The sequence below is a fragment of the Chroicocephalus ridibundus genome, chromosome 20 (assembly GCF_963924245.1).
Source record: "Chroicocephalus ridibundus chromosome 20, bChrRid1.1, whole genome shotgun sequence".
Classification (NCBI taxonomy): domain Eukaryota; kingdom Metazoa; phylum Chordata; class Aves; order Charadriiformes; family Laridae; genus Chroicocephalus; species Chroicocephalus ridibundus.
The window spans coordinates 1,865,978-1,932,502 of record NC_086303.1 but is presented as its reverse complement, the minus strand read 5'-3'; the positions used below and the strand labels follow the sequence as shown (position 1 = coordinate 1,932,502).

The following is a 66,525-nucleotide window of genomic DNA, read 5'->3' as shown; positions in this document are numbered from 1 at the left end:
CGTACTGGAGTTGTGGTGCTGGGGTGCCAAGATAATGGGTACTGGGGTGCCAGGGTGCTGGGGTACTGGGATTTTAGGTTGTTGGGGTGCCAGGGCGCTGGGAGAGTGGGGTGCTTGGGGACCGGGATGCTGGGGTTACGAGGATTCTGGGGTGCCAGCAGTCTCAGGGTGGTGGGTGCCGAGGTATTGGGGTGCCAGGGTGTTGTGGTGCAGGAGGGCCAGGGTGATGGGGTGCCACGGTGCTGGGCTGCCGGGCTGCCAGGGCTGTAGGGTGCTGGTATGCCAGGGTGCCAGGGTGCCGGGGTACTGGGATTTTAGGTTGTTGGGGTGTCAGGGTGCTGGGAGAGTGGGGTACTTGGGGACCGGGACACTGGGTGCCAGCATGATGGGGTGCCAGCAGTCTGAGGGTGGTGGGTGCTGAGGTACTGGGGTGTCGGGGTGTTGGGAGAGTGGGGTGCTTGGGGACTGGGGTGCCAGGGTGATGGGGTGCCAGCAGGCTCAGCTTGGTGGGTGCCGAGGTATTGGGGTGCTGGGGTGCCAGGGTGCCGGGCTGCTGGGCTTCCAGGGCTATAGGGTGCTGGTATGCCAGGGTGCCAGGGTGCTGGGGTACTGGGATTTTAGGTTGTTGGGGTGCCAGGGCGCTGGGAGAGTGGGGTGCTTGGGGACCGGGATGCTGGGGTTACGAGGATTCTGGGGTGCCAGCAGTCTGAGGGTGGTGGGTGCTGAGGTACTGGGGTGCTGGGGTGCCAGGCTGATGGGCTGCCAGGGTTATAGGGTGCTGGTATGCCAGGGTGCCAGGGTGCCGAGGTGCTGGGGTGCCAGGGTGCTGTTATGTTGTTGGGGTGCCAGGGTGCTGGGAGAGTGGGGTACTTGGGGACCGGGACGCTGTGCGTGTGCCCCCGTGTAGCCGTCTGCGTGCCCACGTGTCCGTGCCGCGGGCTGCCACGCGCGTGCCCCCGTGTAGCCGTGTGTGTGCCCGCGTGTCCTTTCCGCGGGCTGCCACGCGTGTGCCCCTGTGTAGCCCTGTGCGTGCCCGCGTGTCCGTGCCGCGGGCTGCCATGCGTCTGCAGCCTGGCAGCGGCCCCAATCCTGCCCAGCTTGCCAACGGGGGCTGTGCCGCTCCCCCCAGGACTCCTGCGTGTGTCCCCCCGGGTCCCCACCGCGGTGACACGAGGACGAGGACACCCAGAGCCCACTGGTGGGCCGGGGAGGTCGGGGTGCAGGTGCCCCCAGCCAGGGCACCCCCACTGTGGGGCAGGGGGGGGGGTGTCCGGGTGCTGGGCAGGGATTAGCTCCCGGATTAAAGCAGAGAAATTGAGGACGATCAAAGGACAAAATTCCCCGTCACCGGCCCAGCAGCCGGGGGGGGGGACGACACGATGGCAGTGAGGGGGGGACACCACAGGGTGACACCCAGCACGGGTGCGGGGAGGAGCCAGGGGGGGACACACAGGGGGCGAGGGGCACCCTGGGGACACCCTGCTGTGTGTTGCGGGGGGTGTGTGTGTGTGTGTGTGTGGGAGTCCCCTTTAATTGCTGCCCCCCCATCCCCCCCCCCAGTAAAAAGCTGCATCACGGCAGCGCGGTTTCTTCCGGTTCCTTTCCCTCTAATTTTGGACCCAAAAAACCGACACCAATGTTTTGCATCTAAAAATACACGCGGGAGGCAGCCACACGGCCACGCGTCAGCCCCGGGGGGGGCGGGCACGGGGCACCCGGCCTGGCGTGGGAGGAGGCACCCAGGGGTGCCCCTCGGCAGGGACCAGGGGCAGGATGCGACCCCTCCATCCTGGGACGGGGGGGTGGCATTGGGATGGGGCCAGTACCGGGGAATTCGGGCTGGAACAGGGGATGTGGGCCAGCGCCATGGGGTGGGGGCCAGTGCCGTGGGGTGGGGGCCGGCATGGTGGGACGTAGGCCAGTAGCAGCACAACAGGATGGGGCAGGATGGGGCAGCACAGAGGGATTTGGGGTGGGGATGGGGTTGGGATTGGGGATGGGGATGAGGACTGAGATGGGGACAGGGATGGGATGGGATGGGATGGGATGGGGATAGGGATAGGGATAGGGATAGGATAGGGTAGGATAGAGGCAGGGATGGGATGAGGATGGGGATGGGATGGGATGGGAATGGGGATGGGGATGAGGATGCAGATGGGAATAAATGGGATGGGATAGGGATGGGAATGAGGATGGGGATGGGATGGGGATGAGGATGGGAATAAATGGGATGGGATAGGGATGGGGATGGGGATGAGAATGGGGATGGGAATAGATGGGATGGGGAAGGGGATGGGGATGAAGATGGAGACGGGATGGGGATGGGGTGAGGATGGGGATGGGGATGAGGATGGGAATGGGATGGGATGAGGATGGGAATGGGATGGGAATGGGAATAGATGGGATGGGGATGAAGATGGAGTTGGGGATGGGTTGAGGATGGGGATGGGATGAGAATGGGGATGGGGATGAGGATGGGGATGGGATGAGGATAGGGATGGGTTGAGGATGAGGATGGGAATAAATGGGATGGGATAGGGATGGGGATGAGAATGGGGATGGGAATAGATGGGATGGGGAAGGGGGTGGGGATGAAGATGGAGACGGGATGGGGATGGGATGAGGATGGGGATGAGGATGGGAATGGGATGGGATGGGGATGGGGATGGGGATGGGGATGGGATGCGATGGGATGGGGATGAGGATGGGGATGAAGATGGGAATGGGATGGGATGAGGATGGGAATGGGATGGGAATGGAAATAGATGGGATGGGGGTGAAGATGGAGATGGGGATGGGTTGAGGATGGGGATGGGATGGGGATGGGATGAGGATGGGGATGGGATGGGGATGAGGATGGGAATAAATGGGATGGGATAGGGATGGGGATGAGAATGGGGATGGGGATGGGAATAGACGGGATGGGGAAGGGGATGGGGATGAGGATGGGGATGGGATGGGATGGGGATGGGGATGGGGATGGGAATGGGATGGGATGGGGATGGGGATGAGGATGGGGATGGGATGGGATGGGATGGGGATGAGGATGGGGATGGGATGGGAATGGGAATAGATGGGATGGGGATGAAGATGGAGATGGGGATGGGTCGAGGATGGGGATGAGGATGAAGATGGAGATGGGACGGGGGTGATGGGGATGTGGACGGTGAGGGGGCTGACCCGGTGGGGGTGATGCCGGCGGGGGGGGGGTGTGTGTGCTCCTCGGGGGGGCGTCTCACCCAGGGGCGCTGCACGGCCCGGGAGGGGTTAAGCGGGCGCTGCCGCCATTGGTGGCGGGCGGCGCGGCGGCAGCCAACGGGGACGGGCCGTGCACGGGGTGCGCCGGGGCCGCCCCCCGACCCGGCCGGGGCCGCGCTGCGGGAACGGACCGACCGCTGCGGCCGCCGCGGCTCCGCTCGGTTCCGCTCGGATCGGTTCGGCTTCGCTCGGATCGGTTCGGCTCGGCTCGGTTCGGCTGCTCTCGGCTCGGTTCGGCTCCGCTCGGATAGATTCGGCTCCGCTCGGCTCCCTTCGGCTCGGCCCGGCCCGACTCGGCTCCGCTCCGTTCGAGCCCGCTCGTCTCGGCTCGGTTCGGCCCGGCCCCGCTCGGCTCCCTTCGGCCTCGCTCGGCCCCTCTCGGCTCCGTTCGGCTCTGTTCGGCCCGGTTCGGCTCGGTTCGGCCCCGCTCGGCCTCCCCGGTCCGCCTTCCTCCGCACCGACCCCGGTACCAGGCCCCGGTAACGCCCCGGGAAGCGGCGGCGGCGGGGGGGGCGGGTTGGTTTGGAGCATCCTCCCGCGGGCCCCGTCCGCAGCGGGGCCGGGACCGGGGGGGCCGCGGGGAACCGGGGGGAACCGGGGGGGACCGGGGGGGCCCGGGCCGCCTGCGCAGCGCGGGGGGAGCGGGGCTGCGGCGGGGGGAGCCCCCCGGGAGGGCCGTCACCCGGGTGGGCAGCGACCCACCGGCAGCCGCCACAGCGGGTGACAAAGCCACCCTGCGCCGCGACAGCGGGTGAGGAGCGAGCCCGCTGCGCGCTGTGACAGCCGGTGGCCAAAGCCACCCCACGCTGGGACACTGGGTGGCCAAAGCCACTCCGCGCTGTGACAGCCGGTGGCCAAAGCCACCCCGCGCTGGGACACTGGGTGGCCAAAGCCACCTCTCGGCGTGGCGCCAGAGGCAGGCAGCGAGCTGGGTGACACCGGGTGGCCAAAGCCACCCCGTGGCGCATGCTGTGACATTGGGTGACGGAGCCACCCCGCGCTGTGACACCCGGTGACCGAAGTCCCTCCGTGGTGCTCGCTGTTGACACTGGGTGACCAAAGCCACCCCCGCGCTGTGGCACTGGGTGAGCAGCGAGCTCGGTGCGCGCTGTTAAGGCCGGGTGATCAAAGCCACCCCGTAGCATCTGCTGTCACACTGGGTGACAACGCCACCCCACGCTGTGATACCGAGTGAGTGGCAAGCCTGGTACATGCTGTGACGCTGGGTGACCAAAGCCACTCCTAACTGTGACACCAGTGAGCAGCAAGCCTGGTGCACACCGTGACACCGGGTGACCAAAGCCACCCCATACGGTGACACCAGGCGAGCAGCTAGCCATGACACTGGGTGGCCAAAGCCACCCCATAGCACGTCCTGGGACACCTGATTTACAAAGCCACCCTGTGCTGTGACACCGGGTGACCAAGCCACTCTGTGCTGTGACACCAGGCAAGCAGCTAGCCTGCCACATGCTGTGACACCGGGTGACCGAAGCCACCCCACTGCAAAATCAGGTGACCAAGCCACCCTGCTCTGTGACACCAGGCGAGCAGCTAGCCCGGTGCATGCCGTGACACCGGGTGGCCAAAGCCACCCCATAGCACGTCCTGGGACACCCAAGTGACAAAGCCACCCTGTGCCGTGACACTGGGTGAGCAGCTAGCCCTGTGCGTGCCGTGACACCGAGTGGCCAAAGCCGCTCTGTGCCGTGACACCGGGCGAGCAGCTAGGCTGCCACACGCTGTGACACCGGGTGACAAAGCCACCCAGCTGTGTGACACCAGACGAGCAGCTAGCCCGGTGCATGCCGTGACGCCGGGTGGCCAAAGCCACTCTGTCCTACCCTGGCACGTGCTGTGACACCGGCGTGACAAAGCCACCCCACTCTGCCACACCGGGTGACCAAAGCCACCCAGACTAAGCCACCCCCCTGCACGGCGGGCTGGGGGTCGTGGCCACGCCGCTGCCCCGTCCCCAGCGCCCGCGCGACGCCGCGGGGCAGGGGGCGGCCATGGAGGGCGTTGGGGTGGCGCTGGCGTGGCTGCTGCTGGCGCTGCTGTCCCCCTGGGGAGCGGCGGGCGCCAGCTGCCCCCCGCGCTGCGTCTGCGCCTCCAACATCCTGAGCTGCTCGCAGGCGGTGCTGAGCGCCGTGCCGGCCCCTCTGCCCCGCTTCACCGCCGTCCTGGACCTCAGCCACAACAACGTCACCCGCCTGCGCGCCGACTGGGCGCCGGGGCGCCTGGCCCACCTCCACGCCTTGCTCCTCAGCCACAACGGGCTCTCCTTCGTCTCCACCGAAGCCTTCGCCCACGTCCCCCACCTCCGGCACCTGGACCTTTCCTCCAACCGCCTGCGGGCGCTGGAGGAGAACCTCTTCAGCGACCTGGCCGAGCTGGAGGTCCTCCTGCTCTACAACAACGAGATCTCCTCCGTGGACCGCACCGCTTTCGAGAACCTCGCCCGCCTCCGCAAGCTCTACCTGGGCCAGAACCGCATCGCCCGCTTCCCGCTGGAGCTGCTGCGGGACGGCAGCCGCTTGCCCCAGCTCGCCCTCCTCGACCTCTCGGCCAACCGCCTCCGCAGCTTGCCCGTGGGCGAGCTGCAGGCCCTGCCCGCCTGGCTGCGCGACCGCCTCTACCTGCACGGCAACCCCTTGGCCTGCGACTGCCCCCTCTTCCAGCTGGTGGCCCGCGGCCGCCGCCGCCGGTTGAGCGCCGTGATGGATTTCCAGGAGGAATTACGGTGCCTGCTGCCCGCCGCCCAGGCGCCCGTCGGCATCCTCGCCCTGGCCGGCCGGCAACCCCTCAACTGCAGCGAGGCGCGAGAAGCGGTGCTGGAAGGCCACCTGGGTGACACCGTCACCCTCAGCTGCGACACCCGGTTGCGGGGGGTGCGTAGCCGGCACTGGGTGACGCCGGGAGGCGAGCGGGTGCTGGAAGAAGGGGGGAACGGCAGCGCCGCTCTCCTGGCCAACGGCAGCCTGCAGCTGCGGGCGCTGCGCCCCGAGGACGCCGGCACCTACGCCTGTTGGGTGGCGGGTCCCCTCCTCAACGAGACCCTTTACGTGGAGCTGCTGGTGCACAACTTCACCCTGCACGGTCCCCACGACACCCTCAACACCGCCTACACCACGCTGGTGGGCTGCATCCTCAGCGTGGTGCTGGTCCTCATCTACCTGTACCTCACCCCCTGCCGCTGCTGCTGCTGCCGCGGCGCCGAGAAGCCGCCGGCTCCCCGCGACGACAGCATCAACTCCTCCGTCCTCAGCGCCACCCCCAACCACGCCGCCGGCGTCCCCGGGGAACCTTGTCGATCCCATTCGGCTTCCGCCACCGGTCCCGGGCAGAACGGCAGGTTTAAAGTAGAGGGGACCCCCCAGCCGCCCCCCCGGCACGGCCCCAAGGCGCAGAGGAAGGTGTCGGATCCGGACTCGGTCAGCTCTGTCTTCTCCGACACCCCCATCGTGGTGTAAAGCCGGGGAGGACATCGTGGGGACTGTCCCCAGGGACACCCCGTCCCCACCGCCGCTGGGACCTGGCCCTGATCTTCTCTGACCCCCCCCGCCATCGTGGCGTAAGGGGAGGGGGACATTGTGGGGACGGTCCCCAGGGACGTCCTGTCCCCCCCACCGCTGGGACCTGGCCCTGAGCTTCCCCGACACCCCCCTTGTGGAATAAGGAGGTGGGGGGGACATCGTGGGGACTGTCCCCAGGGACACCCGGTCCCCACCACCGCTGGGACCTGGCCCTGATCTTCGCCGACACCCCCATCGTGGTGTAATGTGGGGGGGGGACATTGCGGCGACAGTCTCCAGGGACACCCCATCCCCCCCGCCGCTGGGACCTGGCCCTGAGCTTCTCCAACCCCCCCCCTTGTGGAATAAGGAGGGGGGGGGACATCGTGGGGACAGTCCCCAGGGACACCCCGTCCCCACCACCGCTGGGACCAGACCCCGATGGATGCACTGCGGGGGGGGGGGGCAGCCTGGACCCCCACCGCCGTGTCCCCAGCTTGGGGAGGGGGACACACGCCATCCCCCCACCCCAGCATCGCTGCCGCCAAGGTCACTGCCACTGTGGGACCGCCAGGGACAATGGGGCTCCCGTGGGGACAGTGTGGCCACAGAGCTGGGGGGGGCGGGGGGGGGGGTGGGGCACTGCAGGACCACGGGTGACAGTGCCCGGGATGGATCAGCGGGTGCCCCCCCCAGGGACGGCAGCACCGGGGGCACCCAGAGGCTGCGGCACTGGGTGGGGGGGGGTCCTGCTTTGGCAGGACAGCCGCCCCCCTCCCCATGGCGCTGGCCCCCCCCTTGCTCCCCCCCTTCCCCGGCATGCGTATCGCGAAGCATGAGTGCCACCGGGGAGCATGCGCCCCCCCCGCGGGCCAGCGCTCGGCGTGGGGGGGGGGGACACACACGAGTGGCATGTCACCTCCTGGGGGGACCCACGGGGTGCAACCCCCCCCGGCCCCCCCCCATGCAACCCACAGCCTCAAGCAGAGCCCCCCCACCCCGCAGGGAGCGAGACCCCGGCGGCTCCAGCACCCCAAACGGGGGTACCCCCCCGCACCCCCCCGGCCCTGCGCCCCCGCAGCCCAACCTGCGTCCCCCGCATTACCCCCCCCCCCACCCCAACCCTGGGCCGTGTCCCCCCCCCGCGCTGGCAGCTGCCCGCTGATGCCTTGGCCAAAATAAATGTGTTTCCCCATCGTGGCTGCGCAGCCGTTTTCGGGGTGCTAAAAGGGCCCCCCCCCCCATGATGGGGGCTCCTCGCTGGGTGTGTGTGGGGGGGGGAGGTTGGGGACAGGGACAGGGACAATGCCACCACCCCATGGGACCCTCCCTGGGACGAGGGGTCGAGCTGAGCCTGGGCCCTTTCTGCCACCCCGGCCCCCATTTGGGGTGGGGGTGCACGGGGGGGCTGGGAGGGGGGAAGGGGTTAGGCAAGGGGGGGGGGGGGGTGTCACCCTGGTCACCCCCCGGTGTGCCCACCCGACCCTGTCCCCATCGGGCTGTGCTGGGAGGGGGGCTCCTGGGGACACCCCCATCCCCATCCCCATGGGGGGGGCTCCTGGGACACCTCTGTCCCCTCGGGGGCTTCTGGGGACACCCCCATCCCTGTCCCCGTGGGGGGGCTTCTGGGACACCTCAGTCCCTGTTAGGGGGCTCCTGGGGACACCCCCATCCCTGTCCCTGTGGGGGGGCTCCTGGGACACCTCTGTCCCTGTTGGGGGGCTCCTGGGGACACCCCCCTCCCTGTCCCCATGGGGGGGTTCCTGGGACACCTCTGTCCCTGTTGGGGGCTCCTGGGGACACCCCCATCCCTGTCCCCGTGGGGGGGCTCCTGGGACACCTCTGTCCCTGTTGGGGGGCTCCTGGGGACACCCCCCCTTCCCTGTCCCCGGGGGGGGAGCCGGGGACACCTCTGTCCCCTCGGGGGCTCCTGGGGACACCCCCATCCCTGTCCCCGTGGGGGGGCTCCTGGGACACCTCAGTCCCTGTTGGGGGGTTCCTGGGGACACCCCCTTCCCTGTCCCCTCGGGGGCTCCTGGGAACACCCCCATCCCCGTCCCCGTGGGGGGAGCCGGGGACACCTCTGTCCCCGTGGGGGGGCTCCTGGGACACCTCAGTCCCCTTGGGGGCTCCTGGGGACGTCCCCTGTCCCTGCTGTCCTCCCTGGGGACACCCTGTGCCCCCCCCCAAGGGCTCCTGGGGACACCCCACTGTCCCCAGCCACCACAGGGACCTCCCCTCCCCCCCAGGACACAACCCCCCCCCCCCAACACCACCCCCCCCACACACACACACACCTGCAACACCTGGCTTTTTTTTTTTTTCTTTTCTTTTCTTTTTTCTTTTTTTTTTAAAAAAAAAAAAAAAAAAGAAACCCCAAAAAAAAATACCAGCAATAGTAATTCTTATAAATATCCGCGGCCCCGGCGGCGGTGGCCGGCGTGGTGGCCCGGTGGTGGCCCGGTGGTGGCCCGTCCCAGGCCAACCCCCCCCCCTCACCCGCCCCCCACCCCCCCACCCCCCCCCCATCTCCCGGGGGCTGGTTTAGCAGCAAGAGAACAGAACTGAGAGTCTTGAGGTATTTTGCTGGAGGTTGGGTTTTTCCTTCTTGGTTCCTTGGGGGGGGGGGCCGGGGGGGGGGGGGGGGCAGGTTTGGGGGTTCGTGGTTTTCTTCCACACACCCCCCCCCCCCCCCAACTTCGTCAGCTTTTCGGCATTTTTCCGCTGGGGGCTCCTGGTGGGGACGTGGCGGCCGAGGCGGCGGGGGGCGGGGGGGGGGGACACACACAGACACCCCCGCCCCGTGCCCGGCAGGGGGGCGGGGGGGTGGCCCCGGTGGCCCCTCCGTTAATGGGCTTTGGACTGTGGGAGAGGAGAGGGGGTGGGTGAGATGTGGGGACAAACCTTGGGGACGGGGTTGGGGGGGGGGGGGGGGTGGCAGAGCCCCCACACCCACTGTGTCACCCGCCCCGGTTAGAGGAGCCCATGATGTCCCCCACCCAGGGCCGGGGTGTCCCCAGAGGGAGCGTCCCCCCCCCCATGGATGACTACGACCCCAGAGGGTCCCCACCTCACCCCCCCCCACCCAGGGTTAAGGTGTCCCCAGAGGGAGCGTCCCCCACCGTGACCCCAGAGGGTCCCCACCTCCCCCCCCCCCCAACCCGGGATCGGGGTGTCCCAGAGGGAGCGTGTCCCCCCCCATGGATGACCACCACCCCAGAGGGTCCCCACCTCACCCCCTCCCCACCCAGGGTTAAGGTGTCCCCAGAGGAGCGTCCCCCACCGTGACCCCAGAGGGTCCCCACCTCCCCCCCCACCCCCAAACCCGGGATCGGGGTGTCCCCAGAGGGAGCGTGTCCCCCCCATGGATGACCACGACCCCAGAGGGTCCCCACCTCACCCCCCCCCCACCCAGAGCCAGGGTGTCCCCAGAGGGAGCGTCCCCCCCCCCAGGGATGACCACGACCCCAGAGGGTCCCCACTTCCCCCCCCCCCCCCCCCCACCGCAGGATCAGGGTGTCCCAGAGGGAGCGTCCCCCACCATGGATGACCACCACCCCAGAGGGTCCGTCCCCCCCCTCCAGGGTTAAGGTGTCCCCAGAATGTCCCCACAGCACCCACCACCCATGACCAGGACATCCCAAGACCACGGTGTCACTCATGGTGTCCCCTACTTGGGGCCAGGGGGTCCCCATGGTGTCCCTCCCCTGGGGCCAAAGTGTCCCACAGGGTCCCCATGGTGTCCCCTACCTGGGATGTGGGTGGCCCAGAAGGTCTCCATGGTGCCCTCCACCCACGGTGTCCCCAGAGGGTCCCCACTGCACCCACCACCCAAGGACCCACGACCGCGGATGTCCCCCCATGTCCCCTACCTGAGGGGACCCAGAGTGTCCCCACGGTGTCCTTCACCTAGGACACGGCCATCCCCAGAGGGTCCCCATGCTATTCCCAACCCGGGATGAGACCGGGATGTCCCCATGTCCCCCCCCCACCCAGCACCGGGGTGTCCCTCAGGACATGGGTGCACACGAGTGGCCCCAAGCCCTGGGAGAAGGTGGGTCCCACCTTCTCCTCTGGGTGCTGGTGGCCCTGGGGGGGGGGGGGGGGGTGTTGGCCCCCACTTTTCCTGCCTCACCTCCCGCTCTCCACCCCCAGACGCCACCCCCCCATCTCAGCAGGGACCCCCCCAGCCTCCCCCAATCTCAGCCCTACCTTCAGGGCGCTCCGCTTCTCCTCGAAGCCCAGGGGGGTCCCCGGCTTCTTCCTACGGATGGAACCCCCCGAGTCGGGGGGGGCCGAGCCGGGGGGCGGCGGGGGGGGGCCGGGCAGGGGGGGCACAGTCTTGGGTTTGACGGGTCGGCAGTAGGTGGCCGCGTTCTTACGCTTCTTGACCTCGTCCTCGGAGATACACCGGGGGGGTGGCGGCGGTGGCACCCCGGGTCCGTGCAAAGGGGAGCTTCGGGGGTCCCCCAACGGCGGGGGGGGCACGGCAGTCCGGGGGGGCGAGCCGTTTCACCCCGCGTCGCGCCGTTGAGGACGACGACGGCGGCGGCGGCGGCAGAAGATGCCGGGCATCCCGGTGAGGTGACTTTCGTCTTGCCGGGGGGAGCCGAAACCTGGTTTTTGTTTTTCACCCCGTCTCCCGAACAGGTCCTTTTATAGGGGGGGCCACCGGCGGCGAGGGGGGGCTTCCGTTTGCGGGGATCGGGCTCCGTTCCCCCGGCGGCTTCCCGGGCGCGGGAGGATTTGCTGGCCTTGGTGGAAGGCAACTTGCTGAAGGAGGGCGAGGGGGTGTTGGCGGGCAGGGGGGAGGTGATGGACTGGCTGCCCCCCCCTCCGCACTCCGGCTGGCTGCAGGCGGCCGCTGCGTGGGGGGACCCCCACCGTGTAGGGGACGCGGCCTTCGCGGGTGCCGGGGGGGCCCCCCGCCGAGGAGAAGGTCCGTGATGGGGGCGAAGGGGTCGGGACGGCGGAGCCGCAAGGGGGGGCGGCGGCGGTGGCGGCGGGGCTGGGGGGCGGCGGGGGGGGGTGCAGAGGGGGTTCGGCGGCCGGAGGGATCTTCCTGCGGGAGGGGAGGGGAAGGGTGAGATGGGACCCCCCCGCAAAGCCCTGCGCCCATCCCTGCACCCCCGCCACGTCCCCCCTGAATTGAGGTGGGGAGGGGTGAGAGAGGACCCCCCCCAAATCCCCGCTCCCGTCCCAGTATCCCAAATATGTCCCCCCCCTGTTCAGGTGGGGAGGGGTGAGACGGGCCCCCCCCCCCCCAAATTCCCGCTCCCATCCTTGCCCCCCCCCTTCCCTTCCCAATTCGGGTGGGGAGGGAGTGAGACAGGACCCCAACCCCCCCCCCCCCCCCCAAATCCATACTCCCATCCCAGTCTCCTGCCACCTCCCTCCCAGTTTAGGTGGGGAGGGGTGAGACAGCCCCCCCCCCCCATTCCTTGCTCCCATCCCAGTATCCCCACTATGGCCCCCCCAAATTCAGGTGGGGAGGGGTGAGACGGGCCCCCCCCGCCAAAGCCCTGCGCCCACCCCTGCATCCCCTCTATGTCCCCCCCCACCCCGTTCAGGTGGCGAGGGGTGAGATGCCCCCCCCCCATATCCCCACTCCCATCCTTGCCCCCCCCATCCCTTCCCAATTCAGGTGGGGAGGGGTGAGATGGGTGTCCCCCCCTCAAAGCCCTGCGCCCACCCCTGCATCCCCTCTACATCCATCCCCCCCCCAACCCGGTTCAGGTGGGGAGGGGTGAGAAGGCCCCCCCCATATCCCCACTCCCATCCTTCGCCCCCCCCCCCACCAAATCCCCGCTCCCATCCTTGCCCCCCCCCTTCCCTTCCCAATTCGGGTGGGGAGGGAGTGAGACAGGACCCCAACCCTCCCCCCCCACCCCAAAATCCATCCTCCCATCCCAGTCTCCCGCCACCTCCCTCCCAGTTCAGGTGGGGAGGGGTGAGACGGGCCCCCCCCCCCCAAAGCCCTGCTCCCATCCCTGCATCCCCGCTACGTCCCCCCCCAAATTCAGGTGGGGAGGGATGAGACAGGCCCCCCCCCGCCAAAGCCCTGCGCCCACCCCTGCATCCCCGCTACGTCCCCCCCAAATTCAGGTGGGGAGGGGTGAGACGGGCCCCCCCCCCCCCAAAGCCCTGCTCCCATCCCTGCATCCCCGCTACGTCCCCCCCAAATTCAGGTGGGGAGGGGTGAGACGGGCCCCCCCCCGCCAAAGCCCTGCTCCCATCCCTGCATCCCCTCTACGTCCCCCCCCCCCCGGCCCCGTTCAGATGTGGAGGGGTGAGATGCCCCCCCCCCCCCCCCCCCCCCCCCCAAATCCCCACTCCCATCCTTGCCCCCCCCCTCCCCTTTTACGCCACACCGCCTGGATGCCCGCTGGGACCCTGGGGAGGGCAAACCCTCCCCCTTTGGGGCCGCTTGGCTTTGCCCCCTTGGCACCCAGCAGCACATCCCACCCCCCCCATCCCCCCCCCGCGCCCCCCCACCCCCCCCCCCCCACCCCCTCACCGCCACATGTGGGAGCTGAGGTGCCGCTCCAGCATGGAGCCCAGCGCCGAGCAGAATCGGTCCAGCCGCCGGTTGAAGACGTAACAGCCCGGGCTGACCAGGCGGCTCCCGAAGGTGCAGAACTGACCGGGGGGGGGGGGGGTGCGGGGGGGGGGACACGGACACACACATATATAATGACAATGGCCCCCCCTCAAATCCCGTCCCCCCCCACCCCCCAGCGCATCCCACCCGCCGTGGGGCGCAGCCAACCGGGCTGACGGCGGGAGAAAAAGGGGGGGGGGGGGTGTGTGTGACCCCCCCCCAACCCACCCACACCCCCCCCCCCCGGGGGTCCCTTCACTCACCGCCTGGGGCCGCGGCGGGCGGGTGGGGGGGCGGGGGGGCTCCTCGCCCCCCTCCTCCTCGCTCTCCTCGCTCGACACCCGGCTGCCCCCCCCGGCTTTGGGCAGGGGGAAGGGGAACACCCCCGTGGCCCCCCCCTCCCCGGAGGCGGACGGGGTATCCTCGGCGTCGCTCTCGGAGGAAAGCCGGGCCCTGTACCAGAATTGGGGGGGGGGGAAATGATATTTTTGGGGTGCACAATACGGGGGTGTCACACACACACACACCCCCCCCCCCCCCAACACCCGGATCCTCACCTGGGGAGCGGGCAGTGGGAGTGGGGGGGGGGCTTGGCTCGGCAGGGAGAAGTGCCGGGGGGGGGCGGCGGCGGCGGCGGCGGCGGTGGTGGGGGTGGCGGTGGTGGTGGTGGCGGGGGGCAACGGCAGCGAAGAGGGGTCCTGCTGGGTGGGGGGGGGGGGCAGGCAGCGGGTCCTTGGCGGGGGGGCTCCTCTCCTTGGCGGGGGGGTCGCCCTTGCGGGTGCTGGCCTTTAGCTCGGCCACCAGCACGTCGAAGTCCTTGGCCCGACCCTGCACCTCGCGGCGCTGGTGAACCGAGTGGATCTGGGCGACGGCGGAAAAGGAGGGGGGGGGTGTCAAGAAAAAACGTGATGGGGGGGGGGGTTATAGGTGTCATCCCCCCCCCCGACACCGTCACCCCGCTACCTTGCAGGTGAGCAAGCGGGTGCAGATCTTGTTGGTGTCGGGGTTGAGCACCCCGCACTGCCGGTTCAGGTCGCACTCCTTGCCTGCGGGGGGGGGGAGAAAGGCAGAGGGATGGCTGGGTGGATCGGGGGGGGGGGTCCGGGGGGGGTCCCTGATGGGTTGGAGAAAATGGGAGCGAGGGTTTTGCCCCCCCACACACACCCACCCACCCACACACACACACCCACCGCGTCCTGCCCACCTTGAGGTTTCTCTTGGTGTGGGTGGGGGGGTGAGGGGGGGGGGAGCTCTGGGGGGGTCACCCCAGCCCACCCCGGCCAGGGCTGGAGGTGGAGACCCCCCCCCCCACCCCCCCCTTCCTCGGAGCGAGATGCCGCAGCACCCCCACTCTCGGGGGGGGACACACACAACAGCCCCAAGAGCCAGCCATCCTCTACGGGGGCGGGGGGGGGGTCACTGCCTTCTGCCCCCCCCTCCCCCCCCCATTTCACCCTCCTGCTAATGGCATCGCCCAGTGTCACCCGCGAGCGCCCGCCCGACTGCCACATCTGGGGGGGGGACGACAACATGCAATGGGGGGGTTCAACCCTGCCACATCTGGGGGGGGCACACACGCGACGGGGGTGTTCAACCCTGCCACATCTTGGGGGGGGGACACACACATGATGGGGGGGTCCAACCCTGCCATATCTGGGGGAGACACAGATGCAATGGCGAGGGGGGTTCAACATATCGGGGGGGGGGATGAAAAGGTGATGGGGGGGCTCAACCCTGCCATATCTAGGGGGGGGGCACGGACGCGATGGGGGGGTTCAAAGTATCTGGTGGGGGGATGAAAACGTGATGGGGGGGTTCAACCCTGCCACATCTTGGGGGGGAGGGGGGGACACACACACGATGGGGGGGTTCAACCCTGCCATATCTAGGGGGGGACACGTGATGGGGGGGTTCAACCCTGCCATATCTGGGGGGGGGGCACAGACGCGATGGGGGGGCTCAACCCTGCCATATCTAGGGGGGGGCACAGATGCAATGGGGGGGGGGGTTCACGCTCCCTAAACCCACCGGGTGAACGGAGCCCCCCGTCAGCGCCCGGCTCTTCCACGGGGGTGGGAGATGCCCCCTCGGTACCCACCCCCGCTGCCAAAATCCCCCCCCCAACCCCGGCAAGCAAAGTGGCGGCGGGGGGGCAGTTGGGGGGGGGGCAAACACTCACGCGCCAGCTTCTTGTGGGACCTGGGGGGCGGCTTGGTGGCACCCGCGTCCTTCTCCCCCGGGGCGGGGGCGCTCTCCGGCTTGCACCCGGGGCCGTCGGCGGGCACGGCCGAATCCCCCCCCCCCGCCGCCGACACCGGGGGCTCTTTGGGCACGGCGGGGGCGGCGGGTTTCCCCAAGGGTTCCTTGGAGGTGGGGGGGACGGCTTTGGGGGGCACCTTGATCCCGTGCCCGTCCGCTTTGGGGATGCTGGGAATCTTCTCCAGGTTGACCACGGGCACGAACAAACTGGGGAGAGAAGTTTTTTTTTGGGGGGGGGGGGTTGAGGAGGGGGGGGGGGTGTCAGCGCGGTTCCCCCCCCCCAACATCGCGACGGGATAAGGACAGGGACGCCCATATCCCGGTGCTCACCAAAGGTTGTCCTTGTCCGGCCGCTCGGGCAGGGGCTGGACGCGGGCGCGAGCGCCGGGGGGTTTCTCCCGCAACCCTTTGGCCGTGCCGGGGGGGGCGGGGGGGGGGCCCGCCGGCCACCGCTTGCCCGTTGACGGCGACGTGGCACTTGGGAGGGGTGGCGGCGGCGCGGGCGTAGAGTTTGCTGAGGGGGCCGTGGCGGCGTTCTGCCGGGATGAAACGGGATGCCGGAACGGGGGAAAAGCCTGGCGTTAAGTCCCGCCACCCTCAGCCCCCCCAGGCCCCGGTACCGGTTGCCGGAGGGGATGCCATGGCGGCAGGGGGGGCGGGGGGGGGGGAAGCGAAGCCGGAGCCCCCCCTCCCCGGCTCACCGCAGTGCTTCTGGAAGGCCTGGGGCTTCACCACCTGGCTGCAGTGGTTGCAGACCACCAGGTAAAACTCGTCGTGCGCCGGGCAGTGGCCGAAGATGTTCATGTCTGCGGGGAGAGAGACCGGTGAGCGGCACCGCACGGCTCCCGGCGAGGCACCGGCACGGCTCCTGGCACCGCATGGCTCCTGGTGAGGCACCGGCACGGCTCCCGGCACCGCACGGTTCCCGGTGTGACACCGGCACGGCTCCCGGTGCCGCACAGCTCCCAGCACCACACAGCTCCTGGCACCGCACGGCTCCCGGCAAGGCACCGGCACGGCTCCTGGCACCGCATGGCTCCCGGTGAGGCACCGGCACGGCTCCCAGCACCTCACAGCTCCCGGTGAGGCACCGTCGCGGCTCCCAGTGCCGCACAGCTCCCGGCACCGCACAGCTCCCGGCGAGGCACTGGCATGGCTCCCGGCACCGCACAGCTCCTGGCACCACACGGCTCCCAGTGTGGCAATGGCACAGCTCCAAGCACCACACGGCTCCCGGCACCGCATGGCTCCCCGTGTGGCACCGGCACGGCTGCTGGTGTCAAACAGCTCCCAGCACTGCTCCCAGCAAGGCATCGGCACAGCTCCTGGCACCGCACAGCTCCCGGCAAAGCACCGGCATGGCTCCTGGCACCGCATGGCTCCCAGTGTGGCACCGGCATGGCTCCCACACTGCACAGCTCCCAGTGCAGCACCGCATGGCTCTTGGTGTGGCACTGGCACAGCTCCTGGCATAGCACGGCTCCCAGTACGGCACCGGTACAGCTCCCAGCATAGCATGGCTCCCGGCACGGCACAGCTCCCGGCATAGCACAGCTCCTGGTGCAGCACAACTCCCGGTGCGGCACTGGTACAGCTCCCGGCATAGCACGGCTCCCGGCATGGCACAGCTCCTGGCATAGCACGGCTCCCGGTACGGCACCGGTACAGCTCCCAGCATAGCATGGCTCCCGGCACGGCACAGCTCCCGGCATAGCACAGCTCCCAGTATGGCACCGGCATAGCTCCCGGTATAGCACGGCTCCTGGTGCAGCACAGCTCCCGGTGCGGCACTGGTACAGCTCCCGGCACGGCACAGCTCCTGGCATGGCACGGCTCCCGGTACAGCACTGGCACAGCTCCCGGCACGACACCGGCACAGCTCCCGGCGCGGCACAGCTCCCGGCACGGCACCGGCACAGCTCCCATCACAGCACAGCTCCCGGCATGACACCGGCACAGCTCCCGGCATAGCACAGCTCCCGGTGCGGCACCGGCACAGCTCCCAGCATAGCACGGCTCCCGGCACGGCACAGCTCCCGGCGTGGCACCGGCACATGCTCCCGGTGCCGGGGAAAGAAGCACCGCAGCCCCAGGGTTGCGAGGCCAAAGCGCGGCCCCCAAACACCGGGATTTCTCCCCAAAGCAGGGAACTCACCTTCTTTAATCAGGGTCATGGCGTCCAGCTTCTTGCCGCCGCCCTTCCCGCTCTCCTCCAGCTCCGACCCCGGTCCTGCCGGACACAAAACCCCGTCAGGATTGTCCCCGCGATGTGCCATCGTCCCCGAGGTCCCCGTCCTGCCACCCCGCGCCGGACACTGCCGACAGCCACCGCCAGCGGGCACCGGTGCTCCTGGGGACAGCTGGGGATGTCACCGGGATGTCCCCGTCACCCAAGGGACACCCCGGGGACACCCCGGTCCCCATCTGTCCCCGGCCCCGCAGCCCGTGTCCTCGCTGGCCGTGCCAGGAGGGTGCCCCAGCCCCGGCTGGCTGCACTGGTGTCCACCGGACCAGCGGTGACAGTGTCCTGGCCAGCTGTGCCATACTGGGCGCCCAGTCCCATCCAGCCATGCCATACTGGGCACCCAGTCCCACCCAGCTGTGCCATACTGGGCGCCCAGTCCCATCTGGCCATGTCGTACTGGGCACCCAGTCCTGCCTAACCGTGCTGTACTGGGTGCCCAGTCCCGCCTGGCTGTGCCATACTGGATATGCAGCCCTGCCTGGTCATGCCATACTGGGCACCCAGTCCCATCCAGCTGTGCCATACTGGGTGCCCAGTCCCATCCGGATGCTGTACTGGGCACCCAGTACCATCCAGCTGTGCTGTACTGGGTGCCCCGTCTCATCTGGCTGTGCCATACTGGGTGCCCAGTGTCATCCAGCAGTGCCATTCTGGGTGCCCAGTCCTGTTTGGCGAAGCCATACTGGGCACCCAGTCCCATCCAGCTGTGCCATACTGGGCACACAGTCCCATCCGGCCGTGCTGTACTGGGCACCCAGTCCCGCCAGCTGTGCCATACTGGGTGCCCAGTCCCATCCGGATGCTGTACTGGGCACCCAGTCCCATCCAGCTGTGCTGTACTGGGTGCCCAGTCCCATCCGGATGCTGTACTGGGCACCCAGTCCCATCCAGCCGTGCCATACTGGGCACCCAGTCCTATTCAGCCATGCTGTACTGGATGCCCAGTCCCACCAGCTGTGCCATAGTGGGTGCCCAGTCCCATCTGGCCGTGCCATACTGGGCACCCAGTCCCATCCGGCTGTGCTGTACTGGGTGCCCAGTCCCGCCAGCTGTGCCATACTGGGTGCCCAGCTGTGCTCAGCCGCGCCAGCAGTGCCCGTGTCCCATCCAGCCGCGCCGGTCACCCACGTCGTGCCCGGTCCCATCCAGCCATGACACGGGGCACCGGTGGGGCATTGCCCACCCTGGGGTGCCCGGTCCCGGCGTGCGGAGCCCACTGGGGCAGTGCCCAGTTCCCAGTACCCCCGTTCCCAGTGCAGGGTACCCCGGTACCCAGCACGCGATGCCCAGTTCCCCGCGTGGGGCACCCGGTACCCACAACCCAGTGCCTGCTCTGGGGTACCCAGTGCCCTCCGTGCACCGGGCGCCCTCTGCCCAGTCCGGGGTAATGGTGGCAACCGGTTCCCCGTCTGGGCTACCCAGTGCCCACCGCACCTGGGGCTATTTGGCACCCAGCTCGGGGCACCCAGTAACTGGCTCCCAGTAACGGGTGCAGTGACCAGACTGGGGTGCCCGGTGCCAGCTCTGGCTGCCCGGTGCGGAGCACCCGCTGCCCAGTTCCAGGAGCCCGGTTGCCGGTGTGGGGTTCCCAGTGCCAGGTGCCCGGGGCAGGGATCCCGGTGCAGGGTGCCCGGTTCTCGATGTGGGATGCCCAGTTCCCGGTGCCGGGTGCCCAGTGCAGGCTGCCCAGTTCCCAGTGCTGGGTGCCCGCTGCCCAGTTCCTGATGCCAGTCGCCCAGTTCCCAGTGCAGGGTTCCTGGTGCCAGATGCCCAATGCAAGATGCCCGGTCCCCGGTGCTGGTTGCCCAATGCCCACTGCTGGATGCCCAGTTCCCAGTGCCGGGTGCCCGCTGCCGGATGCCCAGTTCCTGGTGCAGGGTGCCCGCTGGCCATTTCCCAGTGCCGGTTGCCCGGTTCCCAGTTCCCACTGTTGGCTGCCCGCTGCCAGATGCCCAGTTCCCAGTGCCGGTTGCCCGGTTCCCGGTGCAGGATGCCCACTGCCCAGTTCCCGCTGCCCAATCCGGATGCCCAGCTCCCAGTGCCGGTTGCCCGCTTCCTGCTGCCCAGTGTCCAGCTCCTGCTGCCAGATGCCCAGTTCCCAATGCCAGTTGCCCAGTTCCTGCTGCCCAGTGCCCAGTTCCTGGTGCCGGTTGCCTGGTTCCCGGTGCAGGATGCCCGCTGCCCACTTCCTGGTACCCGCTGCCGGATGCCCAGCTCCCAGTGCCAGTTGCCCGGTTCCTGGTGCAGGGTGCCTGCTGCCGGATGCCCAGTTCCCAGTGCCAGTTGCCCAGTTCCCGCTGCCCAGCGCCCAGGAAGCTCCTGCTTCCAGGTGCCCAGCTCCCAGTGCCGGTTGCCCGGTTCCCGCTGCCCACTGCCCAATTCCCGCTGCCAGATGCCCAGTTCCCGGTGCCGGGTGCCCGCTGCCCAGCTCCCAATGCTGGTTGCCCAGTTCCCGGTGCTGGGTGCCCCCTGCCCAGCTCCCAGTGCTGGTTGCCCGGTTCCCAGTGCAGGAAGCCCGCTGCCCAGCTCCCGGTGCCGGTTGCTTGGTTCCCAGTGCAGGGTGATCGCTGCTGGATGCCCACCTCCCACTGCCGGTTGCCCACTCCCTGCTGCTCAGTGCCCGGTTCCCACTGCCCAGTGCCCAGCTCCCACTGACAGATGCCCAGTTCCCGGTGCCGGTTGCCCAGTTCCCGGTGCTGGGTGCCCGCTGCCCAGCTCCCAGTGCCCGCTGCTGGATGCCGAGTTCCCGGTGCAGGATGCCCATCTCCCGCTGCCAGTTGCCCACTCCTCACTGCCTGCCCAGTGCCTATCTCCTGCTTCCAGATGCCCAGTTCCTTGTGCCGGTTGCCCAGTTCCCGCTGCCCAGTGCCCAGTTCCCGGTGCTGGGTGCCCGCTGCCCAGCTCCCGGTGCCAGTTGCCCGGTTCCCGGTGCAGGATGCCCGCTGCCCCCTTGCCGATGCCCGCTGCCAGATGCCCAGCTCCCAGTGCTGGTTGCCCGGTTCCCTGTACCACTTGCCCGCTTCCCGGTGCGGGATGCCCGCTGCCCAGCTCCCGCTGCCAGTTGCCCGCTCCCCGCTGCCCAGTGCCCAAGTCCCGCTGCGGGATGCCCATCTCCCGCTACCGCTTGCCCTCTCCCCGCTGCTGGATGCCCAGTTCCCGGTGCCGGTTGCCCGCTTCCCACTGCTCTGTGCCCAGTTCCCAGTGCCGGTTGCCCTCTTCCCGGTGCGGGATGCCCGCTGCCCACCTCCCGTTGCCGGTTGCCCGCCTCCCGCCGCCCATGCGCCCACTTCTCGCTGCAGGATGCCCACCTCCCGCTGCCGGTCGCCCTCTCCCCGCTGCCCGCCTACCGCTCGGCGGCGCTAGGACCGGGCGCGGCCCCGTTGGCGGCAGCCCCCCCGCCCGCCCCCGCCGCTCCGCCGCCGCCGCCGCCGCCGCCGCCCCTCACCCGTCTCGGCCGGGGGCCCGGCCCGTTCCACCCAGGCGCTCCAGCTCTGCCCGGCGAACTCGTCCAGGCTGGGCAGCCGCCGCTCCGCCGCCGCCGCCGCCATCGCCGCCGCGCGCCCACGCGCCGCCATCGCCGCCGCCGCCGCCGCCGCGGGAGCGCGCCCCCCCCGCCGCCGCCGCCGCCGCCGCCGCCGCCGCCGCCCCCGCCCCGCGCGCCCCCGCGCCCCCGCGCATGCGCCGCGCGCCCCCGCCCGCCCCGCGGCACCACGGGCGGTGTAGTCCCGCCGCCCGCCCCGCCCCGCCCCGCCCCGCCCCGGGGGATGCCCCGCACACATCCCCCCCCCCCCACCACCACCACCGCCCCCGGGACAACCCCCCCCGCCCCCCCCCCCGGGGATGCCCCGCACCGAGACACCCCCCGCCACCCTCCGCCCCGGGGATGCCCCGCACCCGGACATCCGACCCCCCCCCCCGGGGATGCCCCGCACCGAGACACACACACACACACACACCCACGCCCCGCCGGGGATGCCCCGCACCGCCCCTCACCGGGGCACCCGACCCCCCCCCTCCCCCGCCCCGGGACACCCGACACCCCCCCCCCACCCCGGGGATGCCCCGCACCGAGACACCCCCCCCCCGGCCCGCCCCGCACCGGGGATGCCCCGCACCGCACCGCGACACCCGACCCCCCCCCGCCCCCCCCCGCCCCAGGGGATGCCCCGCACAACCCCCGCCCCGGACATCCGAACACCGCCCCCCCGGCCCCGGGATGCCCTGCACCGGGACACCACCCCCCCCCCCGGGAGATGTCCCGCACGGCACCGCACCGGGACACCCGACCTCCCCCCCCCCCGCCCCGCCCCGGGATGCACCGCACCGGGACATCCGCCCCCCCCCTCCCAGGACACCCGTCCCCCCCACTCTCCCGGGGATGTGCGGGGCCGGGGGTTCATATACCGCTATAGGGGGCCCGGGGGGCCATATAGCCCTATAGGGGTTGGGGTGCCAGGGGGTCCCTTCTACCCTTATACGGGGCTGGGGGGGTCCATATACCCCTTATATGGGGCCGGGAGGGTCCCTGTACCCCTACACGGGGCTGGGGGACCCGGGGATCCATATAGGGGCTGGGTCCTTCTATGGGGCTGGGGGGGGTCCATATATCCCCTATACGAGGCTGGGGGGGTCCATATACCTGTATACAGGGCTAGGGGTCCATATACCCCTACACAGGGCTGGGGTCCCGGAGGTCCATATACCCCTCTATGGGGCTGGGGACCCGAGGGTCCATATACCTCTATATGGGGCCAAGGGGGTCCATATACCCGCTATATGGGGATGAGGGTCCATATACTGCTGTATGGGGCCAGGGTGTCCATATACCCCCTATATGGGGATGGGGGTCCATATACCCCCTATATGGGGATGGGGGTCCATATACTGCTATATGGGGCCAGGGGGTCCATATATTTCCTATACGGGACTGGGGATTGGTTGAGGTGTCCATATACCCCTGTATGGGGTCAAGGGGGTCCATATACTCCCTATACGGGGCTGGGGGTTGGTTTGGGGGGTCCATATACACCTATATGGGGTCAAGAGGGTCCATATACCCCCTATACTGGGCTGGGAGTTGGTTGGGGGGGGTCCATATACCCCTCTATGGGGCCAGAGGGTCCATATACCTCTATATGGGGCCAAGGGGGTCCCTATACTCCCTATATGGGGCTGGGGACCCAGGGCTCCAGACACCCCTATATGAGACTGGGTCCATATACAGGGCGTATACAGCCCCATACATGGGGCTGGGTACCAGGGGGGGTCCATAGACCCCTATACAGGGCTGGGGTCCCGGGGGCTATATATACCCCCTCTATGGGGCTGGGGCCCCAGGGTTACCCCTATACAGCACTGGACTCCCAGGCGTTACATATAGCCCTATATGGGCCTGGGGCCCTGGGGGTCATATGCACTTCCCGGACCCAACTGTGGACCCAGAACCGGACACCCGGGTGCTATATACCCCTCTATAGAGCTGATCAGCGGGGGGGTTATCTGTGCCCTATATGGGGCAGGGTGCCTGGGGGTTACCCCTATAGAGAGCAGGGTGCCCGGGCGTTATATAGAGCCCCTCCGCATCGGCAGGTATCCCTGTATACAGCTGGGCACCCAGGGTCATATACAGCCCCGGTATAGAGCTGTACCCTTATACAGAGCAGGGCACCCAGAAGTTGTATATACCCCTATATAAAGCTCCTTATATGGAGCAGGACACCCAGGAGTTGTATATACCCCTATATAAAGCTCCTTATACGGACCAGGGTACCCAGGCGTTGCATATGCCCCCTATATAAAGCTCTTTACATGGAGCAGGACCCCCAGAAGATGTATATGCCCCTATATAAAGCTCCTTATATAGAGCAGGACACCCAGGTGTTGTATATGCCCCCTATATAAAGTTCTTTACATGTAGCAGGACACGCAGGCATTGTGTATACCCCTATATAAAGCTCTTTATACAGAGCAGGACACCCAGGAGTTGTATATACCCCTATATAAAGCTCCTTATACAGACCAGGGTACCCAGGCGTTGCATATACCCCCTATATAAAGCTCTTTACATGGAGCAGGACACCCAGCAGTTGTATATGCCCCCTGTATAGAGCTCCTTATACAGAGCAGGACACCCAGGCGTGGTATATGCCCCCTATATAGAGCTCTTTATACGGAGCAGGACCCCCAGAAGTTGTATATGCCCCTATATAAAGCTCCTTATATAGAGCAGGACACCCAGGCGTGGTATATGCCCCCTATATAAAGCTCCTTATATAGAGCAGGACACCCAGGCGTTGTATATGCCCCCTACATAAAGCTCTTTACATGTAGCAGGACATGCAGGCATTGTGTATACCCCTATATAAAGCTCTTTATACGGAGCAGGACACCCAGGAGGTGTATATGCCCCCTATATAAACCTCCTTATATGGAGCGGGACACCCAGGAGTTGTATATACCCCCTATATAAAGCTCTTTACACTGAGTAGGGCACCCAGGAGTTGTCAGGACCCCCAGGTGTCGTATATGCCCCCTATATAAAGCTCCTTATAAGGAGCGGGACACTCAGGCGTGGTATGTACCCCCTATATAAAGCTCCTTATACAGAGCAGGACACCCAGGTGTGGTATGTACCCTCTATATAAAGCTCTTATACACTGAGTAGGGCACCCAGGAGTTGTCAGGACCCCCAGGTGTCGTATATGCCCCCTATATAAAGCTCCTTATACAGACCAGGGTACCCAGGCGTTGCATATACCCCCTATATAAAGCTCTTTACATGGAGCAGGACACCCAGCAGTTGTATATGCCCCCTATATAGAGCTCCTTATACAGAGCAGGACACCCAGGCGTGGTATATGCCCCCTATATAGAGCTCTTTATACGGAGCAGGACCCCCAGAAGTTGTATATGCCCCTATATAAAGCTCCTTATATAGAGCAGGACACCCAGGCGTTGTATATGCCCCCTACATAAAGCTCTTTACATGTAGCAGGACACGCAGGCACTGTGTATACCCCTATATAAAGCTCTTTATATGGAGCAGGACACCCAGGAGTTGTATATACCCCCTATATAAAGCTCTTTACACTGAGTAGGGCACCCAGGAGTTGTCAGGACCCCCAGGTGTCGTATATGCCCCCTATATAAAGCTCCTTATAAGGAGCGGGACACTCAGGCGTGGTATGTACCCCCTATATAAAGCTCCTTATACAGAGCAGGACACCCAGGTGTGGTATGTACCCTCTATATAAAGCTCTTATACACTGAGTAGGGCACCCAGGAGTTGTCAGGACCCCCAGGTGTCGTATATGCCCCCTATATAAAGCTCCTTATAAGGAGCAGGACACCCAGGCGTGGTATATACCCCCTATATAAAGCTCCTTATGTGGAGCAGGACACCCAGGCGTGGTATATACCCCCTATATAAAGCTCCTTACGCAGAGCGGGGCACCCAGGAGTTGTATACGCCCCCGATACAGAGCCAGACACCAGGGGCCGCAGCACCCCTATATAGAGCCGGTACCCAGGACTTTTATACGCTCTCCCCCCGCCCCCCCCCACAGACGTGTCCACCCGGGGGTTACACCTCCAGCGCCCCCCCCCACCCCCCATAGCATCCATACCCCCCCCCCCCCCGCGGCTCCAACCCCCGTCCCCGGGCTGGCGGCCGGCGCGAGGTGCCGGGGGACGGGGCGGGGGGGACGGGGGTGGGGTGGGGGTGAGTGGTGTGGGGGGGGGACGGGACCCCCCCCCCCCCCCCCGGGGTGGCTACTGCTTGTCGATGGCCCCCTGCTCGGCGGCGCTGTCGCGGGGCGCAGCCTGCGCCTGCCACGGCGTCTCCTTCAGCACGAACCAGCAGTTCCCGGCCCACAGCAGAAAGTTGATGAAGCCGAAGAGCTGGGGAAGGGAGCGGGGGGGGGGGCCGGGGGGGGTGGGGGGGGGAAGGGGAGGAAGAGGGGGGAGAGGAAAAAGTTGGGCGGGATACCCCCCCCCCCCCCCCCGTCTCCGCCCCCCCTTCCCGGCGCGGGGGGTACCGTGCGCCCCCCACCGCCCCCCGGGTGCTCCCCGTGTCCCCCGCGCCCCCGGTGCGCCCCAGACACCCCCCGGGGCACCCCCCGTATCCCCGCGTGCCCCACGCGATCCGCGCACCTCCGGCGCCCCGTGAACCCCAGGGCGCTCCCTGCGACCCCCGCGCCCCGCGTATCCCGCTGCCCCCCACACACCCCTTGCACCCCACGCGCCCTGCGCGCCCGCGGGCCTCAGGTATCGCGTGCAATTTGGGCATCCCACGCAACCCGTGCGCCCCACGCACCTTCTGCACCCCGTGCACGTGCCCCATGCGCCCCATGAACCTTCTGCACCCCGTGCACCCCATTCACCCAACGCGCCTTACGCACCCCATGCACCCTGTGTGCCCCACGCACCCATGGGCCCCAGGTGTCCCATGAGCCCTGTGCACCCCATGTATCCCGTGTGCCCCATGCGATCCATGCACTCCGTGCACCTCAGGCACCCCATGAATCTCAAGCACCCCATGAACCCCAGGCGCTCCCTGCAACCCCTGCACCCCATGTATCCCGTGCCACCCACGCACCCCTTGCACCCCACGCGCCCTGTGCGCCCACGCGCCTCAGGTATCGCGTGCAATTTGTGCATCCCACACAACCCGCGCGCCCCACGCACCTCAAGTATCCCATGTGCATCCCATGTATCCCATGCACCCCGTGCACTTTCTGCACCCCATGCACCCCATTCACCCAACGCGCCTTACGCACCCCATGCACCCGTGTGCCCCACGCACCTCAAGTATCTCATGCAACCTGTGCATCCCCTGCACCCCATGCACCCTCGCACCCCAGGCATCCCATGCGACCCATTTATCCCATGAGCCCCGTGCACCCCATATATCCCGTGTGCCCCATGCGATCCATGCACTCCGTGCACCTCAGGCACCCCATGAATCTCAAGCACCCCATGAACCCCAGGCGCTCCCTGCAACCCCTGCACCCCATGTATCCCGTGCCACCCACGCACCCCTTGCACCCCACGCGCCCTGTGCGCCCACGCGCCTCAGGTATCGCGTGCAATTTGTGCATCCCGTGCACCCCACGCACCTTCTGCACCCCGTGCACGTGCCCCATGCGCCCCATGCACCTTCTGCACCCCGTGCACCCCATTCACCCAACGCGCCTTACGCACCCCATGCACCCTGTGTGCCCCACGCACCCATGGGCCCCAGGTGTCCCATGAGCCCCGTGCACCCCATGTATCCCGTGTGCCCCATGCGATCCATGCACTCCGTGCACCTCAGGCACCCCATGAATCTCAAGCACCCCATGAACCCCACACGCTCCCTGCAACCCCTGCACCCCACGTATCCCGTGCCCCCCACGCACCCCTTGCACCCCACGCGCCCTGGGCGCCCACGCGCCTCAGGTATCGCGTGCAATTTGTGCATCCCACGCAACCCGCGCGCCCCACGCACCTCAAGTATCCCATGTGCATCCCATGTATCCCATGCACCCCGTGCACTTTCTGCACCCCATGCACCCCATTCACCCAACGCGCCTTACGCACCCCATGCACCCTGTGTGCCCCACACACCCATGGGCCCCAGGTATCCCGTGTGCCCCGTGCAATCCATGCACCCCATGCAACCTGTGTACCCCACGCACCTCAAGTATCTCATGCAACCTGTGCATCCCCTGCACCCCACGCACCCTCGCACCCCAGGCATCCCATGCGACCCATTTATCCCATGAGCCCTGTGCACCCCATACATCCCGTGTGCCCCATGTGATCCATGCACTCCGTGCACCTCAGGCACCCCATGAATCTCAAGCACCCCATGAACCCCAGGCGCTCCCTGCAACCCCTGCACCCCACGTATCCCGTGCCGCCCACGCACCCCTTGCACCTCAGGCACCCCATGCACCTCAGGTATCTCATGCAATTTGTGCATCCCATGCAACCTGTGCACCCCCTGCACCCCACGCACCCCAGCACCCCATGCATCCCATGCGCCCCATGTATCCCATGAGCCCTGTGCACCCCATGCGCCCCATATATCCCATGCACCTCAGGCACCCCATGAACCCTGTGCACCCCATGTATCCCGTGCGACCCATGTATCCCACGAGCCCTGTGTACCCAATGCTCCTTATGCACCCCACGCACCCCATACGCCCCGTGCACCCCGTGCAATTCTGCATCCCACGTATCCCATGCACCCCGTGCACACCATGAACCTTCTGCGCCCCATGCACCCCATTCACCCAACGCGCCTTACGCACCCCATGCGCCCTGTGTGCCCCACGCACCCATGGGCCCCAGGTATCCCGTGTGCCCCGCGCAATCCATGCACCCCATGCAACATGTGCACCCCACGCACCCCACGTATCCCGTGCGACCCATGTATCCCACGAGCCCTGTGCACCCTTACACGCCCCACACACCCCATGCAGCTGTGCATCCCATGCACCCCATGCACTCCGTGCACGCCATGCGCCTGCTACACCCCATGCAACCCCACGCACCCGTGGGCCCCATGTATCCCGTGTGCCCTGTGCAACCCATGCACCCCACGGACCTCAAGCACCCCATGAAGCCCGTGCACGCCCTGCATCCCATGTGACCCGTGTATCCCAATGAGCCCTGTGCACCCCATGCGCCTCATGCACCTTGTATATCCCGTGTGCCCCATGCAAGCCGTGCACCCCATGCACCTCATGTATCCCGTGTGCCTCGTGCAACCCACGCGCCCCCCGCACCCCGTGCACCCCACGCGCCTCACGTATCCTGTGCGCCCCCTGCAACACGTGCGCCCCATGCAACCCCCACACCCACGCACCCTATGTGTCCCACGCGCCCCACGTGCCCCGTGAACCCCATGCACCCCTTGTATCCCCTCTGCCCCGGGCACCCCGTGTACCCCACACGCCCCGTGTATCCTGTGCACCCCACGCGCCCCCTGTCATCTGGGCACCCCATGCGCTTCATTCATGCACCCCATGTGTCCCACGTGCCCCGTGCACCCCATGCACTTCATTCGTGCACCCCATGCACCCCTTACACCTCGTGTGCCCCGTGCACCCCATGCGCCCCGTGCAGTCTGTGCCCCCCCTGCACCCCATGCATTCCATGTGCGCCCCGTGCACCCTACGCGCTTCGTGCACCCCACGCACCTCCTGCACCCCCTGCGCCCCGTGTAACCCCCATGCCCATGTCAGGGGCTGCATCGCCACCGCCCATCCCGGCGTGGGGGTCCCCTATGGGTGGGCTGGGGGGGTGTCTCATGGGGGTGCAGGATGGGTCCCCACGTCCCGTGGGCCCAGCGTGGAGCCAGCAGCGCGTGTGGGCACACGTGTCCGCCGTCCCTCTCCCTGTCCGAGCTGGGGAACCCGGCAGGCGCGTGCGCCCGTGAGGGCAGGCGGGTGCGAGCGTGCACGCGTGGGCACACCTGCGTGCGCGGTGCGTTCGCGGGCGGGGGCGCGTTCTCCCGTGGACGCGCGTGCGCTGGGCTGGGCATTCACGCGCCCGGGTTCGGCTAGCACGTGGGGGCATCCACATGGCGTGCGCGTTGGGTGCACACGCGTGTGCCCCCCCCGCAAGGGCCGGGAGCCGCTGAGCTCCGCTTGAAGCACCATAAATCTCCCCCCACCCACCCGCCCACCCACCGCAGGCAAATAAACACACGGATGCGCCCCCGCGTGCGTGGCTGTAGGGGGGCATTGGTGCACGCGTGTGCGCCCGCACCAGGCGTGTGCGTCGGGACGCGCGCCGGGCTCTCACCACGGAGATGTTGGCCAGCCCCATGGCCGGCGTGGTGCCGGCGGCGCAGACCACCTCCTCCTCCTGGCAGACCCCCATGGCGGCGATGAGGCTGGCGGGCCGCGTGGCCGCCTTCACGTCCGTCAGCCCCTTGCCCCACGCCGCCGCCGCCACCAGCCAGAAGAAGGTGAAGCAGACGGTGACGCAGAAATCCTGCCGGGATGGCGACAGCGGGCTCAGCGCCGGCACGCAGCGAGGCAGGATCAATCCCGTGTCGTCGTCGTGTCCCCCCCCGCCCTCCCAAAAAGGGATGCAGCCCCCTTACCGCGATGGGGAGCTTCTTATTTTCGCCGTAGAGGGAATGAAAGCGGAGGTAAAGCACCAGAGCTGCCATGGTGTAGAGGAAGGAGAAGACCCCCAGGGTCACGAAAAATTCGGCGGGAGCGGAGAAATCGCCGACGAGGTGCAGGGTGCGGGTCTCCGACTCCCCCGCGCAATCCGGCATCTCGAAGGGGATCTGGTATAACCTGGGAGAGCGGGAAGGGGGATGGCGGGTGGCCCGGGAACGGAGGGGGACTGCGGGGAGAGGCTCTGCCAGCCTGAATTAACCACGCTGGGGTGGTGCCCCCTCCATGGGATGGGGGGCACGGACCCGCTGCCGGGTCGGAATATGGACGCTTTGCCGTGGTCCGGTGCCCTGACATGGGGATGGTGGCCCAGGGAGGGGGTTAAAACCGGGGCTCATGGCTGGCCTGGCTCCATCCTCGCCTTCCCTGATTAACGAGGATCCCCCTGGTCTTCCCTGATTAACGAGGATCCCCCCCCGCCCCCCGATGGCATCCGGAACCGGAGCCGGGGGATACCCCGGGGGTGCAGGGAGTCCCCAGGCGGACACGGGGACATGGCTGCGGGTGCTGGCACCGGGGACGAGGTTTCACCCCGAGCCAGCACCCCACCTGCTCGCCGTGGGGCTGGGTAGGTTCCCGGGGGGGGGAAGGGTTTGGGGGGGGGGGGGTGTCCGGGCTCGGAGCCCCCTCACCTGAAGGGGTACCCGAACTGGACGGAAATGGCGCTCATCTCTTTGGTGTCGCCGCCGCATTTCACCGTGGCCCCCGTCTCGCCGCCGAAGGAGCCGCAGGCGCCGAAGGCGAAGATGGCGAAGAGCTGCGGGAGAGGAGCAGCGGGTCGGGGAGGGGGGGGGGGGGTTAATTTAAACCCTGGGGGGGGGAGATCCCCTCCTTCCTCCCCACACCCTGGGGTGGGATGCACCCACGTGGGGGGGTTTGCACCACCATTCCCCCCCGCCCCCCGGCGCTGAGTCACGGCGGCACAGGGCGAGCTGCCACCCCGCAGCTGTCGGCCGCCCGTGCCAGCACCGGGGCCGGCACCGGGATCCGCAACTGGGGGGTGGGGGGGAGCGAAACGGGGCCACATCCCCCCCTTCCTTAACTTTTTGGGAGGGTGCTGAGCGCCCCGGCGGGTTTCCAGCAAGCCAGGAGCATCCCCACCCCCCCGCCCTGTCACCGGTGGGACCCCCGTGGGTCACCGTCCCTCCGGAGAAGGGTGCTGGGAAAACGCCCTTCCCAAAGAGTTTTCCGGTAACTCGTCCCGGCTGAGCTTGCGCCTTCCCGGGCCGGGGGGGGGACCGGGGGGGGGAAAAGGGGAGAAAGCGAACGGCCAGGCCTGACGCTGTGGGGATGGGCAGGCCCCACGTGCCCCACGGAAGGTCGAAGCAGGTGCGTTGGCGGTCACCCCCCCGGGGGATTTTCCTCCTGTTTTCGGGGTGTCTGTGCAGGCGGGGCCCCATCCCGCACGGGGCAGGGGGTGCCCAGCGCCCCCCCCGGATGGGAATATCCAAAGCGAAGAGCCACGGGATTCAGGGAAAAGCCCACTCGATCCGGCTCCTCCGGGCGGGAGATGCCCAAATGGCTCCGGCCTCACGCCCTGAGGCTGATCCCCCCCCCCACCTTCCCTGTGCCTCAGTTTCCCCAGTACCGCGACCCCCCCCCGGGCCGCGGCGTGGCCATGCCACAGAAATGCCGCCCTGAAATACAATCCCGGAGCCATTCATAGCACGGCCGGGACGCGGCCGGGGCCACGGGCGCTTGGCTCCCCCCGTCCCCGGGGTCCCCCCTCCTGGAGCCCGCTCCCCCCCAGCCCCCCTCCCCACCCACCCACACGGCACCCCCCCCCCCTTCCCCTCCCCGAGCCCGTGGGAATGACGGGGACCCGGCACCCCGATGTCACCGTCCCCTCCGGCATGGCCGGGCAAAGCCACCTGCTCAAGGTCACCGGGGGGGCCATGTGGCCCGGACCCAAGTGTCCAGGCAGCCCCACACCCCCCCTCCTCCCTCGGACCCCCCCCGGGATTAGGTCCCCACACCCGGGCTGCCGGGGTGGGGGAGGCTCCGGAGGGGCAGGGGGGACTCCAGGGTCCCCTCGTCCGGGGGGGGGGGGGGGGGGGGCTTTAGGAAAGCAATGGGGCACCCCAAATCTGTGGGTGGGGGGAAAGTGCTGGGGAGGATTCCCCAGGGGACCAGCACCCATGGGTGCTGGGGAAAGGCGGGGGGGGGGGGGTCCTGGTGCACACACACACCCCCCGGGGGGGGGACTCACCCATTCCAGCACCTTGATGAAGCCCAGGGGCTCCAGGAGGCGGCCCCAGCGCACCCCCCCCAGGACGCGGTCCTGCGGGGAGAGAGCGGCGGGAGCGGGGGCACCGGGGGAGGGGGGGGGGCTCCACTGGGGGCTACCCCCGGGCCACCGGAAGGCTGCTCTGGGGGGCCCGGGAGTTGCCCCGGGGGGGACCAGAGGGGCCGTAACGGGGGTCCGGGGGGGTTGCTCCGCAGGAGCGGAGGACGCTCCGGGAGGGGGAGGCTGCACCGGGGGAGCGGGGAGGGCTGTAACGGGGGACGGGGCTGCTAGTCTGGGTGGGGGGCTGCCCCGGAGGACCGGGGGGGCTGCCCCGGGGGCTGCTTCGGGGGGCCGGGGAGCTGCCCCGGGGACCAGAAGGGCTGTAACGGGGGTCCGGGGGGCTGCAACGGGGGACAGAGGGGCTGCAACGGGCGGGGGGCTGCCCCGGAGGACCGGGGGGGGCCGCTCTGGGGGGCCGGGGACCTGCCCCGGGGGACCAGAGGGGCCGTAACGGGGGTCCGGGGGGGTTGCTCCGCAGGACCGGAGGGCGCTGCGTGGGTGGGGGAGGCTGCACCGGGGGAGCGGGGGGGCTGTAACGGGGGACCGGGAGGCTACTCCGGGCGGGGGAGTGCCCCCGGGAGAACCGGGGGGTTTGCAACGGAGGACTGGGGGGGCTGCAACGGACGGGGAGGTTGCAACGGGAGACCGGGGGGCTGCTCCGAGCGGGGGAAGCTGCACCGGAGGACCGGGGGGCTACAACGGGGGTTGCCCCGGGATGGGGGGCTGCACCGGGGGACCGGGTTGCTGCACCGGCCAAGGCATTAGAGCAGCGGAGGGGGCTGCACCGGGACACCGCCCCGGGACACCGGGAGACTGCACCGGGAGTTGCGTGGGGAGACCGGGAGCTGCACCGGGAGACCGTCCCGGGAGAAACTATGCCGGGTCACAGAAGGGCCGCACCGGGAGACTGTCCCGAGGTTGGGAGGGGGGGTGTCGCACCGGAGCCCTACCTGGAGCCGGGGCGCTTTGTCACCGACCGCGGGGGCACCGGGCTCCGACATGGCCGGGCCGGGGGCGGTGGGTGCTTTCTTCCACCACCCGCTGGGACCGCACCGCTGTCAGAGCCGCCACCGGGAAACCCCACCGCCCCCGGGGAGGGTAGCACCGCCCCGCCCCCGGTATGGCCCCCCTCGGTCCGCCCCCGGACACCCCCGGGACAACCTCCCGCCCCCGGTCCCTCCGCCCAGCGCGGACCCGGCCCCCAGCGAGATGGGCAGCACCCCTCGGGGGGTGTGTGTCCGTCCATCCATGGGCTCATCCGACCCCTCATTAGGCTGCCGGTGCGGGGCCGACAGCCCCGTTTACCGGCCGGAGGCCGGTAACGGGGTCGGTAACGGGGCTGTCGGTCCCGCACCGGCAGCCGGGTGCCGGCACGACCCCGGAGGACCCTGTGACATCCCGATGGCTCTGCCCGGTCCCCATGCCCCGGTCCCCATGCCCCGGTCCCCCCCCACCCGGTAACCCCCGCCCCGTCCCCGCGGTCTGCCCGCTGGCCCCGCCCCTTAGCGCTCTGACCACGCCCTCTTTTGCCCAGGCCACGCCCCCGCCGGCCAGCGCACCTCCCCTCTTCTCCCCGCCCAGCCCGCCCTCCCCTCTCTCTCATTGGCTAGCCGCCGAGGGTTGCCACCCAATGGAAAGGCGGCGCAGGGCGGAAGGGGTGGGGCGGCGCCTGCGTGCCGCGGGGCGGCAGACCGGAAGCGGCGGCGAAGAACCCGGCGAGGGCAGAGTGGCGCTCTCGCCTTCGCTGCCCGTTCTCCCCCTTCCCGGTGTTTTTCCCCCTTCCCCGGCGCCGCCATGTTCCTCACACGCTCCGAGTATGACCGGTGAGTGCTCTCCCGTCCTCTCCGACTCCCTCCCGCGCTCTCCCGGCTGCCCGCGGCCTGCGGCTGAGTCACGGGCCTGTGGCTGGTCGCCGCCATCCCCATCCCGGTAGGCCTCGGGTGGCCTCTCTCGCTTGTAGCCGCCGTGGGGACGCTCTGAGGAGCTGGCGGGGAGGCCACAGCCCTGCTCGAAGGCTTCTGCTTGTCCCCCAACCTGGCCCGCCCGGGCCCGTGGGGGTTCCCGCCTGGCCGGCCGCTGGTACCCCTCCCTGCGTGGTACTTTTTTCTCTATTTTTGTTTTCTTTGGGTTTTGGAGAGCCCAAATACCGGGGAAAGGGGGGCTTCTCCCAGTGCTGAAAGGCCCCCGGTGCGGGGGGAGGCTGCGTGAGGCACCCCTGGGGGGCTCTCCTAAAGCTGTATTTTATCTTGGTAAATGCCTCCCAAAACCAGACAGCTTTTCAGAAATCCCTTGGAGGGTTTTGTGTGTGGATGGAGCCCCCGGGCACAGTGCTTCTCTTGGGCACTGGCACTGTGGGTCTGACGGGGAGGGCAGGGGCACCCCCCACTTTGTGCAGTGGGGTGGGAGGAGCGGCGGAGGTCAGGCTGGGCTGGTGTGTGGCGGTGGGATGGGGTATCCTGGGAAAGGAACGGGTCTGTGCTGGTAAAACGAAATCTTTCTGTCTCCTGGTGTTGAGAGAAAGCAGAATGTTTGGAGTCCCGAGGCAAGTTCCAGCATCCAGAGTGTGAACTGTGCCATGAAAACAAACCTCCTCCTGACCTGTAACTGGACTTGCTGCCATTCCTTTTGTTCTCTTTCTCCGTAAGCGTCCTGACTCCAGACACCTGCCATGAGGGTGACAGGCTCCAGCGAAGCTGTGACATGTTCCAGTTGCTCCCTCTGTGTTACCTGTCCCTAGCTGGCATCACCCTTCCCGCCATTGTTTTTGAGTAAGGAACTGCATTTCTTGTCAGCCTTCAGTCTCCTGCCCTTCACGCTGTTTCTGTTGTTGTTCTTGCAGGGGTGTGAACACTTTTTCTCCAGAGGGGAGGCTGTTCCAGGTGGAGTATGCCATCGAGGCCATAAAGGTATTGTCAGCTCCTTCTGGTTGTCAAACTGTGCCATTAAGGGCTATTTCAAACCCAAAATGTGGTTTAGTCAGAAATAAAACAGGCGGGTTCTGTGCATTTGGCTTCTAAGTCTCATGAGGCAGCGAGGCAGAGGTTGGCCGGCTCCCAGGGCAATAGGCAGCGCTGAGCGGGACCTGCTGCCTTTCCCCGTAGCCGCAGCACCTGCGTGCGACTGCTCTGGCAGTTCTTTGACAGCCTTTCACCTGTGGTTCGTAGCGTGCCAGTGTTCGATTCCTTCTGTCCAGCTAAACTTCCCGCAGCTCTGCGCTTTTACGGATCATGAAGAATCTAAAGCCATCGATTTCCCCCAGCTGGAATCACAGAATGGTTTGGGTTGGAAGGGACCTTAAAGACCATCTTGTCCCCCCCACCTGCCCTGGGCAGGGACACCTCCCACCAGCCCAGGTTGCTCCAAGCCCCGTCCAACCTGGCCTTGAACCCCTCCAGGGATGGGGCAGCCACAGCTTCTCTGGGCAACCTGGGCCAGGGGCTCACCGCCCTCACAGCCAAAAATTTCTTCCCGATATCCAATCTAAATCTCCCCTTTTTCCATTTGAAGCCATTCCCCCTCGTCCCATGGCTCCCCTCCCTGCTCCAGAGTCCCTCCCCAGCTTTCCTGGAGCCCCTTTAGGGACTGGAAGGGGCTGGAAGGTCTCCCCGGAGCCTTCTCTTCTCCAGGCTGAACCCCCCCAGCTCTCTCAGCCTGTCCCCACAGCAGAGGGGCTCCAGCCCTCCCAGCATCTCCGTGGCCTCCTCTGGCCCCGCTCCAACAGGTCCATCTCCTTATGCTGAGGACTCCAGAGCTGGACACGGTACCCCAGTACTCTGTGGTGCAGGGGTGTGTTCCCCTCCCTGTCTCCTAACAGCCGACTTACCCCCAAACCAAACACAGTCCGAAGATGCTGATCCCCAAATCCAAACGACTCAAGAGTTGGGGCGAGAGGTCCTGGCTGCCCAAACTCCGTGATTCTGCCCGCAGAAGTTCCCACTGCCAGCGTGTTGTGCCCTTAGTGTCCACAAACACTTATCTAAGAGCAGAGGATTGCTCTGCTTTCTTTTCACCTGACCTAGTGCCTTGTTCCCTTCTGCTTTGTGGGCTTTATAAGGACGGAGTTGCTTAAAAAAACCCAAGTGGCAACTTTTCTCTTCCTGAGTCAACTTTCCTTTTCTTAACTCACTTCTGTTGCAGCTTGGGGCGTGTCACTATTTCCTCAGGTGAATTTGAAATCCTGAAGGTAAAGGTTGTTTTGAGCAAACTAACCCACCTCTGCAGAGCCCAGTGGCCTTTTCGGGGCTTTAAGTGTTCTTAAATTGATAAATGTTCTCGTTTCTGAGAATGTGGGCGTTGATGGGGAGTTAAGTTTAAACCTGGGGGGAAGACTGGTCAAGTGAAGAAGCCCCGGGCAGGCTTGTGCTTGGGCTGGGGAAAGGGGGGTGCTGGCTTTAGTTTCCCTGTACTGCTTTAGCTTGTTGGAGGACTACTTAAATGCGGAGGCAAAAAGTAAGAATGTTTATTAAGACCTTGGGAAGTAAAAACTCTCAGAAGGATGTCAGTCACCACGGTGACTCTGTAATTACAAATACACGGCGTATTTCTACCGGTGTAGAAATCATACGGCAGCCTTCTGGCTTCTCCTTATTTTCCCACATCAGCCCATAACCCCTCCCGTTACCGATGAAATTCCTGCAGCTCAGTGGCTCTTGCAACACTTTACCTGTGGCGCCCGCGCCTTGGGGTGTAGGAGGAGGTTTTTATTCGTGTGCTGTAGCTTCATTAACAAAAACCCATCTGAAATAACCCTTCTTCCCTTGGGGTTTGTGTGCGGCTGTGGCAGGCTGCGTGCTTAAAGGATTAAAACCACGAGCGTCCAAACTCACGATGTCTAAAACCGTGAGTGTCCGCCACGGGGAGATTCCCCTCCGTCGGGCCCGTGGTTAGAGCTGGAGCTACCTGGGGAAGCTCGTCGTTATAATTATACCACGTAGCCTGATTTGGGTATTCAGAGTTAGCAACTCCACGCCGCACCCGATACGGTTATTCCGGTAAATTTCCCAGCGTGGAAAAGCTGGGAGGGAGTAGGGAATGGGGGGGGGGAATAAGGTAGGGGCTGGTGGGAGCCCTGGAAATGTGTCCCACCCGCCCTGTGGTTGTGCTCACGGCCGTGGTGACACCGTGGTGTCCTGCAAGACTGGGGTAAAACCTGCTGCGGGTGATTAACTGCTGCCTGGAAAACGGTATGTGCACAAAATGCTCTCGTTCCTGTTGTAAATTTTGTGGATGTGAGGACGCTACGGAGAAAAGGAGCTAACGGAAAGAAAAATGCTCCAGCCAGAAGTAGAGATGCAGTGAGAATTAAGGCCGTTATGTGAAATCCTCCTTTCTCGCTTTAAAACTTAATTTCTGTCTTGCAAGGGAAGATTCGCCAGGCCTTTTAAATTCATAAGGCTTTAAGCTGTAAAAATGGATGTTGCTCGGGGAAGAGATTAACGATTTGCCGCAGCCCTGATGGGTTCCGCTGAACTAAGCGGCCGGGAAGCAGCAAGGGTTTAACCTTTCCCGTTTCCTAGTTCAAGCCGTAACATTTAAAATTTGGTGCGCGAAGCCAGAGTGTCTTAGACGCCGTGGGGTTTCTGCGTCGGCGACGCGACGGTCTCCGAAACGAAACGCCTACAAATAACACGAGTCAAAATTAGCGTTGCGCAAGCGTTAATGAATTAATATTGCGCGGCGGTGGTCACTGTGCGGTGGTTTGCAGCTTGGTTCCACGGCCATCGGGATCCAGACCTCGGAGGGCGTCTGCCTGGCCGTGGAGAAGAGGATCACCTCCCCGCTCATGGAGCCCAGCAGCATCGAGAAGATCGTAGAAATCGATTCTCACATAGGTAAGGAGAAAGAAGGGAGCTTTGGGTGCTCCTCTGGGAGCATCCCTCAAGTTTTGGAGGGAGAGAGAGATATATATATATATATATAAAATAACCGTCCCCTGGGAGTGTCGGAAGCGGCGTTTCAGGGCTAACCTTCCCCGCGGGCAGCTCTGCCGAGCCGAGCAGGAACGCTCATCCCTCCCAGTCAACGCCAGGTCCTGGTCACTGGTTTTCCAGGCTCCAGGCCAGCAGGACATAGTTATAGGAGCAGGAAGAGGCAGCTGAAGCAACCCCCCAACCCCCCCCCCCAGCCTCAATGACCTCCCTCATGAAAGCTCATCCCAAATTTAGATCTGGGAGGGCAGGGAATTACTGCAAAAGGCTTGACTGGAGGCCAGTTTCTCTGGGAGCAGCCCCCGCTCGCAGCCTCCTGCGCCGGGAGGGGGCCCGCGACGGGGCTCATGACCAAATATGTCGCCTTGAAAAGCGGGAGACCTCCAAAATACCCATGTCGCTGATGACATGGGTCATGGAAGGAGCTCTCGAAGAGTCTAACTTCCTCCTCCCGTGTGCTGGCAATACAGCCCCTCTCGTCCTGGAGCAGGATCCGTGCTGGAGCCTCCTGCCGCGTCCCCCCCCAGCTATGGCTTAGCCAGCGTTCCCCATGGCGGGGTTGGTGGTGGTGGGGGGGATGAATGAGTTCCTCTTCCAAGCACGTTGTGTTTCGGTTGGTTGGTTTTTCTTGGGATGCCTCAAATGCGGCTCCTTTAAGCAGTTCAGATTTGGGGTGGGTGGGAGGCACGACTGGGAGAGCTCGGTTATGCACCTGCCCTTCAGCTGGGTGTCGTGGTTTGGGCTGGGCTGGCCACTAAAACCGCCGATGGATCCGTGATCCATCCTTGCTCTCGAGCAAATCTGTGTCCATCCCACCCTCCTTCCTTTCCGGCCATCTGCGGCGCGGCGCTGCCGTCTGCTCCCACCCGGACACCCGCTCCACGGCCTTTTGTACTTCACCGTGGGGCTTTGGGAAGCCTGGGGGAAGAGCGCAGCGCAAATAAGGGGTGAAATGACTCGCGTTTTCCCTCTCCGATTCCAGGGTGTGCCATGAGTGGCTTAATAGCCGATGCGAAGACTTTAATTGATAAAGCAAGAGTGGAGACTCAGGTAAGGCTTGACGTTTCTCTTCTTAAAACAACGGCGCTGGTCTCGAGGGCGTCTCGGAAGGCTCTGGCAGAGGAAGATGGCTATAGGAAAGGAGCCGGTGTGGAGCGGGAGGCTGGCGGGGGAGCGCGGCTTCCCTCACGGGGCTTTTGCTGAGCAAACGGGTGGAGTCTCGTGTGTATTTTTCCTCTTTGGTATGGAACGCTTGGTGGGAATCTTACGGCAGGTTCTCCAGTGGTCTCTTAGCACCGGCAGATGCGCCGCAGTGAATGCGTGGGGCCGTTTATCCCACTTGGTTTTGACAAAAGTTATTATTTTTCACCCCTTCAATTTACTCGGTGCCTCGGGTGCTCGGAGGTCCCGGGTACGAATCTCACCGCTGTAGCAAAGACTTCTGTGGAGTTTCCCTGCATGTCAGCACTGCTCCTGCCTCTGGAGAACCGGATAACCCATCACTTTGGAAACAGATACTGGGATAAAGCGCTCTGGCCTTGCATTTTCCCCTCGTGGCGCCCCAAAGCCTCAATATCCCAAAGTTTCTGGGGGATCCCTGCACAAAATTCCCAGCTTGTTCTAGGCTTCCCCCTCTCTTCCCGCCGCTTCCCTCTTGCAGCCGAACGGGCTGTGCCCTGGGAGCCATCAGCTTGTCCGGAGGGGTTTTGTGGCTACGCCAGGGCATCACTCCCACCCGCCACGTGAACGATCCAGGATTGTCGTATTTTGGGAAAACAAGGTGATAATTCAAAATTTTTTATTTTTTTTCTTTTCCCCCCCCCGCCTTGCAGAATCACTGGTTCACCTACAACGAAACCATGACGGTGGAGAGCGTCACGCAGGCCGTCTCCAACCTGGCGCTGCAGTTTGGGGAGGAGGACGCGGACCCCGGGGCGATGGTGCGGAGCTGGCAGGGTGGGGGGGGTGGGGGGGAGGTGCTCTGGCGAGGTGCCGTTGGCTCCCCTCTGCCTTTGCCCTGGGCCTTGCCTAACCTCTTATCTCCTTTCCCTTCCAGTCTCGTCCGTTCGGTGTCGCGCTGCTTTTTGGAGGAGTTGATGAGAAGGGACCCCAGCTGTAAGTTCGTCTCTCTTAATCCAATCCAGCTCTGGGAAGAAACAAAACCTCCACTGCGATTTCCCAGGACGTTTTAATAATTACTCGGTTCTGGGATTTTCTTTAAGCCAAACACTTGGGGGTTTATCCCATTAGGTACCTGGTGTGTGTGTGTGTGTGTTAATGCTTTTAAACCCTTCCCTTCGACGCAGCGTGAGCGCTGGCTGCTTGCTCGGGGTTGAAGAGAACGCCGCGTCTTCACTGAATCTTTGCTTTTTAAATGTGGTTTCCTGGGCGGGAGGGAAGCGTTAAAGCTCTCCTCGTCCCGAGTTTATTCTTACCTTTCCCTAAAGGACTAGCAGAGCCACCGGTAACATAATATGCGGAGCCTGCTGTGACATTCCTTGGGGAGGTGGTGGGGTGCCTGTAACCTGAACTCCTGCGCGCTTCAAACACTCGGCCTCCCCTGGAGCTGGGAAGGGCTCAGCAGAGCCAGCCCAATAAGGTCTCCCTGTGGTCTCCCTCCAGTAGTGAAAACTTGCTGGTTTTATTAAAAAAAAAAAAGAAAGAAGATAAGGGGGGAAAATTAAAAAAGGGAAACGATTCCTCTCAGAGCGTGGAGGGCAGCGTCAGGAGCGTATAGCTCTCCTCGCTTGCCAGCCCGGCGTGGGTCTGCGGGTGACTCCCTGGCACTCCTCGCGCCTTGGTCATCCCCTCTGCACGCCAGGAGGAGAGACCTGCTGCTGCTGCGCTAATCGCAGCATCCCCCGAGGCCGCTGGATGTGCGGGAGGAGGCTGGACACAGCGAGCTCTGCCCCGCGCCGGCAGACAACCTGTCACTGCCGGGGAGCCCTTCTTCTTCCCCAGCTCCGCACGGGGAGCTCTGGGGCTGGGGGGAAAGCCCTCGGGGTGCCGCGGTGTGGGATGGGGTGCAGCGGCCGTTCACTCTCTCCCCCGTCTTCCTCCAGGTTTCACATGGACCCGTCGGGGACCTTTGTTCAGTGCGATGCCAGAGCGATCGGCTCCGCCTCGGAAGGCGCACAGAGCTCTCTGCAAGAGGTTTACCATAAGGTAAAAAAGCTGGGTCGGGGTTGAGCTCTCACGAGTTAAGAGGTACCTCGCCACCTATAAAGATCCACAAGCTTCCTTCCTGCCCGAAGAGTGATTTGTAAGGTGCTTGTAGCGCCGCAGAGGAGGTGCGTGAGCTCGTGGAGGGTGGGACTCGGGCCTCGGCCGTTGATCCCGTGATTAGATGGCAGCGCCGAGCGTCTGGGCGAGGATCTCTACCGGGAGGAGTGCTACTACCAGCAGCTTCCCCCTGGGCTGCAGCTGGAACACGAGACTGGTGTCTGAGATGCCGGTCTCTGCCTGTAGCGGGTGATAATTAAGACCATGTCAGGAAGCGCTCTATAAATAAAAGAACGGCTATACGAACGCCGCCGGTCGGCGTCAGGGCTCGGTATGGGTGCAGCCTGAGCGTACGGAGCTAAAGCAAGCGGCTTCGTTTCACCAGATCTCTTAAGCCAGTGATGTTAATGGCTTTTGCGCTGCAAGTGCTGGTCCTGTTTGCTATTAAATAGAAAGTTTCTTCCCTCCGCGAGGAGGGAGCCGCCCCTTTTGCGTGGTAAGAAAGCAAACACGGTAATGAAAAGCAGAGTTGGTGGTGTTGATTGCTGTGAAGACTTCCAGCCAAAGACTTAATAACCGAATTTGTTCACCAGCAGAACTGTCCCAAGTTCTGGGCTCCGTGGCTTGTTAAACACCTTCCGATCGCAACGTTACGGCAAACGCAGCTATCGTCACTCTAGCTCTAGTTACCCCTCGCGCAGGGATTTATGGGATTAAAACAGGAAGGCTTCTGCCAAGAGGGAGTCCGGCTTTTCGGAGCTCCCGCTGGAGCCTGTTGCGGGGGAAACTGCTTGATAGACAGTAACTGGTGAAGAGAAACGGACCCTCGCGGCCCGCTCCCGGCGGTGAGGTTTACGTGCCCAGATTAACAGTTCTTTAAGCTTCGCAAAAAGTTACACAGAAGCAGAAAGTCGCCATCCTTGCAATTGTCACTGCCCTGCCCGAACAGTGCGCTTTGATCTCTTGTTGATGCTGTAGATAACTTGATAAGCTTTTAAATTTGCTGCCAGTGACAGCTTAAAGGATTTGAGAGGGGGCGGGAGGGAGAGCAGCACGCTTCTGCGGTCAAAGGGGGGTTGACGTACGAGTCCTTGCTTGAGCCTCGACAACGCAATCAATGAGGGATTTCTTTTGCAGTCCATGACGCTGAAAGAAGCCATCAAATCTTCCCTCGTCATCCTGAAACAAGTTATGGAGGAGAAACTGAACGCAACCAACATTGAGGTAACGGGCGACTCCCTTTAGCGGCGTGCGGTTGCGGTTTGCGGCGCTAAGCGTGGAGGAGGAGAAATCCGCGCCGGCCTGTAGTCTCTGCGTCCTCGGCGCGAGCCCTGCCGCCTGCGCAGCGAGTGTCTCGGTGGCTTCTTGCATTTCAAAGGTGCAGGCGAGAAAGCTGCCGGCTCGCTTTTTTGCAGGGGCGGGTTGCCCCCCCCGTGCTGCTGGAGCAAGGGGTGAGTCGCTGGAACAGCTCAGGACTTCCCAAGCCAAGGCCTGGCCGGCTGCAGATCTCCTTGCGCTTTCAAGCTGCCCGTTGTAGCACGTCGTGCGTGGCACCTCGGAAGGGTTGGAGCTTTCTTTTGACTTTTCGTTTGCCTGGCTAATCCACGAGCGCTGGCAGAAGCGATTCTCCTGGGGCTCGCTGGACGTGGGCTGGAGCCCCTGCTCCACCTTACAGCGGCCGAGTCAGCCAAGCGGGAACCTGTCGTGCCAGCCGGATCGCTGCGCTCTTTTTTTTTTTTTTTCCTCTCTTCCCTGGGGTTTAACCATTCTTTTTTTCCCCAGTACTTGTAATATTAGAAGGAATGAAAATTATACAGCTTCTGGACTTGCTATATTCAGTCTTGGGTGGGCGCCAACAATCTGTTGGACGGGAGGACCGAAGAGGTGAAGCCTCCAGGAACGAATGCGCTCCTCTGACCTCCGGCGTTTTGCCCGCCATGGGTCAGACTGGCGGAGCTCAGCTTCCCCCGCGCTCTGGGAGATCCCCACGAACCTGCTGGTACCTGTCCCTTTAAACCCCGCTCCTTGGACTCGCTCCTTTTTAGGTAGCAAAGGTAAAAACCCTTCCAGTTTGTTAGTGATAATGGCTAGCTGATGAGCAAGGCTGGCGTATAGAGTTTGCTTCTATTTCTGGCGGGTTATGAGACGCTAGACCTTTTGAAATCATGTCATTCCCACTCCTGAGCTGCTCTCCTCCGGCCGTTCTCCCATTCCTTTCCTCTGAGCGCTGGGAACCCGTTTTCCCAAACAGCCTAAAAGTGCGCACCCCACTTTTTTTTCTTATTAAATGCCGCTGCTGGGCGCCCTTCCTGCCGCGATTAACCAGCTCATTTTGGAGGGAAAGGGCCAACAGCACGCTGAAAACTTAGATGCTCCGTCCAGAAGCGATGCCGCCTGGCTGAAATCTCCTTCTCCAGATGCTCTCCCAGTTCTCTCTCGATCAGCTTCGGGTCTCCTCGGGAAGATCCGCAGTACAGTGCGAAGAACTGGAGGCGGAGGAGCGTGTACAGTATCCTGATGTCATGTCCCCGTTTAACAGGGCTTAACTGTGCTTGGCAAAGCTCTGAACGTGTTGAGGAATCATATCAGGGTTAAGTATGAGAAGAATGTGCTGAGGATTAAAAGGTCTCTATTGACTCAAGTCACCCTTCTGGCTGAAAATCTCCTACCTGAAGTAGCCGCTTTGCTTTCTAGCCTTTTAGTGGGGCTCAGGTTTATTTACTCCGGCCGCTTCCCCCTCACCTACGGGATTTTTCCATCCAGCAGCGAAGAGAAGGGGGCGAAGTGTGGTCGTGGAAGAGTTAAATCCCTGGACGGGCAGCCTTAAACGATGTTTTAAATTCTTTTAAATGCATTACTTCCCCCCGCGAAGCCTGTAAGGGCATGGTTGGGTAACGCTTCTGTTGGTGGGGAGAAGGTGAGGCGCGGGTTCGAGCGGAGGTTGGAAAAGTCGGCGTAGTTGGCGTCTCGGAAGAGTTGGTTTGGTTTCGGGGTGTACGTACGTGTGTTGTCGAGTCCATTCGGATCTCGTATCGCTCCAGCCCCCATCCGGGTGATGTGAGGGGCATCTCGGAGTGTCTCTGCCGCGTCTGAGAACGCCGGGTAAAGCCAGGGCGCTCAGGCTGAGTGTTGGGGACGTTTCTCCTTGGGGGGAGGGAAAAAAAGGCTTATGGCCACCCTCCCTCTACCCCCAAAAAGCGCGTAAACCGTCTCCTGCTGGTTTATGGGTGACCGTGCGAGCGGAGAAGCCTGGGAAGAGCTCGGGGGTTTGCCAGGACCTTCTGCAGCTTTCCTTTGGCTTCTTGCAACCAAACGCTTTGATCCTTTAAGAGTAAAGATTCGTTCCCAGTCAGCTGCGGAGCATCCCAGCCCCAGCGGCTTTTTGGCTTCTCCCCCCCCGCCCGCCACTGCCCCGCGGCAGCTGCCCGTATCTCGGGCTCTCGCGCGCGAGGTGCGAACCGAAGTCCCGCTTAACATTCCTCTTCCAGCCTTGGCGTTCCTCAAGTGTCCCTTGTCCTGGTGTTCGCCCCGTGAAACGTCTCAGCTGTCCGGCCCGGACGCTGCCTCCTGGCAGAGGGGCAGAGCGGCGTGTGTTGTCCGTCTCCCGTCCCCCCCCCCACCCTCCCCAGCTTCGTCCCTCGGGCTTTGCCTTGGGAGAGATCTCTCTGGCTGCTCCTACAGGGCACCAGGCGCACCGTGGCTCGCTGATTATTTCAGCGTTTGGCCATCAAAACGCAGGTTTGCCTCTGCCTCGCTTGCCCAGGGCTAACCCTTCCGAGTGGTTTTTGGGGTTTTTTTTTTTTTTTTTTTGCTATTTCGGTTGATGGGGAGGGACGTTAGCGGGCCAGGATTTGTACCCTGGGTTGGTTACTGGAGGAGAAGAGGCGCTTCTGCCGCGGGCCACGCCGAACCGCAGCACAAAGCGCCCCTCTCCGAGGAGTATTTGATGAATACGCGTAATCCTTACTCGTATTGACGGCGTCTTTTTTCCCCAGCAAGCGGCGGCGGAGCCTGCCTGTTCCCAACAGACGTTCCCCGCTGCTGCTACTGTGAGGAGACTGAGTCAATTAAAAGCTATTTCTGCGGCAGGCGGCTATTTTAAGGAATCAAAGAGCGTGTTACGGGGTGGAATGATCTTGCCGGGCTGGCAGATCGGGCAGCCGAGAAGGAACAGCTGCTCCGCGGTGGCCGCTCTCTCGTTCCCTGCCCCACGCTGTCACTTCACGCGCGTGCGGCCGCGCTTAACCCCTTGCTCCTTCTCTTCCAGCTCGCCACGGTGCAGCCCGGCATGAAGTTCCACATGTACACGAAAGAGGAGCTCGAAGAGGTCATCAAGGATATTTGAAAAAGGAGAGAGACTCCCTCAAAGGCTCGTTATTCCCCCCCCCACCCCCCGCCCCGATCAAAGCAAACTGCTTCTCGGTTCCTTCCAGCCCCTGTGATTTTTATTTTCCGGCAGCATCCGTAAATTGCTCTTTTTAGAAGGCTCTTGAGGTGGTTTTTCTTTGGGTGGTGTGGTTTTTTTTTTCTTTTTTTTTTTTTACAGTTTCTGTACATAACTGATCTCTGCCCTGAGAGGAAATGAAAATAAATCATTTTGTTACTCTACCCTGGGGTCTTCGTCTCGGAGGCGGGGGTTATGGGGGTGGAGGGGGGGGGACACGACGACCGGTTTAGAGGGAAAACCGCCGGGGTGGGGGCAGACGAGGGCAACATCTGCTGCGGAGCCGGGGCTGTGGCAGTGACAAGTCTCCCTCTGGTGGAGAGCGTGGCGATGTGGCATCGGGAGATCCGTGTGTCATTTCCCGTGAATTTGGGGAAAAACGTTAGATTTTCTTTTTATTTTTTTTTTTTTTTTTTTTTAAGACGTGCTGATGCCCGTCTGGTACGTTCCCTCTCTCCTCCTCCTGCCGTTTTGGTCCCTAACGGCGTACCCGGAGCTCTGACTCCTTCCCAGCGATGAAATCCGTAACCGGGCTTGGGGGGTGGTTCTGTTGATTCTGTTTGCGTTTCCTTCTAGCGGAGCTTGGAAAGAACCCATTAACGACGGATAGACCAGAGCGGGAACAGCGCTGGGGTTAATGGGCCAGCCCCTCACCGGTTCAATTGGCCAGATATTGCTTAATTTGGAGAGAATTCTCCTTTTGACCAGCAAACTTCTGCTCATCCTCTTCACAGGCCTTTTAGTCCTCGGTCTCCGGCTCCTTGGCCTCAAAACAGCAGCTGAGAATTGAAGATGGGTCTGATTAAAGGGAACAAGCCGAGATTAATGAAGTATTTCCCTACGAAATCGTGCCTGCCGGAGGAGGCCAGCTCGGCCCCGGCCCCTGGCAGCTTGCTCTGTGCCGCCCCGCGAACCTCGGCAGGCTCCGCTCTTCTCCTCCTCTTTTTTTATTTTTATTTTGAGAAATTACAATTTCCCCCTGAACAAAACACGACGTTGTTTGCTGAGGAAATGACAGCCGCCGCCTGTGCTGCCGGGAGAGGCGGGGCGGGGGGGGGGACCTTGCCAGCGTTATATTTGACTGAAACGAGTAACTTTCCGCTGGGTTCAGCGCTGGGATGGGCCCTCGGGTCCCCGGCGGGCGTTTCGTCGCTTGGCAAAGCCCAACCGCGGCACCAAAACCAGCATCTACCTTTTGTGGGAGGGGAAAATACCAATCCTATTAATTTTTTTGTTTGTTTGGTTGGTTTTTTGCCTCTCTTGCCGTCGCCAGACAGATGCAGGAAGGGAAGCCAAGGTCTGGAAGATTCACTCCTCGGATAACTTCGGTTTTCAGAATAGCCAAGCGCCCTCGGCTCAGGAGCTCTGCCGTGAGTTTCCCCTTTTGCGTAATTCTCTGAAGGAAGTAAATCGGAGCGTCGGGCGCCGCCCGAGGCCGTGGTACGGGGTTGGATGCAACACCCCAATCTGCAGGTGGAAGAGCAAACAGAAGAAATAATTAGCTGATGGACTTTCCCCTTGGGGGAGACCTTCCCTGTAGCCCGGATGAGGGGGAAAACGCTCCTTGACTTTGGCTCTGCCCGGGCAGTTTTTGGGTGCCGTAGCCGGTCTCCGTGCTGCTCCTCACCCCTGGAATGACTCTGGGGCAGTGCCCAGGGTGGCTCTGGCGTGGGAGCTCGCCCATCCTGAATATCCAGCAAGCCAGGATGATATCCAGGGCACCGCCCCGAGCGTCACCCTCCTAAAACCACCCCCTAAGCGAAACTGGGGCTGCTATCGCTGGAAAACGTGAACGCCCTTTAGCCTTGGCGTGCTTCAGAGCTCGGTCGTGTTCCCTTCTCCCTTGGGAAGGAGACCGAGGGCTGTCCCGGTGGTGTAATCCTGCTGTTCCGGGTTTCTTTCAAAGTTTGTTTATGTCCTAGGAAACACAAAAAGCTAATTCTTCCCAGCGCGGCACTGGGCAGAAAATGGGCCTTTATGCCCTGCCCCTCCTCACATGGTTCGCTGGTGGCGGCATCACATGAGAGCGGCTCCTCGGGAGCTGAAAATCGAGGCTTTGTGCTCCTTATCTGAGCCCTCCTGGCAAGGGAAAAGCCGGAGCTCGGTCCAAGCAGCCGCCAGGCCCAATGCGAGGGGGGGTGAGGTTAACAGGGGGGGTGGTGAGTGGAGGGGAGTCCCCCTCGCCTCCCACCTGGCTGTTTGATATCTGCCCCTTTCCTCTCTTTCCTCAGCCAATGCCACCCAGGGGGCCTGTCCCAGGGCTGGGTTTCCCTGTGCCTTTCACCCACCCAACTCCCAGATTGCCTTTTTTTTTTTCAGGGGAGGGGGAAGGAAAAAAAAAAAAAAAAACCAACAAAAAAACCAAACCATACCAAGCGGAAGGATGACACGGCAGTAAAATGAAAATTCCCTTTTTCAGGGGAGGAGGGACTCCAGGAGCTCCCTGAGGATCTCGCTTGGGTGTAGCGGGAGGTTGAACCTCGCTTCTGCGGGGCTGAGAGCTCCCGGTCCCCTTCTCTGGCGGGGGGGGGGGGGGGGCACTTTTGGTGGCGCTGGGGGTGCAGAGCCCTCCCCTCTCTGGGTGGGGGCTGCTGGGGGTGTTTGTGGCTTCGTGCGTTGCACCAGCGCTTCCCGGGAAAGGCTTGTGCAAGGCTGTAACCGTCACCGCGCACGGAAACACCCAGCTCTGCCTGTACCGGCCCAAGGGAAACCGAGGTGGGGGGACGACGCACGCTCTGCTGTCCCCTGTCCCCCCCCCCCCGCCTCCGCTGCCAGCTGTGCACCCCCACAACCAGGGGCTGAGCCCCACAGCCAGCCTCGGCCTCTCCAGGCCGGGGGGAGCCCTTCCCGGGAGGCTTCTCCCCTCCATTCCCGGGGGTTCCCCACCTTTCTTGGGGGTCCCCTCCCTCCCCATGGTTCCGAGCCCCGGGGGTCCCCGCACACGTGGGCGGCCGCACCTTGTGAATGGGCCGGGGGTGGGCCTGGCGCGCCCCCAGCTACCTGTCGCTTCGGCCAATCAGAAAATCGCTCCGCTGCTCCGCCAATCAGAGGCTTGTCGCTAGGTAGATTAGAGCCCGGGGTCACCAGAGAGAGGGCGGGCTCGCACCCATCGTGCAAGCGCTCCCGGCGAATCACGGGAAGAGGAGGCCAGTGATTGACACGAGAAGGGGCTAACCGCAAGGCGTGTCGCCGGGGAGGCGTGCCGCGGTTTAGAGCGACATCTCCTTCAGCCAATCCCAGCGGGGGGGCGCGTCGCGGGGGCGGGGCGGTTCGCGGCGGCGGCCAATGGGAGGCGGGGGGCGGGCGGCGGCGGGCCGGTACGCGGGGCGGCGGCGGCGACCGGAGTCGCCATGGGGCCGCGCGGGGCGGCGCGGCTGGCGGCGGGGCTGACGCTGGCGCTGGGGGCGGCGGTGGCGCTGGGGCTGCGACACCGGCACCGGGACCCCCGCGGCGGCGGGATGGCGGCGGCGGTGGCGGCGGGGGGCGAGGCCTGCGGCGGCCTGCGCGGCGTCCCGGCCGCCCTCGGTAACAACACGCACCAGGTGAGTCCGGACGGACGGACGGGCTCCGGGGGAAGCGGGGAGCGGGGGACAGCGGGGAGTCCCCCGGGGGACAGGCGGACGGGCACCCCCCCCCCCGCCTCGCCCCGGCCGGCGCCTTGTGGGACGGACGGACCGACCGAGGGACGGGCGGACAGGTCCCCGCCCCGGGGCCTGGCGGGGCCTGGCGAGGGCAGGTGGCTTCTTGGGGGGCGGGACGGATGGACGGACACCCCTCCTGCATGCCCTGGGACGGAGGGACGGACGGACAGATAGACAGACAGACACCCCCCTTCCATCCCCTGGGATGGACAGGCGGACGGACGGACGGACGGACACCCTCCCCTGGGACAGACGGACAGACATCCCTCTCCATCGCCTGGGGTGGAGGGACGGACAGACAGACAGACAGACAGACGTCCCCCTCCCCACCTTCCCTGGGACAGACAGATGGACGGACAGACAGACGTCCTCCCCTGCATCCCCTGGGACAGGTGGACAGACATCCCCCTCCCCACGTCCTCTGGGACAGACAGACACACGGAGATCTCCCCCGACATCCCTTGGGACAGACAGACAGACACCCCCCCCCCCCCATATCCCCTGGAATGGACAGACAGACAGACATCCCTCCTATATCCCCTGGGACAGACAGACAGGCGGACAGACAACCCCCACATCCCCTGGGATGGACAGACAGACAGACGTACCCCTTACACCCCCTGGGAAGGATGGACAGACACCCCCCTACACTCTCTGGGATGGACAGACAGACAGACCCCCCCCACACACACCCCCTGGGATGGACAGACAGCCCCTCTGCATCTCCTGGGATGGACAGACAGACGGACAGGCACTCCCCTACACTCCCTGGGACAGACAGACACCCCCCTCCGCACCCCCTGGGACAGATGGATGGACAGACAGACACCCCCCTACACCCCGTGGGACAGACAGATGCCCCCCTACACCCCCCGGGGTGGACAGACAGACAGACACCCCCCTACACCCCTTGGGATGGAGGGACGGACACCCCCCCCCGGCTCCCCCTGTGCCGGCTGGGGCAGGACCTGGGGGGGCCGGACGGGACAGAGGGACAGACAGAGGGACAGACCGGGCGCTGCCCTGCGGGTGCCAGCAGAGGCACCTGCTGCAGCGGGACGGGCGCCTGCGCAGGGACAGATGGACGGACACCGCCTGCCAGCGGGCGGGAGACAGAGCCCCCCCTGCCCCCGGTAACCCCCCCCGGTGGGGAGCAGCCCCCGCCCCAGACCCCCATGGACAGACTGGGGGAGAGGACGGACGGACGGACGGACAGACAGGGGGATCCTGACCTCGTCCCCGCGGGTTGATCATTAACCCAGGCAGGGCCGGGGCGGGGGGGGGGGGGGACGGATCCGGGCCGGGATCCGTTGGCTCTCGGCCACCGGCTGCGCCCGGCCGGTTGCCGCTGGGTGGCGGTGGCTTTGCCAGCCCAGTTTGACCAGTCCCTTGACTGGTCCCGCACCAGTTTAACCTTTCTTCCCCCTTATTTCCACCCCCCCCCCGCCGCCTCTGTAAGGGGATGCCTCCCGCAGGGTGGGACACGGGGACGGGGTGGCACCGCGGGGTCCCCTCCCTGTCACCTCTCCCCGGCGCTCCGGGGGTGTCGGGGACACCGCGGCCCTGACCTTGTCCCCGCCGCAGGGCTCCCCTTCTCCCTGCCTGCCTCGGGCTGCCGGCGTCCCTGTCCCCCGCAGGTGTCCCCAGGTGTCCCGTGGGTGTCCCCAGCCAACCCCCACCCCGCTCCCATCCGCCTGCTCCAGTCCAAACCAGTGTCCCCCAGTGCCACCGCGGGGGTCTCTGGCTTGCAGGCAGCTGCCCGGCAGCCTGAGTGGGGTGGGGTGGGGGGTCCCAAGGGTGGTGGGGGGGGTGGGGGCTCAGGGAGGGGGTGAGTGGCACAGAGGGGACCCCCCCGCCCCCCATGCTGTGGGGACGGGATAGTGTCACCTGCCTGGGTGGCAGGGGAGGGTGCCGGGACCTCAGTGTCCCCTGGGAGGGGGTGGCCACAGGGCTCATTGCAGCCCTGTCCTGGTGGGGGGGTGGGGGGGGGCGTGTCCGGTGCTTGTGTCATGTGTGTCCCCCCCCCGGGTGACAGTGTGCTTTTGCCATCTCTTGCCTCGCAGTGCGTCTTCGATGACCTCAGCGGCTCCGTGTCTCTGTCCTGGGTGGGCGACAGCACGGGGGTAAGTGCTGGGAGCGGGGGGGGGCTTCACCCCCCAAAGTTCCCTCTTTGGGGCAGGGGGGGGACAATGGCGTCCCCCTCCTGTGCCCGAGGGGCTGCAGGACTGGTGGGACCCAAAGCAGGGACTGGGATGAAGTGGGGGGGGGGGGATGTCCCAGGGAGGGGACAGCCCTTCTCCCTCGGGGCGGGGGGGGACAACAAGGTGGGGGGGTGGTCCTTGGGGCTCTGGGTGTCACCCTGATTGTCTGTCTGTCCGTCCCCGTGTCGTGTCCCCCCCCGCCCAGGTCATCCTGGTCCTGACGACGTTCCAGGTGCCGCTGGTGATCATGAGCTTTGGCCAGTCCAAGCTCTACCGCAGGTGAGCCCCCCCCGACCCCCCCCCCCCGACCCCTGCACCCCGGGGACCCCGCGGGTGACACAGCGGGGACCTCCGGGAGCAGCCCCCCCCCCCCCCAAACCCCCTCACCGTGCCCGTCCCTCCCTTCCAGCGAGGACTACGGCAAAACCTTCAAGGACATCACCGGCCTCATCAACAACACCTTCATCCGCACCGAGTTCGGCATGGCCATCGGCCCGGAAAACTCGGGAAAGGTAGGACATCGCCCCCCCAGGACCCCCGCCCCCCGCCGTCTCCCGGTGGATTTTTTTCCCGGGGTGGCTGATATTCTGCTCCGTGAATTTCCCCCCCCCTCCCCAGGTTATCCTGACGGGCGACGTCTCCGGCGGCAGCCGCGGCGGCAGGATCTTCCGCTCCTCCGATTTTGCCAAGAATTTTATCCAGACGGATTTACCCTTCCACCCCCTGGTGCAGATCTCCTACCACCCCCAAAAATCCCACTGCCTGCTGGCCCTCAGCACCGAGGTGAGAGCCGGGAGCGGGGGGCGGGCAGGATGAGACACCCCCCCCCCATACCCCCACCCACCCCCCCCCCGCCAAAATGGGGCTGGACGAGGGTGATGCTTCCCTACGGATGAGCCGGATCGTGGACACGAGTCCTGGGCTGGATGGGGGAGGCATCCCACTGGGATGGGGGTGGCGGGGGGCGGGGGGGGAACCGCAGTTGGGGATGGGGGTTTGCAGCCCCCGGAGCTGGGGGGGAGGCTGTTTGTTTTTATGGGGGGGGCGTCGCTTATAACCAACCCCTCGGCTCTTGCAGAACGGGCTCTGGGTCTCCAAGGATTTCGGGGAGACGTGGGAGGAGATCCACAAAGCCGTCTGTCTGGCCAAGTGGTGAGCGTTGTCCGCTTTTTATTTTTGGGGGGGGGGGGGGGGGCAGAGATAATTTGGAGCGGGGGGAGTGGAATAATTTGGTGGCGGGGGGGGGGATGGCAGCGTGAGCGGTCAGGGGGACACCCCCCCACACACACACACAAACCCCCGGGAGCGATGCCACGGCTGCAGGCGGTGGCATCTTGGACCACCGTGTCCCACCTGGTTTTGGCAGGGGGCGGGGGGGGGGGGTTTGTGTCGTCCGTGTGTGTCCCGTCCCCCCCCCTCTTCACTTTTTTCTCCCCCAGGGGTGCGAACGACACCATCTTCTTCACCACCTACCTGAACAACTCCTGCAGTAAGTCCTTCTTCCTCCCCCCTCACCTCCTTCGGGGTGTCACTGTCACTTCGGGGGGGTGGGGGCTCTGCAGGAGCCTCCCCCCCCCCCCACCCGGGGCAGAGCCCCCCACAGACAGCTTGGGAAGAGCCGGAGGCTGGGGGGTGGGGTGGGGGAAATATTAATTAATCCCCCGTTAATCCCCCGTCCCTTCTTCTTAAGAAGCTGATCTGGGGTTACTGGAGCTCAAGAAAACCTCCGACTTCGGCAAAGCCTTCAAGGTCATCGGCACCAAGATTTACTCCTTCGGCCTGGGAGGACGCTTCCTTTTTGCCTCCGTTATGACAGAGAAGGTCCTCGTCGTCCCCCCCCCCCTCGCCTTTTCTGGGCTGGCGGCTTGTCCCCCCGCTTCGGCGTCGAAGACGAAGGCTGACGATGCTTTGGCCTTCCTCAGGGTACCACCCGGCGCATCCACGTCTCCCTCGACCAAGGCGAGACCTGGAACATGGCGCAGCTCCCGTCCGTCGGCCACGAGCAGTTTTACTCCATCCTGGCGGCAAACGACGACCTGGTGTTCATGCACGTGGACGAGCCGGGAGGTGAGCGGCACCGGGTGACAGGGGACGCATCCAAGGGTTGGGGGACAACCGGCACCGTCTCTGCAGCTCCCGGCGCGGGGCTCGGCTGGGCTTTGGAGGAAAAGGGCTTTTGCGTTAAGAAGGACACGGAGCTGTTGGGAGCGGGGCCGGAGGAGGCCCCGGAGCTGCTGGGAGGGCTGGAGCCCCTCTGCTGTGGGGACAGGCTGAGAGAGCCGGGGGGGTTCAGCCTGGAGAAGAGAAGGCTCCGGGGAGACCTTCCAGCCCCTTCCAGTCCCTCAAGGGGCTCCAGGAAAGCTGGGGAGGGACTCTGGAGCAGGGAGGGGAGCCATGGGATGAGGGGGAATGGCTTCAAATGGAAAAAGGGGAGATTTAGATTGGATATGGGGAAGAAATTCTTGGCTGTGGGGGCGGTGAGCCCCTGGCCCAGGTTGCCCAGAGAAGCTGTGGCTGCCCCATCCCTGGAGGGGTTCAAGGCCAGGTTGGACGGGGCTTGGAGCAACCTGGGCTGGTGGGAGGTGTCCCTGCCCAGGGCAGGGGGTGGCACTGGGTGGCCTTTAAGGTCCCTTCCACGCCGAACCCTTCTGTGCTTCTATAATTAAGGCGTTGCTAATTAGCAGGCTGCCGTTTGCAGCGCGCGGGGACCGTCACCGCGCTGGGTCCCCCGTCACCACGCTGGGTCCCTTTTGCGGCGCTGGGGAGTTTCTCCTCTTCCCGAGACACCCCGGCGGGGGGGTGGTTTGCTGGTGCCGATGCCGGTCTGCGGTGGCCCAGTGGGAGCAGCCACCCCCCCGCCGCCACCCCCACCCCCCAGCTCACTGCTGTCCCTCTTGCAGACACGGGTTTTGGCACCATTTACACCTCCGACGACCGCGGCATCGTCTACTCCAAGTCCTTGGAGCGGCACCTCTACACCACCACCGGCGGGGAGACCGACTTCACCAACGTCACCTCCCTGCGCGGCATCTACATCACCAGCGTCCTCTCCGAAGGTGGGCGGCCGCCTCTCCGTGTGTCCCCTTCCCCCACCCCAAAACCGGGGTGACACCTCCCCGGGGTTGGTCGGGGGGACAGGCCGGAGGGGAGCGTGACCTCCCCGTGCCGGCGGGGGGGTGAGGATATGCCGGGCATCCTCCTGACGCCGGCGGCTCTTCCTCCTCTTCCTCCCACCAGACAATTCCATCCAGTCCGTGATCACTTTTGACCGCGGCGGGGAGTGGGTGCCGCTGCGGAAACCCAAAAACACCACCTGCGACTCCACGGCCAGGAGCAAGGAAGAGGTGGGTCCGTCCCCGGGGGTGGGGGGGATCCCGGTGCCGTTCCCCTCGGGGGTATCCTCCGTCCTCCGCCAGGGGGATGCTGGGGGGGGTGAGGAATCCGTCCTGCAGCCCCCGCCGGTGATGCTGAGGGCTGCGGGTCGCACCGTGGGGCCGCACGACAAGCCCTGGGGAGGTTTTTGGTGGGGAGGGGGTGTCCTGGGGGTGGTCCCCAGTAGCCACTGGGAGTTAATGGGCGAATTGTCGTGTGTCCATCCCCCCCCCACCCCGCCGCCCCCGGTGCTGGTCCCCACGGGCTCTCCTCTTGCGCTTGCAGTGCAGCCTCCACATCCACGCCTCCTACAGCATCTCCCAGAAGCTGAACGTCCCCATGGCTCCCCTCTCCGAGCCCAACGCCGTCGGCATCGTCATCGCCCACGGTACCGAACCCCCCGCGGGGCGGTTGGCGGGGACGGGGAGCCTTGGTCTTTGTGTCACCTTCCCCCGCCACCGTCACCCCGTCCTTTCTCCCAGGGAGCGTCGGGGGGGCCATCTCGGTGATGAGCCCCGACGTCTACATCTCGGACGACGGGGGTTACACCTGGGCCCGGATGCTGGAGGGGCCGCACCATTACGCCATCCTGGACTCGGGGGGGCTCATCGTGGCCATCGAGCACACCAGCCAGCCCGTCAACGTCATCGAGTACGCACAGGCTGTCCCCGAGCGAAGGGAGGTGGCGGGGACAGGGGGTGCCGCGGGAGGTGGCTCGTTGACCCGCTTGTCCCCTGGCGCGGCAGGTTCTCGACGGACGAAGGGCAGTGCTGGTACAAGTACGTCTTCTCCAAGGAGCCCATCTTCTTCACCGGGTTGGCCTCGGAGCCGGGGGCTCGTTCCATGAACGTCAGCATCTGGGGCTTCCGCGGCAACTTCCTCTCCCGAAAATGGGTCTCCTACACCATCGACTTCAGCGAGCTGCTCAGCAGGACCTGTGAGAGCTGTTGGGGGACAGCTGGGGACAAACGGGGAGAGGGACAACCTGGGCTGGGGACAAGCAGGACTAGGGACAGCCAGGGCCGGGCTGGGGACGACTGAGGCGGGGGACAGCCAGGACTGGGCCAGGGACAACCAGGGCTTGGGACAACCAAGGCTGAGCTGGGGGACAGCTGGGGCTGGGGACAAGCAGGATGGGACAACCAGGGCTGGGTTGGGCTGGGGGACAACCAGGACTGGGATCAACCGGGGCTGAGCTGGGGAGAACTGGGGCTGGGGACAGCCAGGGCCGGGGACATTTGGGACTGGGCCAGGGACAACCAGGGATTCGGACAACCAGGACTGGTCTGGGGGACAACCAGGGCTGGGGACAATGAGGACTGGGGACAGACAGGGTCAGGGACAAGCAGGGCTGAGGACAGCCAGGACTGGGCTGGGGACAACCAGGGCTGGGGACAGTCAGGATGGGACAACGAGGGCTGGGCTGGGGACAACTGGGGTTGGGGACAGCCAGGACTGGGCTGGGGACAGCTGGGGCTGGGGACAACCAAGGCCAGGGACAGCCGGGAGTGGACCAGGGACAACCAGGGCTTGGGACAACCAGGACTGGTCTGGGGGACAACCGGGGCTGGGGACAATCAGGCTTGGGGACACACAGGGCTGGGGACACCCAGGGCCAGGGACAATCAGGGCCGGGGACAGCTGGGACTGGGCCAGGGACAAGCAGGGCTGGGGACAACCAGGACTGGTCTGGGGGACAACTGAGGCTGGGAACAATCAGGCTTGGGGACAACCGGGGCTGGGGACAGCTGGGGCTGGGCCAGGGACAACTGGGACTGGGGACAACCAGGACTGGGCTGAGGACAACTGAGGCTGGGGACAACCAGGGCCAGGGACAGCCAGGACTGGTCTGGGGGACAACCGGGGCTGGGGACAACGGGGGCTGGGGACAACCAGGACTGGGCTGGGGACAGCCAGGACTAGGGACAGCCAGGACTGGGCTAGGAGGCGACTGGAGCTGGGGACAGCCAGGAGCGGGCTGGGGACAGCTGGGATTGGGCTGGGGACAACCAGGTCTGGGGACAGCCAGGATGGGACAGCCAGGGCTGGGCTGGGGACAACTAGGACTGGGGACAGCCAGGATGGGACAACCGGGGCTGGGGACAGCCAGGGCTGGGCTGGGGACAACTGAGGCTGGGGACAACCAGGGCTGGGGACAGCCAGGGCCGGGCTGGGGACAGCCAGGGCTGGGGACAGCCGGGACTGGGCTGGGGACAACTGAGGCTGGGGACAGCCAGGATGGGACAACCGGGGGACAGCCAGGACTGGGCTGGGGACAACTGAGGCTGGGGACAACTGAGGCTGGGGACAGCCAGGATGGGACAACCGGGGCTGGGGACAGCCGGGACTGGGCTGGGGGACGCTCTTTTCCCCCCGCCCTCGGTGCGGGTGACACTATCGGAGTCTGTCCCTGGGGAGCGTGGCCCCGGGTCCCCACCGTGGGGACGGTGCGCCGGGGTCTCACCGGGTCAGGGGTCCCGTGGCTCGTGCCGGGCTGGTTCCCCACGGCGGTGACATCCCCGGTGTGCGTCGTCCCCCCCCCCCCCGGCCCGGGGACCCCGCGGCGCTGAGCCCCGTCCCTCGCAGGCGAGGACAAGGACTACACCATCTGGCTGGCGCACTCCAGCGATCCCAGCGACCCCAGCGACGGCTGCATACTGGGCTACAAGGAACAATACCGCCGGCTCCGCAAATCCTCCGTCTGCCAGAACGGCCGGGACTACGCCGTGACCAAGCAGCCGTCCGTCTGTCCCTGCACCCTGGAGGATTTCCTCTGGTACCTTCCGTCATCCCGTCTTCCCTCCTCTCCCCACGTCGCGGGATGGGTCTCACCCCTCCCGGGTGGGCTTGAGGTGGTGGTGGTGGTGCTGGTGTGGGAGAGGGGTCGCTCTCATCTCCTTCTTCCCACAGCGATTTTGGGTACTACCGACCGGAGAACCAATCCGTCTGCGTGGAGCAGCCGGAGCTGAAGGGACACGACTTGGAATTCTGCCTCTACGGCCGGCGGGAGCTGCTCAAAACCAGCGGGTAAAGCTCGGCCAACGTCACTGCCGGAGCCGGCGTGGGGCAGGAGGAGCAGGGCGGAAACCCCCAAATCCTTGGGGAATCCTGCCCCGTCGCCTTGGAATTGGAGGGGTGGCGGTCCTTGGGAAGCGGCTGCGGGTGTCACCAAGGCGGCGTCACTTCTCCCATCTCCAGGTACCGGAAAATCCCCGGGGATAAGTGTTCGGGAGGGGAGAGCCCGAGCCGGGAGGAGAAGGACATGAAGAAGAAATGCACCAGCAACTTCCTCAACCCCAGCCAGCTGGTAGGTGACGGTGACACCGGCCAGGAGGTGACGGTGACACTGGCCGGGTGCGGTGACGGCTCCGGGCGTCGGGCCATCTCCTGCCCGTAGCCGCGGAGCCAAGAACTCCGCCATGGGCAGGAATCTCCTGCCTCAATCCGCCCGCCCGGATCCTGGCTGGGTGCTGCGGGGACCTGGTGGCTTTTACTCCCCTCCCTGAGGTGTCGGGGACGCGGTGACACCCCCCCCACTCCCCTACCCCCCCCCCCAAAAACTGGGGGTTCTTCCTCCACAGGCGGCGTCCACCAGCTCCACCCCCATCATCCTGGCCGTGGTGGCCGTGCTGCTCGTCACCGCCGTGGCCGGAGTCCTCCTCGTCAAGAAATACGTCTGCGGGGGCAGGTGAGGGACCCTCCGTCCTTGTCACCGCGGGGCTGGGGTGACCCCATGTCGTGCCCCCCCCCCCCCCCCCCTCCAAGATCCCGGCAATCCCTGGGGAGCACCCCCCACCCGCACCCAGCTCTTTGCAGGATGAGTGTTTTCCCCGCGCCAGGGAGGGGGGACATGCCGGGTGAGTGTCCCCCCCATCCGCAGGGGGGACATGCTGGAGGTACAGGTGACCCCACACGTGTCGTCCCCCCCCCCCCACTTTCCTCTGGCTCCCGCAGGTTCCTGGTCCATCGCTACTCCGTCCTCCGGCAGCACGCGGAGGCCAACGGCGTGGAAGGGATAGACGCGCTGGACCCCGGCACCCCGGCCAGCAAAGGGGGCTACCACGATGACTCCGACGAGGTGAGCGTGGCCGCGTGCGTGTCCCGTGTCCCCCCCCCCCCCAAACCCCTTCCAAAGGACCCCCCCCAGCCTCCAGCGGAGGACTGGATGGAGAGAGGAGGGGAGGGCGGTGAGCGTTGCCTGCTTTGACTTCGGCGAGGCGTGGGACGCTGTCTCCCACAGCATCCTCCTGGGGAAGCTTGGGAAGCGGGGGTCGGATGAACGGAGAGCGGTGGGGGGGGGAGGGGGGGATGGAAAACTGGTGGAAAGCCGGAGCTCCGAGGGGTGTGACGGTGGGGGCACGGCGTTGAGTTGGAGGTCGGTGGCGAGTGGTGGTCCCTGGGGGTCAGTACCGGGTCCAGTCCTGTTCCATATATCCACCGATGACCTGGGAGAGCCCTGGGGGACACCAAGTTGCCCGTGAGCCAGCGATGGCCCCTGGTGGCCAAGAAGGCCAATGGCATCCTGGGTGGGGGGGGCATCAAGAAGAGCGTGGCCAGCAGGTGGAGGGAGGTTCATCCTCCCCCTCGGCTCTGCCCTGGGGAGGCCACAGCTGGAGCACTGGGGCCAGTGCTGGGCTCCCCGGTTCCAGAAGGACGGGGAACTGCCGGAGAATCCCACAATCCCAAGACTGGCCGGGGGAGGGGGGTGGGAAGGGACCTCTGGGGATCACCCCGTCCCACCCCCGGCCAGAGCAGGGTCACCCAGAGCAGGTGGCACAGGAACGCGTCCAGGCGGGGTTGGGATGTCTCCAGAGACGGAGACTCCCCCACCTCTCTGGGCAGCCTGTGCCAGGGCTCTGCCACCCTCAGGGTGAAGAAGTTCCTCCTCATGTTGAGATGGAACTTCCCACGGTCAAGTTTGTGCCCGTTGCCCCTTGTCCTGTCCCCGGGCACCACTGAGAAGAGCCTGGCCCCATCCTCCTGACACCCCCCCTTTCAGTATTTATCAGCGTTGATAAGATCCCCCCTCGGTTGTCTTTTTTCCAGACTGAAAAGACCCAAATCCCTCAGCCTTTCTTCGTAAGGAAGCAATTCTTGGCTGTGGGGGCGGTGAGCCCCTGGCCCAGGTTGCCCAGAGAAGCTGTGGCTGCCCCATCCCTGGAGGGGTTCAAGGCCAGGTTGGACGGGGCTTGGAGCAACCTGGGCTGGTGGGAGGTGTCCCTGCCCAGGGCAGGGGGGTGGGACAAGATGATCTTTAAGGTCCCTCCCAACCTGAACCGTTCCGTGATTCTATGATAAGAGAGATGTTCCAGCCCCCTCGGCATCTCGGTAGCCCTTTGCTGTCCCCTCTCCAGGGCTACCAAGATGCTGAGGGGACTGGAACATCTCTCTGATGAAGAAAGGCTGAGGGATTTGGGTCTTTTCGGTCTGGAAAAAAGACGGCTGAGGGGGGATCTTATCAACGCTGATAAATACTGAAAGGGGGGGTGTCAGGAGGATGGGGCCAGGCTCTTCTCAGTGGTGCCCGGGGACAGGACAAGGGGCAACGGGCACAAACTTGCCCATGGGAAGTTCCATCTCAACATGAGGAGGGGCTTCTTCACCCTGAGGGTGGCAGAGCCCTGGCACAGGCTGCCCAGAGAGGTGGGGGAGTCTCCGTCTCTGGAGACATCCCAAACCCCCCCTGGACGCGTTCCTGTGCCACCTGCTCTGGGTGACCCTGCTCTGGCCGGGGGTGGGACGGGGTGACCCCCAGAGGTCCCTTCCCACCCCCCACCTCAGCCAGTCTGGGATTCTCTGGGTCTCTTGGGGGGCAGCGGTGCCCGGGGGGGGGACGGCGGCGGGTGACGGCTGCGTCTCTTCCCCAGGACCTCCTGGAGTGACGGCGCTGACGCTGGGGACGCTGCCACCTACCCTGCACCGCGCTGGCAGGGACCCCCCCGTGTAGAACAGAGACACCCCCCCCCCGCGCAGGAGAGACCCCCCTTGTGCAGGACGGTCGTCCCCCCCGGCGCTGTCAGAGACCCCCCGACGCAGGCAGGGACCCCCCCGCACCCCCTGCCTGGGAGGGGGGGGTGGGCAGCTTCGTTGCTTGGCGGGGGGGCCACAACCCACGCAGGGGTTTAACCCTTGGTGGGGGGGGCGGGGGGGGGGGGGGAGCTTTTATGGTCTTTTATTTTTCCCTTTTCTGGGCTGTTTTATTTTAAGGCCGACCGAGTAGCAGCTTGGAGGAGCAGCCTCCGACCCCCCCACCCCCTTGTCCCCAGGGTGCTGGGGACGAGCCCTGAGGTGTCACCGCTGCCGGGAGGAGGGGGGGGTGTCTCTGTTGGAGGGGGGGGGGGTCGGGGGGGGGGGGGGGGCAGCAGCCACCTTTGCCCGCGGCTCCCGGCCCCGCTCCTCTTTCTTCTCCAAAGCAATACAAAGCCGGGCGGCCGGCGATGCTGCTGGGGCCCCCCCCCCGCCCCTAAAACCCCCCCAACTTGCAGGGGGGAGGGGGGGTGTCCCCATGGCCGGGGGGGTAGCGGCCCAGCTCTTCCCCCCCCTCCCCATTTTACCCCCCCCCCCCCACCCCGGGCTGGTCTTGGCCGAGGGAAACGCAGCAATAATGAATTAAAGCTTGAAGCTCTTTACCCCGGGGGCTGGGGCGGGGCGGGGGGGCTCAGTCCCGGTTCCCCCCCCCCAACCCCCCCACCCCCCCCCCCCCCTCCCAGCCGGCAGCGGTGCAGGCAGGACGGGGCCGGGGGGGGATGAGAGGAGCATCCCTCCCCCCCCCACGGCGGGTCTGTTCGCTGTGGGCTGGCATTGCCCCCCCCATGCCCCCCCCCCCCGCGCCCCCCCCCGCTTGCACCCTGCCAGGGTTTGGTCCCAGCACTGGTAACAGTCTCCTTACACTGGAAATCCCCCATTTTTTTTGGGGGGGGGGGGGGTTTGCACCCCACGACAGCCCCCCCCCCCCCGCCTCTCAGCTGGGGGTGTGGGGGCTTTATGTGACCCCCCCCCAGGGACAGGGGCGGGGGGTGGAGGGGGGGCTTTGCCTGATAACCGCCCCCCCCCCCCCCACCTCCAGCCCCAATCTGGGTTGTGGGGTGCAGTGGTGGTGGTTGGGGGGGGGGCATTGGGATGGGGGGGCAGCAGGATGGAGGGGGGGTGCAGACGCCACCCCCCACCCCCCCCCACCCCGGCCTTTTGCTCCCCCGCCCCTCACGACCCTATCGCGATAGGGCCGTGCTGTCGTGACATGTGGCTTCTGCTCCGCGCGCGTGTCCCCCGCCCCTGCCCGGGGCCGGGGTGGGGGGGGGCACAGCCCCAGCGCCTGGGGGGGGGGACACACAGGGTCCACCCCGGGGAGCTGGGGCCGGGGGGCGGGGGGGAGGGTCACCAAGCCCCTTTCCCATCACTGACCAGTAGCTCCGGTGAACTGGTGGTGGTGGTGGTGGGGGGGGGGACGGGACGGGATGGGACGGGGGGGGGGCACGACACAGGATGGCTGAAAGGTAGAGAAGGTGCCACCCACCCCCCAGGAGCAGGATCCGGGGAATTCCAGGCTTGTCCTCGGTACCGGAGGTGGGGGGAGGAAGGGCATGGAGCGGGTCACCCCGAGTGCCACCACCCTGCAGGACAACCCGCGGCCACCAAGGTTCGGGGCTGTGTTGGCCAACCTGGGGGCTGTGACATGCCCCCCCCCCGGGGGCAGAGGGATGGGGCGTTATCTTGAGCTTCAGCAAAGCCTTTGATGTGGTTCTCCTGGAGGAACTGGTTGCTCAGGCCTTGGGGGGGGTGGACTCTTCCATGGGTGACAAACTGGTTGGAGGTGGTGAACGGAGGGACATGCAGTTGGTGGCCGGTCAGGAGTGGTGTCCCCAGGGCTCGGGGCTGGTTCTGGTTAATATCTTCATCAAGGAGCTGGCCGAGGGGCCGGAGTTCTCCCTCGAGAACCTTGGCAGATGCCACCACAGAATCACAGGGTCTTCTAGGTTGGCGCGTTGACTTGCTGGAGGGTAGGGTGGCTCCACAGAGGAGTCGGGCCAGGCTGGGCCCATGATTGGAGGTCAACAGTGTGAGGGCCACCAACGTGTGAGGGTCACCACGGTGCGAGGGCCACCAACAATGTGAGGGTCACCATGGTGCGGGGTTCACAAATGGTTTGAGAGTCACCACAGCGTGAGGGTAACCAACAGTGTGAGGGCCACCAATGGTGTGAGAGCCACCATGGTGTGGGATTCACCAATGGTGTGAGGGTAACCAACAATGTGAGGGCCACCAGCGGTGTGAGGGTCACCGTGGTTTCAGGGCCACCAACGGTGCGAGGGCCACCACGGTGTGAGGGTTACCAGCGGTGTGAGGGCCACCAACGGTGTCAGGTTCATGAATGGTTTGAGGGTCACCACGGTGTGAGGGTCACCGTGGTGTGAGGGTGAGGGTCACCAGTGATGTGAGGGTCACCGTGGTGTGAGGGCCACCAGCAGTGTGAGGGCCACCACGGTGTGAGAGTCACCAGCAGTGTGAGGGCCACCAAGAACGTGAGGGTCACCAGCAGTGCGAGGGCCACCAATGGTTTGAGGGTCACCATGGTGTGAGGGTAACCAACAATGTGAGGGCCACCACGGTGTGAGTCACCAGCAGTGTGAGGGTCACCATGGTGCGAGGGCCACCAGCGGTGTGAGGGTCGCCATGGTGTGGGGTTCACCAATGGTTTGAGGGTCACCGTGGTGTGAGGGCCACCAACGGCGTGAGGGTCACCACGGTTTCAGGGCCACCAGCGGTGTAGTGTGAGGGCCACCAAGAACGTGAGGGTCACCACGGTGTGAGGGCCACCAAGGCCAAGGGCCAGGTCCTACACTTGGGTCACACCAATCCCATGAACGCTCCAAGCCGGGGAAAGAGTGGCTGGAGAAGGGATGTGGACGTGGTGGAGCGTGGCCGGAGCTGGGACACAAAGCTGGGGGGGAGACGGGGGGGGGGGTGGGTTCTGGAGAAGGAGGAGAAAGGGCTGGAGAACTTCTGGGGATTGCTGCCCAGGCCCGTGGTGGAGTGCCCCAACCCCCCCCCCCGCCGCCAACCCCCAACCCTGGAGGTACCTAAACCCGTGGAGATGCGCTGAGGTGACACCCCCCCACCCCCCCCCCGTGGGGCCGTGGTGGCTTTGGCCGTGGTGGGGCCAACGCTTGGGTTCCATCATCTGAAATGTCCCCCCCCCCCCAACCCGGTCAACTCCGTCATTTCCGTGCTTCCGCGTGTCCCCATTTTTACCCCCCCCACCCCCATCCCGCCCCCCCCTCCCCTGCCCCCCCCCCCCCAAAACCCGGGGACTCGCTTGGGACAGGGGGGGAGCGGAAACCCCCCCAAAACTAAAAGCCATAGCCCTGTGCCCCACACACCCCCCCCTTCGTGTCCCTGTCCCTGTGTCGTCGTCGTCCCCCCCCCCCCCCCCCCAGCCTGGCTTTGGGGACAGTGAGGTGGGGGGCGGGGGGGGGGCCGTGGGGGGGGGGGGGGCCCAGTGCAGAGTCCTGTAAATAAACCTGGACGTGTCATAACTTTGTACTGGTATTTTTCTGTATATTTGCAATATTTGGGTTCTTCGAAATAAAGGCGAAACGGACCCTGTGTGCCCTCGTCTGTGTCGGGGGGGGCAATGGGGGGGGGTGGGGGGGGTGGGGTGGTCACCCCTCGCAGGGGGCGATGCTGGAGGGGGAGCCCGGGAGGGGGGGGGTGGCGGTAATTAATTAAAAAGGCTATAATTTATTGCGCTTTAAGGCAAGGCGATACAAACGGCACGGCAGACGGACGCGTCACGCGGGGTGGGGGGGGGTCCGGGGGGGGGGGTCCATGCATATAGAAGAGTGAAGGGGGGGGGGGGTGGTGGTGTGTGAAGGGGGGGGGGGGGTGACACGCGCACACACACACAGAAAAAAGGGACCTGGGACCCCCCCCCCCCCCCCAACCCGGGAGCAGCCAGTGGGTCGGGGGGGGGGGGGGGGGGGGGGGGCCGTGCGTCACCCTGGGGGGGCCACAGAGGGGACCCCATGTCTGGGGGGGTGGGGGTGGGGGGTCCTGTGTCACCCCGGGGGGGGTTGGGGATGCTCTGAATGGCACCGGAGCCACCAGAGGGGACCCCATGCCTGGAGGGGGGGGGGGTCTCCCTGCCTCCCCCCCCGCCGGTGTTTGGGGAGGGGGGAGCTGGGAACCCTCGCTCCTTTTTTTTTTTTTGGGGGGGGGGGTGGGGGGGGCAGGATACGGCCCTCGACACCCGGTTCGGGGAGGGGGGATGAGCCGCGGGTGGTCCCGGTTGGATGGGGGGGGGGCCACCACGGCCAAGGATGCTCAGCCACCGCCAGCGACATCATCTCCCCCCCCCCCCAAGAAAAGGGGGATTTATGGGTATCAGAGGGTGTGTGTGTCCCCCCCCCAAACCCAGGGTTTTTTTGGAGGGGGGGGGAACCCGCTGCCATTTATCCCTTGAAAAAGGAAAAGTGGGGATGGGAAAAACACCCAAGGCCCCGGTGCCGGGGGGGGGGGTGGGGGGGGGGGGATGCAGGGTGCTGTTTGGCGGGGGGGGGGGGTGTGGGGGGGGTGAGGTCAGGGCTGGGGGGGGGGGTGTGGGGGGGGTCGGGGGGGCCCGGTTGGGGTTTGATGCCCCTGGCTTTCATGTAGGAGACGAACTGGTCGGGGATTTCGGCCAGGACGTCCTTGGCCAGGCGCGCCATGCTCAGCACCGGGCTGCCCCCCCCGCACACGTAGTCACGGAAGGGCACGAACTGGGGGGGGGGGGGGTGGGCGGGGGGGGAAACACACACACACACACCCACCCCCCCCATAGGGATTTGTTTGGTTTTTGTGGTTTTTTTTTTTTTTTTTGTTAGGGGGGAGAATGGATTTGGGGGGACCCCAGGGGCTGGGCCTACCCGTGGCCTGCGCGGCCTGGGTGGCCCCAGGGACCGGTGGCACGTTCATGCAGCAACACCCCCCCCTTTGCCCCCCCCCTGCCCCCCCAACACGTCCCAGCATGTCCCCAAATCCCAGTTCCACCAGCGTGTCCCGGTGTGTCCCCCCCCCGCCCGCCATGTCCCAGTTCACCCCCCATTTCCCAGTGGCCCCCCCCATATCCCACTACACCCTTATATTCCAGTGCCCCCCATGTCCCAGTGCCCCCCCATGTCCCACTACACCCTTGTATCCCAGTGCCCCCCCCATTTCCCGGTGCCCCCCCCATGTCCCTGTGTCCCCCCCAAGTCCCACTACACCCTTGTATCCCCGTGCCCCCCCCCATTTCCCGGTGCCCCCCCATGTCCCACTACACCCTTGTATTCCAGTGCCCCCCCCCATTTCCGGTGCCCCCCCCATGTCCCTGTGTCCCCCCCATGTCCCACTACACCCT

At 65.4% G+C, this 66,525-nt stretch overlaps 6 protein-coding genes across 9 annotated transcripts in view; 3 read left to right on the top strand and 3 right to left on the bottom strand.

Moving 5' to 3' along the window:
* The first annotated feature begins 5,256 nt into the window (after window positions 1–5,256).
* On the top strand, window positions 5,257–7,668 carry AMIGO1 (adhesion molecule with Ig like domain 1). The gene has a single exon (XM_063356775.1). It carries the CDS (start codon window positions 5,271–5,273, stop codon window positions 6,729–6,731), a length of 1,461 nt encoding a protein of 486 aa, XP_063212845.1. The 5' UTR covers window positions 5,257–5,270; the 3' UTR covers window positions 6,732–7,668.
* Window positions 7,669–10,386: 2,718 nt separating this feature from the next.
* On the bottom strand, window positions 10,387–21,468 carry ATXN7L2 (ataxin 7 like 2). The gene is given in 14 exon segments (XM_063356447.1): window positions 10,387–11,283; window positions 11,319–11,653; window positions 11,655–11,835; window positions 13,291–13,412; window positions 13,638–13,827; window positions 13,932–14,048; window positions 14,105–14,235; window positions 14,338–14,420; window positions 15,554–15,840; window positions 15,964–16,085; window positions 16,087–16,169; window positions 16,335–16,439; window positions 17,789–17,863; window positions 21,324–21,468. Coding segments are annotated over 14 exon segments (2,340 nt in total). The 5' UTR covers window positions 21,454–21,468; the 3' UTR covers window positions 10,387–10,904.
* Window positions 21,469–25,513: 4,045 nt separating this feature from the next.
* On the bottom strand, window positions 25,514–33,455 carry SYPL2 (synaptophysin like 2). 2 transcript variants are annotated; one of them, XM_063356573.1, is made up of 6 exons: window positions 33,295–33,455; window positions 32,267–32,338; window positions 30,690–30,814; window positions 29,976–30,177; window positions 29,672–29,863; window positions 25,514–25,777 (listed from the first exon to the last, which is right to left on the bottom strand). In XM_063356573.1, exons 1-6 carry the CDS (start codon window positions 33,343–33,345, stop codon window positions 25,649–25,651), a joined length of 771 nt encoding a protein of 256 aa, XP_063212643.1. In that variant the 5' UTR covers window positions 33,346–33,455; the 3' UTR covers window positions 25,514–25,648. The 2 variants fall into 2 exon arrangements, with proteins under 2 accessions (XP_063212643.1, XP_063212644.1); XM_063356574.1 differs by lacking the exon at window positions 32,267–32,338 and having other exon boundaries at window positions 33,295–33,444.
* A 554-nt stretch (window positions 33,456–34,009) lies between these two features.
* Window positions 34,010–46,918, top strand: PSMA5 (proteasome 20S subunit alpha 5). 2 transcript variants are annotated; one of them, XM_063356533.1, is made up of 10 exons: window positions 34,010–34,167; window positions 35,184–35,250; window positions 38,049–38,175; window positions 39,254–39,321; window positions 40,104–40,211; window positions 40,328–40,386; window positions 41,334–41,436; window positions 42,631–42,717; window positions 45,761–45,862; window positions 46,672–46,918. In XM_063356533.1, the coding sequence occupies exons 1-9, from the start codon at window positions 34,139–34,141 to the stop codon at window positions 45,836–45,838; spliced, it is 726 nt and encodes a 241-aa protein (XP_063212603.1). In that variant the 5' UTR covers window positions 34,010–34,138; the 3' UTR covers window positions 45,839–45,862; window positions 46,672–46,918. The 2 variants fall into 2 exon arrangements, with proteins under 2 accessions (XP_063212603.1, XP_063212602.1); XM_063356532.1 differs by lacking the exon at window positions 46,672–46,918 and having other exon boundaries at window positions 45,761–46,102.
* Window positions 46,919–49,254: 2,336 nt separating this feature from the next.
* On the top strand, window positions 49,255–61,799 carry SORT1 (sortilin 1). 2 transcript variants are annotated; one of them, XM_063356760.1, is made up of 20 exons: window positions 49,255–49,479; window positions 51,642–51,701; window positions 51,985–52,058; window positions 52,189–52,291; window positions 52,398–52,562; window positions 52,858–52,931; window positions 53,219–53,268; window positions 53,473–53,600; window positions 53,702–53,846; window positions 54,680–54,835; window positions 55,017–55,123; window positions 55,437–55,539; window positions 55,634–55,802; window positions 55,898–56,088; window positions 57,738–57,927; window positions 58,062–58,178; window positions 58,350–58,458; window positions 58,733–58,839; window positions 59,106–59,229; window positions 61,019–61,799. In XM_063356760.1, the coding sequence occupies exons 1-20, from the start codon at window positions 49,288–49,290 to the stop codon at window positions 61,031–61,033; spliced, it is 2,379 nt and encodes a 792-aa protein (XP_063212830.1). In that variant the 5' UTR covers window positions 49,255–49,287; the 3' UTR covers window positions 61,034–61,799. The 2 variants fall into 2 exon arrangements, with proteins under 2 accessions (XP_063212830.1, XP_063212829.1); XM_063356759.1 differs by having other exon boundaries at window positions 53,470–53,600; window positions 61,019–61,507.
* Window positions 61,800–65,719: 3,920 nt separating this feature from the next.
* Window positions 65,720–66,525, bottom strand: part of LOC134525724 (copine-5-like) — a gene marked incomplete at its 3' end in the record, with an annotated part of 2,389 nt that continues 1,583 nt past the window's right edge. Inside the window, 1 exon segment of the mRNA XM_063356856.1 lies at window positions 65,720–65,905. Within this exon segment, the coding sequence (XP_063212926.1) occupies window positions 65,720–65,905 (186 nt within the window).

Coding starts and splice junctions, on each gene's coding strand:
- AMIGO1 (XM_063356775.1), top strand. CDS start 5,271: ATGGAGGGCGTTGGGGTGGCGCTGGCGTGGCTGCTGCTGGCGCTGCTG.
- SYPL2 (XM_063356573.1), bottom strand. CDS start 33,345: ATGTCGGAGCCCGGTGCCCCCGCGGTCGGTGACAAAGCGCCCCGGCTC. Junction 30,178..30,689: donor CAGTTCGGGTACCCCTTCAG/GTGAGGGGGCTC, acceptor CCGCTCTCCCAG/GTTATACCAGATCCCCTTCG. Junction 29,864..29,975: donor ATAAGAAGCTCCCCATCGCG/GTAAGGGGGCTG, acceptor CCATCCCGGCAG/GATTTCTGCGTCACCGTCTG.
- PSMA5 (XM_063356533.1), top strand. CDS start 34,139: ATGTTCCTCACACGCTCCGAGTATGACCG. Junction 40,387..41,333: donor GATGAGAAGGGACCCCAGCT/GTAAGTTCGTCT, acceptor GTCTTCCTCCAG/GTTTCACATGGACCCGTCGG. Junction 41,437..42,630: donor TGCAAGAGGTTTACCATAAG/GTAAAAAAGCTG, acceptor TTTCTTTTGCAG/TCCATGACGCTGAAAGAAGC.
- SORT1 (XM_063356759.1), top strand. CDS start 49,288: ATGGGGCCGCGCGGGGCGGCGCGGCTGGCGGCGGGGCTGACGCTGGCG. Junction 52,292..52,397: donor GCCCGGAAAACTCGGGAAAG/GTAGGACATCGC, acceptor CCCCCTCCCCAG/GTTATCCTGACGGGCGACGT. Junction 53,601..53,701: donor CCTCCGTTATGACAGAGAAG/GTCCTCGTCGTC, acceptor GGCCTTCCTCAG/GGTACCACCCGGCGCATCCA.